Source organism: Cnephaeus nilssonii (genome assembly GCF_951640355.1).
Source record: "Cnephaeus nilssonii genome assembly, chromosome: 4".
NCBI classification, from domain to species: domain Eukaryota; kingdom Metazoa; phylum Chordata; class Mammalia; order Chiroptera; family Vespertilionidae; genus Cnephaeus; species Cnephaeus nilssonii.
Window position 1 is genome coordinate 72,925,239 of NC_137075.1, and position 72,089 is coordinate 72,997,327.

General features: G+C 42.6%; 1 protein-coding gene and 1 pseudogene across 2 annotated transcripts; one reads left to right on the forward strand and one right to left on the reverse strand.

The window, feature by feature from the left end:
• Positions 1 to 1,125: 1,125 nt before the first annotated feature.
• On the reverse strand, positions 1,126 to 29,547 carry TBPL2 (TATA-box binding protein like 2; the record flags this gene model as incomplete). Its single annotated transcript, XM_079769498.1, has 7 exons — positions 1,126 to 1,202; positions 11,694 to 11,788; positions 18,907 to 19,074; positions 22,885 to 22,976; positions 25,574 to 25,661; positions 26,435 to 26,895; positions 29,494 to 29,547. 7 exons carry the CDS (start codon positions 29,545 to 29,547, stop codon positions 1,126 to 1,128), a joined length of 1,035 nt encoding a protein of 344 aa, XP_079625624.1.
• Positions 4,457 to 5,143, forward strand: LOC307098493 (small ribosomal subunit protein eS6-like; annotated as a pseudogene). Its single transcript has one exon. The product of its transcript is annotated as a small ribosomal subunit protein eS6-like (transcript).
• Positions 29,548 to 72,089: the final 42,542 nt, after the last annotated feature.

Here is a 72,089-nt window from a genome sequence, read left to right on the forward strand (position 1 = left end):
AGGGATGTTCGACTGCCCTTGAGGGGTCCCATATTGGAGAGGGTACAGGCTGGGCTGAGGGACAACCCCCCTCCGTGCACGAATTTCGTGCACCGGGCCTCTAGTCCTATATAATAAAACCCTAATACGAAGATAGACCAAACCATGGACCGACCAGTAGCTATGACTGGCACTGACCACCAGGGGGCGGACGGTCAATGCATGAGCTGCCCCCTGGTGGTCAGTGCGCTCCCACAGGGGGAGCACCACTCAGCCAGAAGCCGGGCTCATGACTGGTGAGCACAGCGGTGGCAGCGCTAAGAACCCCTGGGGGATTGTCCGCCTGCTGGCTTAGGCCCGCTCCCCTAAGCCATCAGGTGGACATCCCCCAAGGGGTTCCGGACTTTGAGAGGGCGAAGGCCGGGCTGAAAGACCCCCCCCCCCCATTGCATGAATGTCATGCACAGGGCCTCTAGTAGGATTATAAAGGCACACAGAAAGCAAAAATTCCCCATGCTGTTTCAAAATAGAGCTTACACTAAATCTGAATAGTTCCTGAAAGTTTAAGATTTATTTTTAGGTGAGAGAATTTTCTCTGATCATTTCAAACAAAAAAAAAAAGAGATATTTCTCAAGGTTTCAGACTTTCTGAAAGTATTCTGACTGGATCCTTTTGTATTCTGACAGGATCCTTCACAGTGCCTATACCTGATAGCTAGGATTATCTAATCAATATTTTAAAAGGCAAAACACAGACACATTGATTTTTCTCCTGCTAGATATTACAGATAGTATCTATTTTATGCAGTTATTTGAAATTTCTATATATCACCATGCATTTTCAGAGGACATGTTATGCTCTACATCTTTAACCAGAGCAGAACATTAAATTTTAATGATGCTACAAATCATTCTAGCAAGGCCTTAAATCTCTCACATTCTGAAACAAGTTTACTTGTTTTAAAAATAACATACAAGAGTCATTTTGAATAAGAAGTTTTCTTCATTTCACATTGAATCACCTTTTAATTGTAAAGTCAAAATGTGCATGGAACATCTACAATTAAAGGTAGAAAAATCCAGTTGTTTCTGTCCTGGGCTTATGCATATACTCATCAATATACTGTGAGATGTTGAGTGATATACTCAGGCTTTTTTAAAACCCTTTAGAATGGGATAGATGTTTTCAAATGCTTCATAGATCTCAGAACGGTCTTTGGCACCTGTAAAGAAATCCAAGTTTATATCATCTTTAAGAACAATCCCAAAATTTTCTTAAGACTAAAATTTCATTGTCATCCCCAATCACTTTTAATACGATGACATCTCTTTAGGTGTACCTGAGAAGTGGCATTTATTTCTGGTAAAGACAAAAGAATTTAGTGATTACATCCACATTTCCACAAACGCACACCAAAGACCAGAGTTTTCTAGTACTTCCACTATGTGGGCGTATCAGATCATCTTTAGCCACAAAGGACTCACTATGAAATATGGAATGTTATCTCTAGGTGTGCCATGAATATAACCCCAGAACAGGACCTTCATCAGTATCTGTAGGCATTTAGCTACCAGCAAAAGAGACTTCCTTTGATCCACTTACCCTCGTTAACATTTTGATTCTCTAATGTTGACTAAGGGAGTGAGACAAACTGGAGCAAAAGTTTTAAATGTCAGTGTATGTAAGATTATTAGAGGGAAAAATTGTACCACTATCACCCATCAGAGTCTTAAATTTCCAGAGATCTTTTTTTTTTTAATTTCCAGAGATCTTTAATGATCACAAACTGCTCTAGGAGTTAAAGAGATAAAAACATTAATTAGACATGGTCCCCACCCTTGAGAGATATCATTCAGTCCCTACTCATCTCTCACCACCACCTACCACCACTCACTACTTCCACCTTCAAAGCTATGCAAGCATATTGAGCTAATACCAGGGTTGTGGCCTGGTATTACTTATGTATATGGAGCTGTCAGTTAATCAGGAAATTATCTGGTATTATTGTGGGAAAGAGGCAAGGAGATTAATGAAAGGAATATAAAAACTTAGCATGAAGAGGAATGGAAAATAGCTTAAGTTGATAAAGGCTTCCTTGGGAACTATATAAGGTTGGAGAGGAGGAAGGCTCAGTAAGAGAACAGAAATAACCTGTGAGAAGTGGCTATCTGGTTTAATTACAGGGACTAATCACAGGGAATTACCAAAAGGAGGATCATCAGATTTGAGAAACTGGTAGAAATCAGGATTCAGAACCACAGATGAGCTCTCATTTTAAAAATGGCAAATGTTGGTAAAGTTATGGAGAAATAGGAACCCTCAGATATTGCTGATGGGACTGTCAAATGGTTCACCCTATAAAGAAAAGTTTGGCGCTTCCTCAAAAAAAGTTAAAATAAGAATTAGCATACGACCTGGCAATTCCACTTCTTGGTATGTATCCCCCCAAATTAAAACAGGTACTCAGTAACACACTTGTAGATGCCTGTTGATTGCAGCACTATTCAAAACAGCCAAGAAGGGAAACAACCTAAGTGTATATCAACAGATTACTGGATATAAAACTGTGGTGTACATGTATGTGGTGTATGAATATTATTCAGCCATAAAAAGGAATCAAGTACTGATACAGTCTACAATGCAGATGAACCTCAAAAACTACCTGAGGGAAGCCAAACTCAAAAGGTTACATATTGTATGATTCTGTTTATATGAAGTAACCAGAAAAGATAATTCCAGAAACAGAATGCACATTGGTGGTTATCAGGGGCTAGTGGGAGGGAGGAATAGGGAGAAACTACTTAATGAAAGGGATTTTACTTTGAAGTAATGGAAATGTTTTGGAACTAGACAGAATGGCAGTTGTACAACATTATGAATGCACTAAATGTCACTGAATTGTTCACTTTAAGATGGTTAATTTTATGTTATGTGAATTCTACTTCAATAAATTCTTTAAAATGTTTTTAAAGAATCAAAGATGAAGTTTTTATGAGCTTAAGTTATTTGAGAGATAAGGGGGGAAAGTTACTTATTCATTGCCAAGGAGTTTACTGTCAGTCTCCACCCTCAAGCATGTGGGGGAGGGAAGAGGGTGAGTTATTGACACAGATAACAGAAACTCAGAACCTTTGTGGTACAAGAAACCCTGAAAGTCTCAGCAGATTTTTGTTACAACACTAAAATTTCAGTTTCTAAAGAGAATGGTTTTGTAGAAATGAAAGAGTGGGTTGGAGAAGAAATAAAACACCAGTATATATATATTAAAAAAACAACAACAAAAACTCCCTGCCTCTGGTTTGATGGACGTTTGGGGCTTCTGAATACATTTGAATAGAATAGCCTTCTTGTTAGGAGACAGTGAAGTATGTATAGCAACACACTCACACTCCTCCCCCCACCCTCCCAAAATACCAAAACTAAGGTTCCTTTTACATTTCATTGAGGAATAGAGTATCTAGGTCCAGAATTTTGAATAATTATGCAATTTAGTTTTAGCATAACACTTAAAAAAAATCATACCTAAGAGCATTGTATTCAAGCCGAAAGACTGTATGTAACATTCTGGTAGCCCCTGGCAAGCAGAAAGCACTCACTGCCAAGAGAGACCAGACATTGTAAGTGATCATTACGTTATATCATAGGAAACCTTTAGACACAAAGGGCTTTAGGGAGATTATCTAGTACAATTACTTCACTTCATAGTGGGGCCCAGGAAGTTGACGTTCCCTTGAATAATGATAGCAGCTATGGGAGAAGTTCTTGTGTATCCAGTGTTCCTTCTTTTGCATCCAAAGTCAACAAATAAACATTGCCAGGATTTGTAACTGGCAATATTGTAACTTGGTGTTAAAATGAGCGGATTTGGTCAAATTAATTAAATGTTTCCTCAATGAAATTACTGGCATCAAAATTTTAAGGGAACCCAAAGCAATCTACAGAATCAATGCAATCCCCATAAAAATATCAATGGCGCTTTTCACAGAACTAGAACTAATAATCCTAAAATTTATATGGAACCACAAAAGACCCCAAATAGTCACAGCAGTCTTGACAAAGAAGAGCAATATTGGAGGTATCACCCTATTTGATATCAAACTACACCACAAGGCTCTAGAAATCAAAACAGCCTGGTACTGGCATAAAAACAAACACATAGATCAATGGAGCAGGACAGAGAGCCCAGAAATAAACTCAATTAATCTATGATAAAAGAGGCAAGAATATACAATGGGGTATAGACAGTCTCTTCAGTAAATGGTGTTGAACTGGAAAGACGTGCAAAAAAATGAATATAGACAACTTTCTTACACCATATACAAGGATAAACTCAACGTGGATTAAAGACTTAAATGTAAGACCTCAACCCATAAAATTTTGGCTCCACAAAGGAGAGCACCAACAAAACAAAAAGGCCACCCAGTTTTCATGGCGCCTCATAAGCAGTTGGCTGCTTCAGAATGAAACGGAAACATCTCTTTCCCAGCCACTGGCTGCCAGAAGCTCATTGAAGACGAATGCCCACTCCATACCTTTTATGAGAAGTGTGTGGCCACAGAAGTTGCTGCTGACGCTCTGGGAGAAGAATGGAAGGGTTATGTGGTTCCAGTCAGTGGTGGGAAAGACAAACAAGGATTCCCATGGGGCAGACTTAAGGCTTGCTTCTGAGTAAGGGGCACTCCTGTTACAGACCAAGGAGGACTGGAGAAAGAAAGTGCAAATCTGTTTGGGGCTGCACTGTGGATGCCAATCTCAGTGTTCTCAACTTGGTCATTGCAAACAAAGGAGAGAGAGATCTTCTTGGTCTCACTGATACTACTGTGCCTCATTGCCTGGGGCCAAAAAGAGCTATCAGGATCCTCAAACTTTTTAATCTCTCTAAAGACCATGATGTCCACCAATATGTTGTGAGAAAGCCCCTAAACAAAGAAGGTAAGAATCCCAGGACCAAAACACCCAAGATTCAGCTTCTAGTTATTCCACATGTCCTGAAACACAAACATTGACCTATTGCTCTGAAGAAACAGCATCCTAAGAAAAATGAGTACGCTAAACTTTTTGCTAAGAGAATGAAGGAGCCCAAACATAAATACCAGAAACGGATTGCCAAGAGACATATGCTCCTCTCTGAGGGATTCTACCTCTGAGTCCAGTAAAAAATGAAAATTTCTGCCCTACTGGTTGAACATCAACCCAGGCGTGACTCAGGAGGTCACAGTTGGATGCCCCATCAGGCACATCCTGGGGTTGCAGGCTCAATCCCCAGTAGGGGGCATGTAGGAAGCAGCCGATCAATGATTCTCTCTCATCATTGATGTTTCCGTCTCTCTCTCTCTTTCTCCCTTCCTCTCTGAAATCACTACATATGAGATTTTCTAAGAATAACAAATAAGAACAGACATCAAAAGACAAAAGGCAACCTACAGAATGGGAGAGATATTTGAAAATAATATATCCAATAAGGGGTAAATATCTAATATATATAAAGAACTCATACAGTTCAACATCAAAAAAGTAAACAATTATATTAGAAAATGGGCAGAGGACATAAATAGACATTTTTAGAAAGAGGACATACAGATGGCCAACAACATACGAAAAGATGTTCATAAGAGAAATTGTCAACTATAATTGAAAAATACATTAAAAAATACTGTATGTAAACAGCAAAAAAAAATCACAAAACAACAAAAAACTTTAAGGAACCCTAAATTGGCCCCATACTTCTTTTAATAATCAAACATCCCAAGTTGTAGCACCAGACTTCAATTAGATGATCCTTGCCTTTTAAGCAAAACTTACCAGTCTTTTCCTTCAGTTATAATGACCATCACTTTGGGGAATAAACAGAATTCCTAAGTTTGGTGACTGAAGTGGACATTCTATGCTTTGTGCACTGCAGAAAAAACTGGCTTTCAGATCAAATGATATGAGCTCAAAAGCCAGCTCTACCATTAACTAGCTCTGAAATCACAGGCAAATGGTTTACCTTCTGAGTTTCAGTTTCCTCACCTATAAAATAAGGACAATAGTCTTTCTCGTAGGGTTGTTATCAAGAGTTAAGTAAGGGGCCCTAGCTGGTTTGGCTCACTGGATAGACCGTCGGCCTGGGGACTGTAAGGGTCCCAGGTTCAATTCCCATCAAGGGCATGTACCTTGGTTGCGGGCACATCCCCAATGGGGGGTGTGCAGGAGGCAGCTGATTGATGCTTCTCTCTCATTGATGTTTCTAACTCTCTATCCCTCTCCCTTCCTCTCTGTGAAAGATCAATAAAGTATATTAGAAAAAAAAAAAGAGTTAAGAGAAGGCTTGTAAAGAGTCCTTTTTGAACCTTAACATTTTACAAAATCTAAGCTATTAAAAAAATCTAAGCCATTTTGTTGTTCTAGAGATGGGGAGTGTGTTATATTCACTTTTATATCTTTAGCAGCTAAAATGCATGTTTTCTAGTCAGCACTCAAAGTTTATTAAATGTCTATCATCTCTCGATAAGAGTTTGTAAGCTTATCCTACCCCTTAGGCAACCCAAATATCAATTTCCAATTCTACTTGGATTTTCAAATTATATTCTTACACCAAGTCATTACTACACATCTTATTTTCCCAAGTGATATATATATATACATATTGAGTGGCCAGATTATTATGATCTCTGAACGCATAATAATCTGGCCACTCAGTGTATATCCTATATAATAAAAGGCTAATATGCAAATTGTCCCCTCGACCAGGACTTTGACCAGCAGGCAGGCCGGCCAACCGCCCATGTCCCCTCCCCCTGGCCAGGCTGGCCAGACCCCACCCATGCACGAATTCATGCACAGGGTCTCTAATCTTACCTTATAATAGAGAAACATGCAAATTGACCGCACCTCCGCTATGCCCACGATTGGGCCGGCAGGAGGCTGGGGGCGGGACTCCGGGTGGCATATCCGCCGTTGAGAAGTTCAAGATGGCGGTGCCCAGTGGCCGGGCCCATGCTGCCGCTCCCGGGGGTGCCTGGGGCGATTGGCACCCCGGGGGGGCGTGGCCGGGCCCATGCTGCCGCTCCCGGGGGTGCCTGGGGCGATTGGCACCCCGGGGGGACGTGGCCGGGCCCATGCCGCCGCTCCCCGGGGATGCCTGGGGCGATCGGCCACCTAGGGGGGCGTGTCCAGGCCCCTCCCGCCCCTCCCGCCCCTCCCGGGGGTCCCGGGGTTGATCGTCCACCTGGGAGGGCATGGCCCTGCCCCTCCCGCCCCTCCCAGGGGTCCCGGGGGTCGATCGGCCACCCGGGGGGCGTGGCCGGGCCCCTCCCGCCCCTCCCGGGGGTCCCGGAGGCGATCGGCCACCAGGGGGTCCGGGGGTCAATCGGCCACCTGGGGGGGCGTGGCCCGGCCCCTCCCGCCGCTCCCGGGGGTCCCAGGGGCCGAGGCTTTCCGGGCCTTGGGCACCAGCGGGGAGCCTGCACCGATCGCAGGAAACCACTGAGGGTCGGCTCCTGTGATCGGTAGCAGGGACGCTGGGTGCAGCGAGCCCAAGGCCAGGAAAGCCTGGGGCGGAGGCTTTCCCAGCCTTGGGCACCAGTGGGCAGCCTGCACGGATCGCAGGAAACCACTGGGGGTCGGCTCCTGCGATCCTTAGCAAGGATGTTGGGTGCCGCTGAGCTCAAGGCCACCGCCCGGGGCCAAGCCCCGACCCTGAAAAAGGCAGAAGGCGGTGGCCACAGCCAAGGCCTGGGTCCCTGGTGCCTGCAGAAAACTGGTGCAGGCAGCCAGGTGAATGAAGGTCTATTGCACGAATCTTCGTGCAAACGGGCTACTAGTATATATATAAATACACACACACACACTGAGTGGCCAGATTATTATGCGTTCAGAGATCATAATAATCTGGCCACTCAGTGTATACACACACACACACACACACACACACACACACACACACACACACACACTGAGTGGCCAGATTATTATGCATTCAGAGATCATAATAATCTGGCCACTCAGTGTATACACACACACACACACACACTCTCTAGAGGCCCGGTGCATGACATTCATGCACTGGAGGGGGGGGTGTCCCTCAGCTTGGTCTGCGCCCTCTCACAGTCCGGGACCCCTCAGGGGATGTCCGACTGACGGCTTAGGCCCGCTCCCACCACCGCCGCTGCGCTTGCCAGCTGTGAGCCTGACTTTTGGCTGAGAGGTGCTCCCCTTGTGGGAGCGCACTGACCACCAGGGGGCAGCTCCTGCACTGAGCATCTGCCCCGTGGTGGTCAGTGTGCATCATAGCAACCATTCATTCTGCTGTTCAGTCGATTTGCATATTAGGGTTTTATTATATAGGAGGATGTATGTATATACACACACAAGTATATATATCCTATATAATAAAAGCCTAATATGCTAAGTGTCCAGTCATCCGGTCGTCCATTCAACCAATCAAAGAGTAATATTCTAATGATATGCTAAGGCCGCTCAACTGCTCACTATGATATGCACTGACCATCAGGGGGCAGACGCTCCGACTGGTAGGTTAGCTTGCTGCTGGGGTCCGGCCAATCAGGACTAAGTAAGACGGGCTAGACATGCCCTGGAGCCCTTCTGCGGTCCCTCCCCAGCTGGCCAACCTCCTGTGTCCTTCCCTGGCCCCGATCGTGCACCAGGGCTGAGGGACTCTCCCTGAGGGCACGAATTTCATGCACTGGGCCTCTAGTATGTATGTATGTGTGTGTGTATGTATGTATGTATGTATGTGTGTGTGTATGTGTGTGTGTGTATATACACACAAGTGAAAATATTACAAATGGAGAAAAAAAGCATTAAACCCCTAAAGGTATTCATTTAACAGTGTATTACTGGGAAATTACCAGTAACAATGGACAGGGATATTCTGTTCTCTCTCTGGCCTACTCACTAATCAAATCAGTCTGGCCATTTTTATACTGCTCTCAGACTTACTCATTTCCAAGAACCGCTGACATCTAGCTGACTCAGTAACTATGACCCAATGTTTTAGTCCTTTATGCTGAAGGGAAATAAGTCAATGTAAAGCATTTTACTAAAGCCTCTTTAGACTTCATATTCCTATCATCACGGCAAGGCTGATCTGAATTAAGGACATTTAAAGAAACTTGTTTATGTACTTATAATAGGAACTTTGCCTATACTTGGTAATTTGCTATTTTAATAAGACAGATTCATAATGACACATACCACATATATGAAAGTATTCTTCCAAAGGGTTTGAAAAGTTTATTTCCTATGCAGGGCATATATTGATCTCCAATATCTATAGTATTCCATTTACTTGGCAGGCTTTCCCTCCTTCCTTTAGCACATACAGAGGTAAATTTAGTCACTAGAGAAGATATTAATTATTGCAAATTCTAAATTGGTGACATCTGAGGAATTGTAGCTTTGCTGTATTCAAGAAGTTCTTGAATTCCAAACAGGCTTTCTTCACTTTGAAGACACATTCATTATTTCTTAGAGAAAAGCACACTATGAAACTGTACTGAGAATTATAAAAGAAGGCTTGTGCTAGCCAGTTTGGCTCAGTGGTAGAGCATCGACCCATGAACCAGGAAGTCATGGTTTGATTCCCAGTCAGAGCACATGCCCGGGTTGCTGGCTCAATCCCTAGTAGGTGGTGTGCAGGAGGCAGCCAATCAATGATTCTCTCTATTCATTGATGTTTCTACCTCTCTCTCTCCCTCTCCCTTCCTCTCTCTGAAATCAATAAAAACATATTTTAAAAATTTTTTTAAAAAGAAGGCTTAAGGACAAATATTCCAAATTGCTGGATGCTGAGTAATAGTTTTATCATTTTTTTCTCACGTTAATTCAGGTAATGCAAAAGTCTCACTTTTTTTAGTTAGAGCTAGACTTTATAAAATTCTAAAGTTTATTTGGAAGACTGTCCAAGAGGAGGTAAGAAATATAAAGTGAAAAGCAATGAGAGAAAACTGGCTCTACCAGATGCAGAGACCACTAGAATTAAAGAACATTTACAGCACAGTGGTATAAATACAATAGGATTATCATAGCATAATTCTTGAACAAAGGCAGAACTGGAGAACAGACCCATGTATAACAATAAAGGTCAGAGGAGTCCTCACGAATGAATAAGGAGGGAAGAATAGGTAATGTTCAGATGACTAGCTAGCTATTTAGGGATGGAGCGTGGAGATCAATTTGGCTCATGCCATATAAACGTGGCATTCATTTTGGCAGAGAAGAGTAAAATGTGTAAAAAGTCAGACAAAAATAGCAAACTTCAGTAGAATGATATGGAAAAAGGAGTCTCAACTATTTACTTTGAGAATTTTAAAAACCCTTCTTTATGTAATAACTAGAGGCCCAGTGCATGAGATTCATGCACTGCAAGAGGGGTCCCTCACCTCAGCCTGTGCCCTCTCTCAGTCCTGGAGCCCTTGAAGGATGTCTGACTGACAGCTTAGCACTGTCGCGGAGGCGGGAGAGGCTCCTGCCACCACCGCTGCGCTCACCAGCCGTGAGCCCAGCTCAGGGCTTCTGGCTGAGAGGCGCTCTCCTTGTGGGAGTGCACTGACCACCAGGGGGAAGCTCCTGCATTGAGCGCCTGCCCCCTGGTGGTCAGTGCATGTCATAGTGACTGGTCGTTTTTTGCATATTAGCCTTTTATTATATAGGATAAGTCAACTGGAAAAATATAACAAAGAGTATTTATTTTAAATGCATACAAATCTTTAAGGGGAAAAAACTAATAAAAACTAAGTGGACAAAAGGAGTAAGTTACGTACCCACTATTTACAAAAGCTAAAATGATCTTTATTGGATACTAGAAGCCTGATGCATGAATTCGTGCATGGGTGGGGTCCCTTGGCCCGGCCGGTGATTGGGGCTGATCAGGGCATCTCGCGAAGTCCTGATCAGGGATGATCAGGGCCGGCTGGCGGGGGTGGGGGGGGGTGGGGGGTGGGGGGGCGGGGGGGGTAGGGGCTGTGGGAGGTTGGCTGTGGGAGTGCACTGACCACCAGGGGGCAGCTCCTGTATTGAGCGTCTGCCCCCTGGTGGTCAGTGTGTGTCACAGCAACTGGTCGACTGGTTGTTCCGGTTGTTCGGTTGTAACAGTTGCTTAGGCTTTTATATAGATAGATAGTGAAAGTGATGAATTTCTATTTCTGATTACTATTGAGGTTAAAGCAATGAGATAATTCCCACTTGAAAAAAGGAAGTTTTCTCTATTGTTTTTTTGGTTTTTTAGTGCTGCTGAGGATTTTTAAAAGATACTTCTATACACTGCTGGTATGACATAGAAGAACTGTATTCTACATCCCTTCAAAAACAGTTTAACCTGGCTGGCGTGGCTCAGTGGTTGAGCATTGACCTATGAACCAGGAGGTCACGGTTCTATTCCTGGTCAGGGCACATGTTGGTTGCAGGTTAAAAGCCTTCATAAAGAGTTTATAACAAGGAGTCACTTAACATATGTTACAATGGTTAATAAAAAGGCAGGATGTAAATATGAACATTTAATGTCAAAATGACATAAAAACACGAAAAAGTTACATTGTTTTGGGTATTGGGACTGATGGATGAAGTTATATTCCTTTCTACTCCCCCCCTTCCCCAAGTATTCTGTAATAGAATTACTTGATAATGGTGAACAAAGCTATTTAAAAGGAAAAGCAAAGCACACGCATAGCTATTGAATTTTAGAAAGTCAGAAAATAATTTTAGAACTTACCTGTCAACACAACTTTTCCAGATACGAAGATAAGCAGCACAATTCGTGGTTTTACCATTCTATAAATAAGGCCAGGAAACAGTTCAGGTTCATAACTGTTAAGATATAAAAGGAAAAAGTTAAAAATAGCACTATAACTACTTTCCCATAATATTCCAGACCCAGTATATATTAAAGCTGCATATTAAAGAAGTTTTAAAAAGCTGTTTTGCCAAAAACCTTTTGGACATCTTAATAAAGTAGTCCTGAGCATCCTAGGTAATTTCTTGTGCCAGTCAAGAACAGAATTTATTTTGGGTCATAATATTTTTTTCAAGTGCATTTCTAAGCTATTAGAAATTAAGGTAACTTAAGGCAGGCGTCCTCAAACTTCGGCCCGCGGGCCACATATGGGTGTTTTTGCCGTTTTTTTACTTCAAAATAAGATATGTGCAGTGTGCATAGGAATTTGTTCATAGTTTTTTTTTTAAACTATAGTTTGGCCCTCCAACAGTCTGAGGGACAGTGAACTGGCCCCCTGTTTAAAAAGTTTGAGGACCCCTGACTTAAGGTATCAGATTTCATGTATTAAAATCTTGTTGGTTAAATGTTCACCATCTTTCCAAAAAAGTCTGTTGATAAAAATACATAAACATGTTTTCTAAATTTTCCAAGTTCCCCCAATAATGAGCATATTTTGTATGGTCATTATGAACTGATAAAGTTATCATTTTTAGCAGCTAGACCTAAAAAATTTTCTAAACCAGTGTTATTTGTCTTTGGACAGGTACTATATAAAGAAAGAAAACTAAGCTATTCCAACTTTTAAAAATTCAGGATTTGTTTCTATACATAGTAATTCACTGTTATTTACTACTAAATAGTAAGCTGGGAGAAACCAAGATGGCAGCATAGGTAAACACCTGAACTGCTGCCTCACACAACAATTTCAAAACTACAACTAAAAGACAAAATGGTCATCATCCAGAACCACAATAAGGCTGAGTGGAAATTCTACAACTAGAAGGAAAGAGAAAAGCACACTGAGACTCACAGGAACTGCGGAAGGCAGAGGTACAGAGACGTGCGCACGGAGAGGGCTGGCAACTGAGTACGCGACTGGCTTTCTCAATCGGGAGGGAGACAAAAGCTTCTGCTCTGAACTCCAGTTCCAGGCCAGATTCTGGGGACCCAGACTCATACGGGGAGAAACTGGACTGTCTGGCAGTGGGTGAAACTTGAGGGCGGCTTTCTCTCAGAGGTGCTTGCAGCGATTATATCGGGACACTGAGACCCAGGGACCTCTCTTAGGGCAGGGCTGATGGGAAGCCATTGCTGTTTGCTCTGCCCTGAGACTCTGCCCCATCCAAGCTGAGTGCAGAGGCTTTTGCATATGAATGGCCTGGTCCTTTGAATCCTAAACTTACCTAAAAAACTGCAGCTGAGTCAGTGAGACCCAGAACATCCAAAAGAAGGCCCAAGGCCCCACAGCAGCTTGCATTGCTTCACAGCTGGGCCTCATCTGGGCACCTCCAAACCCCAAACAAAGAAGATGAATCTGCAGATCTCTCCATAGCTCCTGTTGGGTGGCCTCAGGCAGAGGCTAAACTAGCACCTCCTTGGAGATCCAAGAGCCAGTGTACCCAGGGGTCAGATTACAACTCCTCAGATCCATAAGGGAAACACTCAGAGGGCACACTCAGTGAGCACCAAAGCCCCACTGAAGCAAGTCTTGCCTCATAAGGGTGTCTCTAGCACAGAAGTTCTCCCATTGTAGACACAGCTGATCCTCAGCCAATTGGCCTGGAGGTCAATTCCTCCCAGTGATACCAACAACAATCAAGGCTTAACTACAACAAGACTGTGCACACAGCCCACAAAGGGGTGCACCAAGAGTGTCCACCTCAGGTAACTGGGGAGGCTGAGCCACTGGACCCTATAGGACACCTAGCACACAAAGCCACTCTATCAACTCAGGGAAGCAGTCAAAATGTGGAGACAAAGAAACAGGTCACAAATGAAAAAAATGAAGGAAAGCAAATGACTGGATATAGAGTTCAAAACCACGGTTATAAGGTTTTTCAAGAATTTTCTAGAAAAGGCCGATAAATTTAGTGAGATCCTTGAGGATATGAAAAAGGACCAACTAAAAATTAAGCATACACTGACTGAAATAAAAAATAATATACAGAGATCCAACAGCAGACTAGAGGATCGCAAGAATCAAGTCAAAGATTTGAAATACAAAGAAGCAAAAAACACCCAATCAGAAAAGCAAAAAGAAAAAAGAATCCAAAAATATGAAGATAGTGTAAGGAGCCTCTGGGACAACTTCAAGCATACCAACATAAGAATTATGGGGGTCCCAGAAGAAGAGAGAGAGCAAGATACTGAAAACCTATTTGAAGAAATAATGACAGAAATCTTCCCCCCACCTGATGAAAGAAATAGACTTACAAGTCCAGGAAGTGCAGAGAACCCCAAACAAAAGGAATCCAAAGAGGACCACACCAAGACACATCATAATTAAAATGCCAAGAGCAAAAGACAAAGAGAGAATATTAAAAGCATCAAGAGAAAAACAGTTAGTTACCTACAAGGGAGCACCCATATAATTGTCAGCTGATTTCTCAACAGAAACTATGCAGGCCAGACGGGAGTGGCAAGAAATATTCAAAGTGATGAATAGCAAGAACCTACAATCAAGACTACTCTACCCAGCAAAGTTATCATTCAGAATTGAAGGTCAGATAAAGAGCTTCACAGATAAGAAAAAGCTAAAGGAGCCCTAAACGGTTTGGCTCAGTGGATAGAGCGTTGGCCTGTGGACTAAAGGGTCCCCGGTTTGATTCTGGTCAAGGGCATATACCTTGGTTGCAGGCACATCCCCAGTAGGGAGTGTGCAGGAGGCAGCTGATTGATGTTTCTCTCTCATGGATGCTTCTAACTCTCTCTCCCTCTCCCTTCCTTTCTGTAAAAAATCAATAAAATATATTATAAAAAAAAAAAAAAGCTAAAGGAGTTCATCACTGCTAAACCAGTATTATATGAAATGCTGAAAGGTATTCTTTAAGAAGAGGAAGAAGAAGAAAAAGGTAAAGATAAAAATTATGAACAACAAATACATATCTATCAACAAGTGAATCTAAAAATCAAATGAATAAAAAATCTGATGAACAGAATAAACTGGTGAATATAATAGAATCAGGGGCATAGAAAGGGAGTGGACTGACAATTCTCGGGGGGAAAGGGGTGTGGGGAGTGTGGGAAGAGACTGGACAAAAATCGTACACCTATGGATGAGGACAGTGGTGGGGGGTAAGGGCAGAAAGTGGGGTGGGAACTGGGTGGAGGGGAACTATGGGGTGGGGGAAGAGGAACAATTGTAATAATCTGAACAATAAAGATTTATTAAAAATATTTTAAAAAAATAAATAGTAAGCTGGCTGCTCCATGGAGCAAAGGATGATGGGGCTAAGAACTGCTTCTCCACACTCCAGCACAAAGAAGAAGAGCTGCCCTGGCCAATGTGGCTCAGTTGTTAGAGCGTCAGCCTGAGCACCGAAGGGTCGCAGATTCGATTCCTAGTCAAGGGCACGTAGCTGGGTTGCAGGTTTGATCCCTGGTCCTGGTCGGGGGTTTGTGTGTGTGAGGCAACCAATCGATGTGTCTCTCTCACATTAATGTTTCTCTCTCTCTCCCTTCCTCCACACCCCCTCCCTCCCTTCCACTCTCTCTAAAAATTAGTGTGTGTGTGTGTGGGGGGGGGGGGGGGGGGATATATCCTCGGGCTAGGATTAACAAAAAAGAAAAAAGGGGAGAGAATTGGAAAAGCTTGAGGGGGTCTATAAAAGAGAGGTCAGGGAGAGGAAGCTGATAAAATAAAACTATTCTTAAAACAATTGCTAATGGAGAACAGATATAAGAAAAAGAAGATATCGGAGAAATGAACACTAGAATACACTAAGGAAATCCAGATGACATGAAAACCCCCATTCCATTCTGCAAAGACCCATTCAACAGCAGATGTGAACTCTCTGATTGGCTCCAGGAAGAGACATCACAATGGCTGCCCTTCAAAGGTACACAAAGATTGCTGTGGGTGGTCCTACCACATCACTATCTGTCAAAACTTCTACCCGTTAACCACTTCCTGACACCGGGAAGACAATGAGACCAGCTGGAGCCTTGGAAAAGCCCATGGGAACTGAAAGGAAGGCTGAGGGCACAGAAGGAATGTTTTCATTTGATTTTCCAGCTGAATCTTAGGACTCTAAGAGGGAAAAGAGAAAACAAAAGTATGTAAATGATGGTGTACTGCATTTGGCTTTCAGAACCATGATTTTAAGGTGCCAGAAAAAGAATCTTCTGATTAAAGACTTACTTCATTGTATTTATTCTCTGCCTCAATTTCAAGAGAAGTAGAAAAAAGAAAAAGAGGTTTTGGTTAGGGATGGAGAACTTCATGAGGACTGAGAATAACAAACACCTGCCAATCTCTCGGCCAACCCAAATTTGACTTATTGTTCAAGTCTCAGCTTAAATGACACTTCCCTTAAGAAGTCTTCCTTGACCTCCACACCTCCCCAATTACATCAACCTGTTTGATGGTACCAGAGCACTCCAAGGTGGAGGGGGAGTTCATCCTTCATAGTTACCATTTTTCATTGTTGTCTTTGGTTTGTGTGTCTTCCCTTTTAGAGGTGAACTCCATGAGGGCAAGGGACCATGGCTGCATTGATGGTCACTGTCACCAGAGCATCTGCTGACTGGTAGCCACCTAGATTTTACTCATTTAAGAAATGTTTATTATCAGGATATCTTTGACTTTAAAATCAAAGAGAAGGGAAAAACTACTCAGGGAAAACAGAAAACAATTATAGCATAGGAAGACTGATGGAGAAGATTCCAGTAACAAGGTAGATATCTGTATTACCAAATGCTGATACATACAAATTTGTAGAACCTGGGGAATCAAATGAACTTGAGGTTTTAATGTAAGGCAAACTTGATCTGATCATTTGAACTGGTGTGTGCCATGGTTGCCCGCAGGGCTACGGGCAATTAAAGATCACTTTAAAGATAAAACCTGCTGATAAAAGAGTGCTCAATGTCACAAACACACACACTGGAGTTGTCATCCATAATCTAAGGATAGAGGCTGATGGAGAACATTTGGAAGAGGCAAGAATGAGACTAGAATGAGATAGCCGTGGGAATACAAAGCAGGCTTCCTTGCCAAATTAAAATAAAATAATGGATGAGATCATAAAGCTGGCTCAGAAGGAAGACAGACAGTGCCAGATCCACTCCAAGGGGCTAAAAGCAGTGCAGCTGATGAATTCTCTTCTTGCCCTGCTGGCACTTGTATCTGTCAGAAGGTAGTCGTGGCAAGGGTTACTCCTGCTCTAGATTTAAATCTGAGCTGCAATGTTAGTGGAAAAGAGATGAAATGAAGCGCCCACATCATCTTAGAGCCCTAACTGGCCAGAAAGGGGAATGCTAAGTCTAATTAGAATTCACATGTTCAGAAAAAGTTGGTTCAGAGAAAGACAGACTGAAGGCCCATGGTTGAGAATCTGGAAGATAAGATGGTTTGTGTGTTGACAAACTCTTAACAATGGAGGTTTTACTATGAATTTACAAATAATCACAAGAAGGAAGAAAGAAAAAGATACATAAAGAGGCGATATGTCTTGAAGTGGGGCAGGGCGGGACTTCCCGGTGAACTCAGGGGGTACATCATGGGCACTCAATAAGCATATGTTGAATAAAAGTTCATGCATACGAAAAAAGAAAATACAATCAAGGGGAAAAGAACATTGCCTGAAGAATATTATAAAAGCTAAATCTCAGAATGGACTAAACGTTTTTTATTTATTTTTTAAATATATTTTTATTGATTTCAGAGAGGAAGGAAGAGGGAGAGAGAGATAGAAACATCCATGATGAGAAAGAATCATCGATCGGCTGTCTCCTGCAAGTTCCCCACTGGGGACCGAGCCCATAACACGGACATGTGCCCTTGACCAGAATCGAACCTGGGACCTTTCAGTTTGCAGGCCGACACTCTATCCACTGAGCCAAACCAGCTAGGGCTGAACTAATTTTTTTTTTAATGTTAGGGGAGAAACAAGACAATTTTAAACTTCTGTTCAGATCACATCTCAAAAGAAAGCTAAGAAATACAAGAGAAAGCACAGCTATATGATCCCCATCCTCCATTAAACAGAAGGATGGCCCAAAGGCAAAGAGAAGGAAAAGTGTTGGAATGAAAGGACTTGAGTTCAAGCTAGATCAAGAGCATCTGTGATTCCAGGCCAGTGCAAGTACCCGGGGCCCATATATCCCGAGGGAAGGTGAGATTTGGTGTTGACCAGTCCAGCGGTTGTCAACCTTTCGGACCTCACAGACCACCGGTGGTCTGTGGATCCCTGGTTGGCGACCGCTGGACCAGTCAACCCCCAGCACTGTTATCTAAGGGCCCGAGATGGACGGGAGAACCCCAAAGTAGCTTGAGGGGGAGGAGGAGCAGAAGAGAGAGGAGGAGAGGGAGGAGGTGGAGCAGCAGCAGTAGCATTTGCTGGTGAGATGAAAAGTTACATTTAAAGAAGCCAGGCAGGCTGGAGATACTCCCCTAGGAATATGAGTACTACAGAAGAAATGGTGCTGGGACACACACACACACACACAACAACAACAACAACAACAACAACAACAACCCTCAAACGACCCAACAGGACAAACATGAGATGGGACTGTCTTCATAGAACATGCTATGACCATTCTTTTCTCACCTTCTCTTCAACCCTTTCTCCCCTCACCAGCTGTCAGCCCCTTCCGACTAGCCTACCCCATCCCACACCCCTTCTCTACCCTCCACTGCCGTCACCTCCAAGCCAGATGTAGTTTTAGAAATCTCTACATCGAAGGTATTTTGTGGGCCGCTGTCCAGCAGCTCATTGGCATTGCCTGTGAGCTTGTTAGAACTACAAATTCTAAGCTATCTGGGTGGTTACTACTCAATTTAATTTAAGAATTATTACTTCAAAAGATTGAACATATATATATGGTAACCAATGAGGATTTAGGTATAGCATCTTAACCCTTTCACATACTGGGCCTTTACACACACACAAAAGGATACTTCTTCTAAAAGATCCACTGTAAAAGCAGCCCATAATCCAACTTAATATGCTGGCAAACTCAAAGTCGAGTTTTATAACAATCATACCTACTGAACTGCTGATGGGTTAGCACCAAACCTTCCAGCCTGATGGGAAATCTCACATCACAGCTTCCAACCATGTTCTGAATTTTAAAATCGAGGAATCTTGCGGGGAACCCGAGCTTCTGCACCACACGAGCATACTTCCTCGCCGCAAGTCGAGACTGCTCTTCGCTGGGGAGGGGCAAACGTGTTTAAAGATGACGAATCATCATGTCCTCCATATGACTTGGACTGTATCCACACACTCCTCTGAATGTATTTCTACCTTTTATACCATGTTTATCTTTCAAAGTACACGATGAATCTGTAGACTTGCAGGACGAGAACCTACGTCCTCTAGTCTTGTCCCTGGCACCTAGTAAAAGGTATGGTACCAAGTACAGTTGTTGAACTGAATCATAAACAGATTTTTGTCTTAATTCATCATCCATCACATATAAGGTGGGTTTTTATTCTTGTTTTCAGTGCTTTTAGATAAAACTAACTATTCCACTGGTTCTCAAAGTGTGTCCTCAGATCAGCAGCAGCGGCAGCACCACCACCACCTGGGAACTTGTTAGAACGCAGAGTCCCAGGTCCCATCTCAGACTTACAGACGCTCTGGGGGTGGGGCCCTCCAGTGACTGTGGTGCTCACTGAAGTTTTAGAACCATCCATTTGCTCTAAAAGTGTGTGCCACTTAGATGGAAACAGCAGCAACAAAAATAAGTACAAATGCATATATAAAAAAAAATCAGCGTGAGGAAGACTCGTGCCAATTGAACAGCACAGACATGACCCATGATATAGGACTTGGGTCTTTATGGGGCAAATTATATTTTAACAAAAACGTGAAAATACTGCAAAACCTGCCCAATTCTGCTCAGGCTTTCTCACACAATTGTCATTGAACTCATCCAATATGAGAAATAAATAAATAATATAATTCATCCAACTTGGTGGTTCTGTTCTAAGTGCTTGTCCTACTCCAACCCTAAACGCATGTCAGAACATGTGAAATCCTGAGACCTGAGGCTTTGGTTTTCATTAGGTACTTTTCAATGGTCACTGCCCAAACAAAAGAATGAGTAGCCGGGGTTGCCAAACAGGGACAACACCTGGTGGGTGAATCATGTGAACTCTACCCGCTCCTATGGGTCGGCCCATCTTTAAGCTGAAACTCAGAAGCATCTGAAAGAGAAGCCAGGTTGAATGTGTTTGCTGGACCAAAGGAAGTGTTCTATTCGCTTTCTATCTGGATTCTTCCCAAAACTGCCCCCACTTAATTGTAGTCATTACTTCACCTACTTTGCCTCACTTCACGTTGATTCTCCTCACCCACTTCTAACTCCTGGAATGTCCCTAGCAAGGCCATGTCCCCAAGTTAGCAGTGAAACAAAATGTTTTCATTTTGAAAAGCCACATTTTGCCTAATTGACCCCTTATATTTCCTATGTGTTTATAAGATCAAGTTTCAAAGGTTTCATTACCATGTAGTTTCTTGGGATATCAGTTATGACTGTCACATAGAAATTTCCACTAAAAAAAAAAAACCAAACTAACAAAGACTACATACATGTTTCGTACAAACATTAGAAAATATAGATTAAGAACCTTGAAATGTCACACCAGTGGTGAAAGCCACTGATAAATTTGATCCTTCTGCACTTTTCCCTCACCAGGCAAACTCTGATTATTACAACTAAAGAGAATAGGTTTGGCAAATTTGTGGAGATAATTCTAATATCTCTTATACCAACCAAATTTTCACAACTCTCTATCCAAAACTCAAGAACCAGATAGATTTGAGTAACAATATCTCTTATCTGAATTCACTATCCTCTTTCACTATCAGATGTTAGGAACCAAATAAATTCAGGTAGGGAAAGATATTAATGAATGCATGAGCATATTTTAAAGTGAAAGTTGGATAATAAACCTACAATTTAGTTACCTGCTCTTCCCTCCCCAAACTTAACCCAATGTGACCATCCTTCCAACTCAATATATGTGCGTGTATTTTAATGGCTAAATACAATTTTACTTTATGATCTAATCAAACCTCCATTACATGTTTAATTTGTTTCTCCCCTGTTTTTGACAATACTGAAAAGAACATACTTGCAGATAATCTTGCAGAGTTGTCCAATAATGACTTAACAATGGAAACTTCTAGGTCAGAGGATACACAGATCCACAAAAGAAAAAGCCTAGAAAAAAAACTTAACTAGTAAAAACAGGTTGGGCGGGGAATGGAGTGAGAATGGATTCTTCAATAAATGTATTGGGCACTGATTGGCCATTTGAAAAAAATATTTATCTTACATTGAAATAAAATTCTAGACCTGCTCTGCTCGATATGGTAGCTCTGGCTACACATGGATATTTAAATTTAAATTAACTAAAATTAAATTTAAAATTCAGTTTGTTGTTTTAACTATATTTCAAGTGTTCAATAGGCACATGTGACTAGGGGCTACCACAGTGGACAGAACAGATATAGAACATTCTATCATCTAGAGAAAGCTCTAGAGGAATCAAAATATCCACTTCCCTTCCTCAGTACAAAGCAGGACCTGAAAAAGGCCAGAAAAATATATGGAGGTCAATCCTATATAATAAAAGCCTAATATGCTAAGTGTCTGGTCATCCAGTCGGCCGTTCAATCAATCAAAACAAATATGTTAATGATATGCTAAGGCCACTCAACTGTTTGCCATGACGTGCACTGATCACCAGGGGGCAGATCCTCAACAGGTAGGTTAGTTTGCTGCTGGGGTCTGGTGGATCGGGACTGAGCGAGAAGGGTCAGACACGCCCTGGAGCCCTCCTGCAGTCCCTCCCCACCAGGAGGCAGACACCGTGAGCCGAGCAATAAGGAGCAGTGAACAGGTGGTCAGTAAGGAGTGAGGGATCCCAGGCTGTGAGAGGGCACAGGCTGGGCTGAGGGAACCCCCCCCTACCCCCAGTGCATGAATTTTGTGCACCGGGCCTCTAGTATTTATATAATGTTGTACATGAAGAATGCCTTCCTAAGCATGAAGACAAACATTGAAACTAAAAAGAAAAAAATTGGGTTAGACTAACTGCACAAAAATATTTTAATTGTGTAAATATAAAACCCAAAAGTTATAAAACACCATAACATTAATCTGAGAAAATATTTACAGTATAAAATGGTGAAAAGACTTAAATATATTCATAGAATATTGGGCAAAAGACAAATATCTTCAAAGAATATTGGGCAGAAAACAATAGGCAGTTTATATGCTTATGAAAAATTAGTCTCACTAGTAAATCAAAGAAATGTCATTAAAGCAACATAGCTTTTTGCCAATCAATTTGGCAAATATAAAACATGTTAACACCAGTGTTCATTGGAGAAAATGAACACTCAGTACATCTCTAGAATGAGGGGAAATGGGCACAGCCTTTCAGGAGGACAATTTGCTGCTCATCTTGAATACTCAGGAGGAAGAGCAGCTCCCCGCTACACTTTCCTGGTGACAGGCTCTACATCAGCGCAGCACACGGCTGCCTCTGCATGAGGTCCTGGGAAGACGAGCCTTTTAAGAGATGCCTCCTGAGCTAATGCTCAAGCTAATGGTCAAGAAACATCTAATTCCCCTCCTGTAAAAAGTCCTATCCATTTATTGGCAATGTGGAAAATACACGAAAACTACATCCCCGGTTGTACAACAGGCTTTATCCCTATGGTAGCTTATTTTCTTTTTACTGCACCTTAAAAACAAGCTGTAACAGCCTAGTGAAGCCCCCGTAATTTCAGAGGGGACTATAAAGTGGGATAGAAGTCAGCATTGTGGGGCTGAATGTTTTGAACCCCAAATTTGGCATTGCATGAACTTAACTCTTTATTTAGCCAAGTATTTTGCTTCCCCATGTGTCTTAGGACAATAATGTTATCCTTCCTTACTTTGCATGCTGAATTCTTCCTCTGGTAGGGGTGGCGGGGGGTGGAGAGGGGCGGGGTGTTACTCATACCTTTTGGCTCCTGTGCAGACCATTTTCCCAGAGCTAAATATGAGGGCTGTTGTCCTGGGCTCTCGGATCCTCATTATGACAGCAGCAAACCTCTATACACAGAAGCCAAAAGGACAGTTAGCCTCTGCTAGAGCCAACACTGTTCCAGTTGAAAAGCTGAGCTGGGATGAAAACAGTCTTGAATAAACTGAGATTGGATGGGAAAACTAAACAATGTCTGGGTCTATTCTGCCCACAATGAAGATTAAATAACAAAGAGGGTCATGATTCTAAAATGTACTTAGAACAAACAGGTAAGAATAACAACAGTAAAGCTAACTTTGAGGGCCCAATATGTTCCAGGCCCTATTCGAAGAGCTGTACAGGGTTTCTCTCATTTATCCCCATAACAGGATTCAGGTAAGGCCATGATTATCCCCATTTCATACACAGGGGAACTATGTGGTTATCTAACTTCCAACATTCCACAGGCAATGTTAAAGGTGAGATCTAAAACCACCAAAGTATTTCAAAGTAAAAGTACTTTGGAAAAAAAAAACAAAAACAACTGAAAAGGAATGTTGCAGACTTGCCAGCCTGAAGAATGTACTCCAGAGCAGCCAAAACAAAGAACAGAATATGTATATTGATAGACATGCTGAAGACGAATGACAAAAGTTGATTTGTCAAGTTCTCGCCTGCCATAGTAGTTCCCAGAGTGTGGTCCACAGGCCAGGAGCACAGGCAAGCCCTCCAGGTGGGCGGATGCAGGGGAGGCCTGAGGGCCACTGGCCTGCCATACTGACATGTCACTTAGTGACCTGCTCTTCCTACCGGTCCTATACAGACACGCCCTTCTCCTTCTCTCCCTCCCTCCCCCACTTTCCCTTTAAGTTGGGAAGGAAACTGGCCTGGGTACTAAGCAAGAAGACTTCAAGTTCTATGGGTCAGAGCTACTCCACAGGACCAAGGTGGGGCTGGCAAGTTCAGATTGGAAGTGTTAGCAGATAGTAAAAGAATCCTGAGTCAGAAATACACACAGTTGATCAAGTCCTATTAACGATTTCCTGGTGTTTACTAAAAAGATAGCATTCTTGCCCTGGCCGGTATGACTCAGTGATTAGAGTGTTGGCCTGCACACCAAAGGGTCTTGGGTTCGATTCGGAGTTAAGGGCTCATGCAGGCTAAATCCCTGGCCTTGGTCGGAGCACATGCACGAGGTAACCAATCAATGTATCTCTCTCACATCAATGTTTCTCTCTGTCTCTTCCTCCTCTCTCTCCCCCTCCTTTCCTCCCTTTCACTCTCTCTAAAAATCAATGGGCCGGGGGTGGGGGGGGGGGAGAGAGGGGAATCCTCAGGTGAGGATTAACAAACAAACAAAAACAGATAGCACTCTCGCCCAGTACCATTTTGTCACATTCTAATGGTAGCTTAAGTACAAGACAAGTTCTTTCGCTGTCAAGTCCAAGTTTGGACAGGTCCTATACCCTAAAATAAAATGATGGGAAAGCTGAGAATAAAATATGCTTCAAGTGCTGATTGCTCGAAAGTGTGGTCAATCATTGCAGCAGCTAAAAGAGCCTTGTGTTTCTGTCCAGCTATGTGAAATATTAAAAGGAAAGCTATATTGCATTTGGGTAACATCCAGGTAACATTTGGATTCAGATGTCAGCAATGACAATACCACAACAGCAAAAAAGAAAAACAAGTAATCTATAAAGAGTTGATGCGGGCAAGGTCCTCTGGGGTCCTCCCAAAGTGGTCTTTGGCATCTAACTCCATAATCCTCCACCACGCAAGACAGTGAACTTTTCCCCAGGTCTTACTCAACTTCGTACTCCTAAGTACAGAGCCTGCCAAATCATTAAATGTAGATCAAACTAACAAATCCATTTCCTAGGTAAATAGGCCACTGAAATGGGATGCCTGGCCTTAGCAGGACACAAGAAAGAATAGATTTTATTAAACTTTGGAAGGGGGGGGCGGATTCCTTGAATCTCACATGAGTAAGTAGAAGCTTGAATTTTACACTTTAAACAATTTAGCTTTCTCAAAGAAGCTGTAACTGGAAAAATACTCAAGTGCCAGCTAGGTGAGACAACATTTAGAAAAAAAAATTGTTTCTAAAAATATATCATTTAAGAAACTTAACACCTCCATAGTCAGGCTAAAAATTGTCATACTGAAATGAAAAAACAAAAAACAAAAAACTTTCTGGATGAAAATGGAAAGATCTTAACTTTTAGGAATTGCTCAATTACTGCTTTATTCAGAATAGAGAATGATTACTTTTTAGAACTTCAAAACAGAGAATGAAGCAATTAACCTTTGAGTTACCCAAAGGTTTTCACTAACACATTTTCTCTTTTGAAAAAATAAAACAGCCGAAACCGGTTTGGCTCAGTGGATAGAGCGTCCACCTGCGGACTGAAGGGTCTCAGGTTCGATTCTGGTCAAGGGCATGTACCTTGGTTGTGGGCACATACCCAGTAGGGGGTGTGCAGGAGGCAGCTGAATCGATGTTTCTCTCTCATCGATGTTTCTAACTCTCTATCTCTCTTCCTTCCTCTCTGTAAAAAATCAATAAAATATATTTTAAAAAATAAAAAATAAATAAAACAAAGAAATCAATCAATATCTTGATCATATGAAAGAAAGTAAATTTAAGAGGAAGCTAACTGTTGAAAGGAATACTAAGAAAGCTTACCTTTGGGTTATATTCTGCATTTTTTGCATGCAAAGCTATTTTCTTCAGATCCAATTTACAGGCAAGGTTTGCAGTGGAAACTATATTCCTAAAGGGATAAGTCAACTTAGAAAATTATATAAGATATAAAAATTGAAAAAGAATTGAAACTAACTTCCTCACTTCATAGGTTGTACATTAGTGACTTTGTAGAGCAGGCCTGAGAAATTATTTGGTCTGGCCAAGTCATTAGGGGTGAGTTAATGAAATGTTTGATCAAATATAGCAGGCTGATTTTTAAGTTGCTAATTTTGTAGGGCCCTAAAATGATGTTATAAATATCCAAATGGCCCTTGGCAGAGAAAAGGTTCCCCACCCCTGTTAGAGGGAGAATTATTCTAAATACTTAGTAACATGGTAAAATGTAAAAATTTCAAAAGGAGGCACTAAAGTAAAATAGTTTTTCCTAAAATTTTAGGACTGGTTGACTAAAATTAAGTTCTAAATCTTTTTCAAAACGATGTCTCAAAACAGCACAATTCAAATCAATTTGGAAATAGAATTCAGTTTTACATCTTTATATTTTTTATGTTTAACCAACCGCAGTCACAATTTTCAGCAACTACGGTTGTCTTAGTAGAAATGCAATCTTTCAATAATGTATATATTCTTAACGCTCTCTTAGGAGATCATGAATTAGTGCTTCATTTTACAGAAAACCAATCTGTCCAAAGCCACAATCTATTAAGAACCGATAAAACCAAGAATAATAAAATTCTCTTCCTACATTCCTATCCTGAAATTAGTTGTCATGACATTCAGAAATAGAAAATATGTACCCAGAAACACCACCCATTTAAAAAGCCCCAACAAACCACTTACTGTAGTTGAGGCACAATCCCTGAACCTTCTGAAACAGGGGTCATTGGTGTCATGGGAGCTATGGACGCCAGAGGCAAGGAGTCTGGTTTCTCAGGAGAGTGCTGAACAGAGTCAGCATCCCCAGGGTGCAGGTCTGAGTGGGAATTTGACGAACTGCTGCTGTTTAAGCCCAGGCCAACGTCCTGTTGGCTGGATAATGGCAGTTTACTTGGCGGACTTTGAGTTTTACAATTTTCTTCATCCTCCTCGCCCTTGCTTCTAATGACAGTCTGGTCTTTATTTTCTTGGGTAAGTTCATCTGGTAGGAAGCTAAGATCCACAGATGAGAAACCACCAGTTATTTCTTTGACTTCTTCAAGATGTGAATTAAACACAGCCTCTGGGTTGGATGAATTATATATGTAGACATCATAAGGTGCAACTGGGCTGAGCAGGGGCAACCCCGGTGGGGCGAGGTCATCCTAGGTGGTTCCCAAACAAACAGACAAAACACAACAAACAAAACAGGATGTCACACCCACGGGCTACTGCCATGGCCAGCAGGCAATGTATTCAGGGTGAGAGGCAATGCATTGCAGTGGACCTGGCTCTCTCCACAAAGTCTCACTGACGTTCTATTACAGTGTTATAACACACTTGACAGAAACAGAACAGTATGTCTTAACGTCCAGAAAAAGCATTTTTTTTCCATAAAATGCTTGTCCTAATTTAGTTAGGTCTGTAGTAAGTTGCCACTCTAAATCCAATTTTGTAATTGAGCAACCATGCTCTAGATTATGTGTAATTTGCAGAGAATAGATTTACTCTACCCCTCAAATTGATTATAAACTTTAGTTGATTTAAATATTTTTAAAATTTTACATTCATGTTTTAAATAGAAGACCAGCCCTAACCGGTTTGGCTCAGTGGATAGAGCGTCGGCCTGCGGACTGAAAGGTCCCAGATTGATTCTGGTCAAGGGCATGTACCTTGGTTGTGGGCACATCCCCAGTAGGGGGTGTGCAGGAGGCAGCTGATGGATGTTTCTCTCTCATTGATGTTTCTAACTATCTCTCTCCCTTCCTCTCTGTAAAAAATCAATAAAATATAAAAAATAAATAAGTAAATAAAAGACCAATAAGTGAAAGGAAGTCTAAGATATAGCTTGAGTGCTAATCAAGGCTCCACTGAGGACTCCGTGTTATTCCTTCTAGTCAAAGGAGAGGCCAGAAAACGTTCTAGTTATGTGAATTTGCAACAGGAAAAAGTTATTGAAATTTAAATGGCAAGAACAGTTTAAATCATTATATTGTATTTCCAGTCTAGAGAAGGTTGCTCAACTTCCATTATGATCAACTGAGGGAATGAGGTGTGCAACTGAGGGAATCAGCTAGTGTAAAATTCATGGAGTTTTTATGAAAAAAGTTGATTACTTTGGTACATATATTACCGCCTGCTTTGCCCCAGTTGCAGGATGAGAGTCTAGATTTTTAAAAAAATATATTTTATTGATTTTTTTACAGAGAGGAAGGGAGAGGGAGAGAGAGCTAGAAACATCGATGAGAGAGAAACATCAATCAGCTGCTTCCTGCACACCCCCCACTGGGGATGTGCCCGCAACCAAGGTACATGCCCTTGACTGGAATCGAACCTGGGACCCTTCAGTCCGCAGGCCGACGCTCTATCCACTGAGGCAAACCGGTTTCCGCGAGAGTCTAGATTTTGAACACTGCTTGCAGGATAACCTCATCCCTTAGAAGATCTTACTTCTGACAACAGAATAGTCAGGAATGCCTCTTCATCTCTATCGTCTCCGTGACAAAGCTACCTCAGCTAAGATAAAATGTCTGCCAGATCCTATTCAACTGCCCTGGTTCTACAAGCCCAGCAGATGGCAGGGGTGACTAACTGATCAGAGAAAACACTTCGAAGAATGTGGTCATTCTCTTGAAATACAATGCTTGACCTTATTTCATTTTGAATTGCATCATTAGCTCCGATCTCCCCCCACCCCCACCCCCCAGACTGACCCTAAGAAAAGTGAGGTGGGGATGATGGCCCTGATTCCTCTCCAGGTTTCCTCCGCCTCCTCAGTCCTGGCTGGAAAGAATCTCATCAGCCAATTTACACTAAAGCACAATGTCTGCGACCGTCAGTGCCTCCTCCTCTCCCCTCTGTGGCATTTTGGCAGGGGGCAAAGCTCTCACCCGAGGAAACTAGACTCCAACAGGGAAATTGAAATGGGTGGAAGGAGACTTGGCTTGGGGTGGTGATCACACCATACAATATACAGATGATGTAATCTAGAATTGGACACCTGAAATCCACATGTTATTGACCAATGCCACCCTAATAAATTCAATTAAAAATAAATTAATTGAAAATACAAGTAAAAAAGTTTAAAAACCACAAGAAATTTAAGGCAATGGCAACAAGATATTGAAGGGGGATGTTTTATGAGTTTACCTGTGGGAACACACCTCAGAGGGTGTACTGATAGTGTCTTCCCTGCATCCTTGACCTTACATCCGAAGAAATTTATTTTTAAAAGGGTTTTTGCAGAGCCATGACTCACTCATCTTTCCTAGAACCTTTCCTGCGCGGGCTCTCCTTTGCTAGGCTAAAGGCACTATTTCCACCTCAGCCCTAACGCTGTCTGCTTTAAAATCCCCTTTCACCAGGCCCTCCCGCCCCCTTAAGTTGCTCTCTTTTCTCTTCGTTTCTTTTCTTTTTTTGAAGACTCTTCTACAATACTTGACTCTAAAGACTTTTTAAAGTTGAAGAAAACAACACTTTGGAATCACAAACGGAAAGAAGCCACAGGTGCCTCCAGTTCACATTTTGGATTCACTGTAGACCAGGTTCGAGGTCTGGTTGGCAACCTTCGGCAAATGATTTCACTTCTCGAAGCTTCTATTTTTCAACTGAAAGATGGAGATAATCAAGCCCATCTCTTGGAGTCGCTAGGAATTTTGTGAGATAAAGAAGGCAAAGCCCTTACAGCGCGAGACTTGGCGCTCAAGCCACGGGGCGGGACGCAGCCCCGGCCCCTGGGACGGTGCGGCAGCTTCCAGGCTCACCTGGGCGGTGCACCGGTCCAGGTAGAGCTCCAGGTACCTCTCTTCCCTCTCCATGCGCGGAGGCCCCACTCTTGGGTGGGGTTGGGGGAGCGGATGCGGGGAAGCGGCCGGGCCGGTCGAACTACTACGGCGGAGTTCGACCAGGCGCGCGGGGCGCACGAACCATTTATTAGCCTCGCAGGCGCACGCGGGGAGGCGGGGCCGGGATCAGCCCCGCCCAGTCCACGCTCCCGCAGCCGGCGCTGGTGAGTGAAGGATGAGCCGGGGAGGGGGTGCAGAACCTACACCTGGCCCACGGCCACGGGGCAGAGGAGGGCTGGGGCGGGGGCTGGGCCTGGGAAGAGGCTTCTTGCCAAGGTGCCATCACCGCACTCTGCCTACAGCTGAGAAGGAACTGGGTCTGCAAATCTGGGGAGATTTTCCTCAGTACCTGCAAATGCCTTTGTCTCCTGAAGGAGAGGTCTCCGTGTTAGGAGCGTTAAAAGTATCAGACTGTCAAACTACAGCGGGAAGGTAGGGAGGGTTGGGGGGTGGGTAAGAGATCAACCGAAGGACTTGTATGCATGCATATAAGCATTGGGGGCAGGGAAACAAGGGCAAATAGGGGGGGGGGGGCGGGGGTAGGGGGTAGTGGGTAGGGGAGGCCAGAAGGAGGTCAGTGGAGGGGGGAGGGAAAGGAGACATATGTACTACTATTTGTAATACCTTAAACAACAAAATTAAATTAAATTTTACAAAAGTGAATGGGTTGGACTGTAAGGAAATAAAAGGATTTCTCTTTTTCTTTGTTTTAAGGATTTTTTTTTTTATCTCTTGAGCAGAGAGGAATGGGAGGCGCCTTACCTAGTCAGAGGTATTGCTTTTATGTTATGATTGTTTCTCACCTTCAAATCCCAGGTGTTTTTTTTTCCCAATCACAGAGCCTTTAGGCAAGCCCCACAGAAAAGAATGTCGCTGCACAGTTAGGGTTGAGGCAGCTCAAGAAAACCAAATATACACAGGAATTTCCTCTTTCTCGAAATCCTTATTTTAATTTTCAGTGCCTCAGTTTCCATAAGAACTTAAAAGCGCAGAATGGTTCTATAAATAAAATTGATTTTTTAATGTGAGATATTTCAAAATGCACATGGAGACACATGTAAACCATGCCTTCGTCTCTGAGAGCAGGAAATTCGGTTGCTCATCTTTGTATCTTTGTACGAAGCTCTTAGATGATCAATAAAACCTAATCGGTGGATGAAAATGTACTCAGAACGGAGTGAGGGAAGCACATGATAGTAATCTAGACACATCACTCTAAGAGTCAGATAACAGTAAAAATCTTACAGAATTTCTAATCAAGAATAGTAAACGTTTTGATAAAGCTGGAATTTTATATAATGTTTATAATGATATATAATTTAATGATTTATGTTAAATGAGATAGCCTACAAAAATTGTTTAGCACAGTATCCACCTAGCAGCTCAAATATTAGCTTTTAGTTTTGTTATTAGACTGTTATGGACTGAATTGTGCCTCCCTCCCACCCCCCCAAATTTATATGTTGAAGCCCTGATCCAATATGACTGGTGTCCTAATAAGAAGAAAGAGAGAGAGAGAGAGAGAGAGAGAGAGAGAGAGAGAGAGAGAGAGAGAGAGAGAGACCAGGGATGTGCATACACAGAGAAAAGGGCCACGTGAGGACACCGTGAGAAGGTGGCCATCTGCAAGAGGAGGAGAAGGACCTCAGGAAAAAACAGACCTGCTGATACCTTGATCTTGGACCTCTAGCCTCCAGAACTGGGAGAAAATAAGTTTATGTTGTTCAAGTAACTCGGTCTGTGGTATTTTGCTATTCCCAGCAAACTAACACATAGACTAATAAAATGTCTCATATGTGGTAGGTGGAATTCTGAAATGGCCCCAAATTCCTGCCCCCTGTTGCATATACACCTTCTCCCCGTTACTCAAACATTAAGCTACATGCTGCTGTGAAGAGATTTTGCAGAAATTTAGGTCCAAAATTAGTTAACATGAAGAAAGTGAATAGCCCTGGACAGGTAGCTTAGTTGCTGTCCCAAGCTTGGGGGTTTGATCCCTGATTAGGGCACATACAAGAATCAACCAATGAATGTATAAATAAGTGGAACAACAATCAATGTTGCTCTCTCTCTCTCTCTCTTTCTCTCTCTCTAACAAAACAAACAAACAAAAAAACATTTATAAAAAGAGAATAGCCTGACCGTTGTGGCTCAGTGGTTGAGCATCGACCTGTGAACCTGGAGGTCAAGGTTTGATTCCTGGTCAGGGCACATGCCTGGGTTGGGAGCTCAATCCCCAGTATGGGGAGTGCAGGAGGCAGCTGATCAATGATTCTCTCTCATCATTGATGTTTCTATCTCTCTCTTCCTCTCCCTTCCTCTCTGAAATCAATAAAAATATGTTAAAAAAATTAAAATAAGAGGATAGATTATCCTGGGTGAGCCTGGCCTAATCAGGTGAGTGCTCAAAGGAACTGGGGCTCTTCCTTGGGAGGAAGGTTCAGAAACATGTGGTCATTCTTCATTGCTGCTTTTGAAAATGGATGAAGCCATGTTTTGAGGAAAATGAGTGACCTGTAGGAGCTGAGAATGGCTCACATTTGGCAACCAGCAAGGAAATGGAGACCTCATTCTTATAGCTGCAAGTCATTGAATTTGGCCAACAACCAGATTTGAAGTGATCTGTAGTACAAATGACAAAGCAAATGAATAATAGGTTAACAATAAGCAAATTTGTGTAAAGGGTACATGAGTGTTCCTTGTACTATTTGGATTTTTGCAACTTTTTCTAAGTTTGAAATTATTTATAAATAGAAAGTTTCAAAATAAAAGATGAGTGACTGTTTTTGTGGATGTTTTCCATTGTTTTGGTGAGAATTGACTTATCCAAAATCTTACATTACTCTGTTTCTGAGAATAAAAAATTGATGTGATTTGATTCAATAATTAATTGCTACTATTTATTGAACTCTTACTATGTGCCGAGCACTATTCTGAGTGTTTCATATATAGGGTGTTCCAAAAAATGTATACATACTTTGAATGATTATAAAGTCAGTATTTATTAATATACTAGAGGCCTGGTACATGAAATTCATGCACTCGAGGGGAAGGTCCCTCAGCCCGGCCTGCACCCTCTCGCAGTCTGGGAGCCTTTGGGGGATGTCTGACTGATGCCTTAGGCTCATGGGGAGTGGGCCTAAGCTGGCAGTCACATATCCCTAGCACTGCCATGGAGGTGGGAGAGGCTCCAGCCACCACCACTGTGCTCACCAGCCGTGAATCCAACTTCTGGCTGAGTGGTGCTCCCCCTGTGGGAACACACTGACCACCAGGGGGCAGCTCCTGCATTGAGCGTCTGCCCCCTGGTGGTCAGTGCGCATCATAGCAACCAGTTATTCTGCTGTTCAGTCGATTTGCATATTAGCCTTTTATTATATAGGATAGTTCATTTTTAAAATTTGAAAGAATCTACAGAGATGAATAATTTATCTTGTTCATGCCTGTTTTCAAACTGATGGTCCAGTTTGAAAACTGGTCCAGGCACTGCTGATAGCATGAAGCAATGGAATCACAAACATCAAGAATAATTTCATTTGGTATTTGTATGCCCTTAATTCATCAACTATTGCTGGTTTTGTACCGTAAAATTTATCTTTTCTGTATCCCCTAAAAAAGTCTAGTGGAGCCCAGCTGGTGTGCTAAGTGGTTGAGCATTGATCCATGAACCAGGAGGTCACAGGTTTGATTCCCGGTTAGGCACATGCCTGGGTTGTGGGCTTGATCCCCAGTAGGGGGTGTCCAGGAGACAGCCAGTCAGTGATTCTCACTTATCATTGATGTTTTTATCTCTCTCTATCCCTCTCCCTTCCTCCCTCTGAAATCAATAGAAACATATTTTTAAGAATAGTCTAATTTATAAATTTTCTTTGTTCAAAGCTGAATCTGGCTTTACCCGTTATTTCAAGTCGTTAAACCTGAAAAGGAGTGAAAATTAAGTGAGTTATCAGCTGTTAAAGTGTGTCCCCAAAAAATGTATACACACTTTGAATAATTATAAAGGCAGTGTTTGTACTTCAACTACATAAAATGCATATTCACACTTCCAGTAGCATTTTAGGATGAATTTCCTTTGTTCAAAGCTTAGTCTGGACCTAGCTGGTTTGGCTCAGTGATTAGAGTGTTGGCCCACGATTGAAGGGTCGGGGATTCTATTCCGGCAAGGGCACGTACCTGGGTTGCAGCCTCGATTTCCGACACGTGCGGGAGGCAACCAGTGGATGATTCTCTATCTCTTTCTCTCCCCCTCCCTTTCACTTTCTCTAAAATCGATGGAAAAAATATTCTTGGGCCCTAACTGGTTTGGCTCAGTGGATAGAGCTTCGACCTGCGGACTGAAAGGTCCCAGGTTCGATTCCGGTCAAGGGCATGTACCTTGGTTGCGGGCACATCCCCAGTAGGAGGTGTGCAGGAGGCAGCTGATCGATGTTTCTCTCCCATCGATGTTTCTGACTCTCTATCTCTCTCCCTTCCTCTCTGTAAAAAATCAATAAAATACATTTAAAAAATATTCTTAGGTGAGGATTAACAACAACAACAACAAAAGCTTAGTCTGGCTGAAAAGAAAGAAACATCAATTGAACTATCAGCTGTTAAAGTGTGTATACATGTTTTTGGGACAACTATATAAGAACTGATTTAAGCATCACAACAACCCTGTGAAATAAGTACTATTTTATCCCCATTTCAAAGTTGAGAATACTGAGGCACACAGAGTAACTTGTCCCAGGTCACATAACTCCTATTCAAAGTATTTGACTCTGAAGCCACATGCTATGTATTGTCTTCCATCAAAGTTTACATATGCTTCAAATTAGAAGTTTGCTTTCATTTGAACTGTGCTTATTAAAGTGTTTTGTTTCTGTTTTTTTTTTCTTCAGAATTTGTAATATTTTGTGCTTAGGCAAAAAAAAAAAAAAAAGAAAGAAAGAAAGAAAATATCCAAATTATCCAAAAGTTTTAATTCATACTTTCTTAATTTACTATTGTAGAGATTAAATGAGTTGAAGCTCAGTTGGTTAGAGCATCATCTGATTCAACAAGGTTGTGGGTTCGATCTCCAGTCAGGACACATACAAGAAGCAATCAATGAATGCATAAATGAGTGGAACAACAAATCAGTGTTTCTGTCTGTCTCTCTCTTCCTTCTTCACTCTCTCTAAAATTATTTTTTTTAAAAAAGAATCAACCAATGAATGCATAAATAAATGAAACAACAATCTATGTTATTCTTTCTCCCTCCCTTTCTCTCTCTCTCTCTCTCTCTCTCTCTCTCTCAATTCAATACATTTTTTAAAAAAGATTAAATGAGTTGAATGGTAGTATGTGTAAACTTTTACCAGCCACTTTGCACATATAAAGTATTGCTTTTAATGTCTTTAAAGAGTAATAACAAGACATAGTTGGATGGTGTTAATGGTCATAAAGTCTTTACTATAAGAGAGGTCAACTCTATGGAAAAGAGGTTCTTACTCTTATTTTAAGAGGCCCTGTCTCTCATCAAAGAAAATATTAAAATGAACCCACATCAAATGTAATTCATATACAATGATTTAAAAGTTGAATTGTTTGTGACTAATTGACATGTCACATTTTGTAGATATTTAATCAAATTTACTAATTTCAGTTTTGGAACTAAAACATTTCTTGGAGCCAGTAGATTTTTCTCAGCTTTCAATTTTATTGGCCCTGGAAAAGCTCATGGGCCCTGGGCCCTGGGCCTCAGCACCACTGTCGGTCCAGGAGATTCTCTGGCAAGAAAAACTGAGATGAGATCAACCAAAGGTCATTTATGCGTGGATATAAGCATTACCAATGGACACAGACACTAGAGGGGTGAGGGCATGTGCTGGGGAGTGGGAATGGCCAGGGAGAGGTCAATGGGGGTTGGGGGGGAATTATATTGTAATAACTATGTATGGGCCAGGGGGGTACTTGAAATTTCAGGGGGACCACTTTGCAAAGTATATGATTGTCTAACCACTATGTTGTATGCCTGAAACTAATACAGAATAATATTGAAAAATAATAATAAAACCCTAGTATGTTTCAAAAACAAAAAGAAAAGAAACACTGAGATGGAGCGTCAGTGTTGAAGGAATGTTGGGAAACATTGTTTCACTAGGGGGCGCTCGTTCCTCTCCATAAAGGAAATTGTCTTCTGGGTTGGGGAGAAAACTGCTTTTGGAGCGGGCGGACAAAGGGGTCCCGGCACCCTTCAGATGTTAAAATAAAAAGCGGCGATTTCTCTGTGGCTTGTGGCTGGAGATCAGGAGGTACTTCCAAAAGTAAATAGGATTAGTCACTGAACCAATCCATGCAAATACATTTGTACATATTTATACAAAGATTCAAATTATAGTGGGTAAGCCAGCTGAAAGTGTTTGTAGAGTAATCCACCTTGTTACTCCCTTGATTGGTGTTTTATGTGAAGGGCAATTTTGCTGCCTAGGGAAAAGCTGAAAGGCAAGAATTTGCGTAAACGTGATTAGATTTCTTGAGGCCACGTTAGGAGAGAACATTTTTTAATCTGGTGGCAATTTTGCTAGATGCAGCCTTCTCTTTCTCTTAGGAGCCATGGACATTCATAGTGATTAATCTCTACACTGAGCTGTCAGTCTCCTGACAGGGATTTCAAACAAAAGATTATGGAGGGGGAGTTGAGCATGGCTTGAAGGTCTTGTCTAGATCAAAATTTGATGAATTCTTGTCCTTTCAGTAATCATTTGAAATAAAAAGATCTCATAATAACTCATCCTTCCCCTTTCAGTGGCCGTGGAGAAGGAGCCTGTGTATTGGCTTAATCGAGAAGGCACAGGAGCACTGTCAAAAATAACCTCCTCAGTCACCGCAGCCTGGGCTCCCCAACCGCAGTCCTTTGAAAAGCTTGAATGGCAGTGGCACCACAGAGCCTCCACAATAATGCCACCACCTTCCTTCTCAGGTGGCGCTGTACACTGGATATAAAGGAGACTTACTGTATTTTAATTTTCCTTGGAGCATGGCTCAATTTAATGTAAAATTAAAGACAAGAATGAAAACCTCACAAGTTCCTTTTTTTTCTCTTTTTGACTTAATCCCTATGATTTTCTTTCCAGGTGGACAGCTACCATCAGAGAGTTTCCACACGAAAGAATACGTTATTTTGAAAAGCGTAGTATAAATAGGAAGTGTTATTGATGAGCACAGTTTGGGCAACTGTTCTGTGGAAACACAACCGAACCCGTCAGTGCTGATTCTGGGCAGGAGAGAGTGGCTTTGCCGTTTCCCAAACTGAACACCTCCAGGGAGGTCTGATCCCGGAGGATGGCTCCCTGCCCCCTGCCCCCTGCCACACTCAGCAGATGAGGTTTTACAGTATTTGTTTGGGGAAGTACCTGGAAGGACTTCAGCTTCCGTCTTCCCACTGAACTGCACTTCGTGCGCACCTCGCTACGACGTGAATCTTCCTACGTGTCTGCGCTTGCATGCTGTGTAATTAGAGTCGGGCCGGAATGACTCTCCAGCACCATCTTTCCTCCCCAAGAGTTAGCATTTAAAAATGGAATTCTGATAGACATTCTGTGGGCACCTGAAACACGTTTACATTTATTATGCAAAATCAAGTGTAACGTCTACGAGTTCAGCTGTTTACCCATCTGCGAAGGGTCTGTCTCGATGTTCCTAACCTGGGAAATGTCAGAAGAAGACTACGAATTTCATTCACTACTTCAGTAGCCAGGGTGCCTCGTTTTCGCAGTTGTGGAGAGAGAGCTGCCTTTCCCACCGTGTGGATGCAGGTAGGAGGCAGTGGAGTACAGCGGTTGGGAGACTGAGCATGAGAGTTACACCTCAGTTTGAATACTTGCTTAATGGCACACAAGGATTGTGATTTTAGGCAAGTTATTTCATATCCGTAAGCCTTCACTTTCTCCCCGGTGACACGGAGCTAATCATAGGTCTGCCCTAGAGCTGTGGTAGGGTCACGTGAGATAACATTCGAGCGCTTAGTACAGTGCCTGGCACACAACAAGTGCCCAGTCAATGGTGGTGGGCTGGCTGGGAGTACTATCTGCCGCCAGGTGGGAATGACGACCAGCCCTCATTTCTAATAGTGAAAATCCTTTAGAACGTTTCAGAGCATCCTTCAACAAAACACAGAACCATCCGTCAAGAGTCTTGGCCCTTCCGAAGGCAACTTTGCCAAATAGCCCCTGGGGTTGTGTGGGGAAGAGCAGCCGTACCACTGCAGGCTGCCACTCCTCCCGAGCGGCCTGGAGGGAGCAGCCCTTGGGAGGAGGCCTCGGTGAGTCAGCACTCCTACCCAGTTCCTGGGACGAAGCTCCTGAGGGCCACTGAGTCACTCTTCCCTCGAACCAGGAGTCAGCCTCCTCCCCTCCCCTGTTCTCCTTTCTATTTGTTAGTCAAGCCGGTGCTAAGAGGAACCATGGAAATAACAAGACATAATTGCCATGATGACAAATCCACAAACGAGGTTCTTCATGAAAAGGAATTCTCCTTTAGGTACGCTGTACTTGCTCAGAAGGGCCCCTGCGTGGCAAATCTCCAAGTTGTGCTTCTTGTAAGCCAAAGCGAGTAACTGCTGGCAGAAATATCTTAGGAGTGACTAAGAAGAGACTCGGCACTGGTGGGGAAGACCCGGGCACTTCACTGCTGATGGAGAGTTGGCTAGAGGGCTCCCTCGCCTCATAACATTTCCCACCATGTCTCTGTGTGCACTGTTTTATTTCAAGATAACGTACACGTCATTTTCCCCCTCACATGGCCACTCATCCATGACTTGTGCGTGACACTCCTTAGATTCCACAGAGGTTCAGGCCTGTCTTTAAGGAACTTACAATATAGTAGGTGAGAAGATAACACAACAGCAATAATCAAGATAATGGTAATATAGCACTGATGGATGGCTTACTTAAGTCCCTGAAAATGTCTCTTTATTGAAACAATGCTACAAGTAGATATAATTACCATCTCAGTTTCAAAGATGAGGAAACCGAGGTCTGTGGGAGTTAGGCAACTCACTCAAAGTCCTGCATAAAAACACACAGTGACCCCAAGTAGAATTCAATCAAATGTCTTGGCAGGTTATAGGTGGGAAAGATATACTTCCTGAGGATAGGCATCGGGGCATACTTCACAGAGGAGGCAGAGATAGAGCAAAGTCTTAAACAGTGTGGGGGGTTGACGAAAGAATATATGCACCCCTATGTTCATTGTAGCATTATTTACAATAACCAAGATTTGGAAGCTGCCCACGTGTCCATCAGTGGATGAGTGGATAAAAAAGCTGTGGTACATTTACACAATAGAATACTACTCTGCCGTAAAAAGGAAGGAAATTTTACCCTTTGCGACAGCATGGATAGACCTGGAGAACATTATGCTAAGTGAAATAGGCCAGTCAGAGAAAGACGAGTACCATATGATTTCACTCATATGTGGAATTTAATGAGCAAACAAAGCAAAATAGAGACAGGCTCATAGAGAGAGAGCAGGCTGCAGCTCTGATGGTGGTGGTGGGGAGGAGTGTGTGGAGGGATTGAGTAAAAAAGAAAAAAAGAGAGAGAACTCATAGACATGGACACAGTGTGGTGATTGCAGGTGGGGAAGGGTGACAGAGAGCACAGAGGGGGTAAATGGTGATGGGAAAAAGTTAAATTAAATTATCAAAAAGAATGTAGGGGGTTGAATTGTGGTCCCTCCAAAAGACACATCTATCTACCCAGAACCTGTGAATGTGACCCAGTTTTGAAAAGGGCCTGTGCAGGGTCCGGGAGAGGCCGCACGCCCCCGGGTCCGGGTGAGGCCACGCGCCCCTGGATCCGGGTGAGGCTGGGTCCCGGGTCCGGGTGAGGCCGCGCACACCTGGGTCCAGGTGAAGCCGCGCCCCTGGGTCCGGGCGAGACCAAACCAGAGGGAGTCGGACCTGCATTACCACCATTTGTCCACCATCCAGAGCTGAAAAGTCAGTGCCGACATGTACATATAAGGAACTGGTGGACATTGAAATTGAGTCTCAAAAGAACTGGTGGTCCAGAAAGAAACTTACTACAGACTGATTCATTTGCCTGTCAGCATAACTATTATTGCTCATCTCACATTCGGTTCTTATAAGTATATTTCTAGTAACACATGATCTCACTCATCTAGAGGAAATGATGAACAACATGGACTGATGAACAAGAATAGACCCAGAAACAAGGAGGCATCGATCGGACTGTCGGGCCTCAGAGGGAGGGTAGGAGAGGGTGGGGGTAGGGGGGAGAGATCAACCAAAGGACTTGTGTGCATGCATACAAGCCTAACCAATGGTTAAGGACAACAGAGGGGTGGGGGCATCCGTGGGGAGGGGTGGGGGATGGGAATGGGGGGATGAGGACAAATATGTGACACCTTAATCAATAAAGAAATTAAAAAAATAAATAAATAAAATCTAAAAAAAAAAAAAAGAAGAAAGAAAAGAAAAGGGCCTGTGCAGATGGAATTACGTTAAGGCTCTTGAGATGAGGTAATCCTGGAGTTAGGGTGGGCCCCAAATCCAATGAGAGGTGTGCTTCTCGGAGAAAGGCAGAGGGAGGTTTGAGACCCAGACACCCTGAGAGACGAAGGCCATCTGAAGACACAGGCAGAGGCTGGCAGACCTAAGTCGAAGAATGACGAGGATTATTTGCCGGCGGCAGAAGCTAGGAGAGAGGCGTGGAACAAATTCTCCCCCAGAACCAACACTGCTAATACCTTGATTTTGGACTTGTGGGTCCCAGGACTGTGAGGGAATAAATCTCTGTTGCTTTAAGCCGCCCACGTTGTGGTCATTTGTTACCGCAGCCTGGGGAAACGCGCACCAAGGGCATGTGAGAATCCCTGGGAAACAACGGCTCAGGCAAAGACACTGAAACGAAAAGCACCGAGGTCTGAGGGAGTCTATTTTGGTGAGGCTGAAACATAGGGACCCTGAAAGGGAACGGGCTGTTTAAGACGGGGGTCATCTTATGGAGGGCTTTCAATGTCAGGCTTGGAAACTTAGGTTTTATTTGGTGAGCCACCAGGAACTGGGTGAGAGTTGAATATATACAAAATTAAGGTGTCCCTGAGCTGGCAGGAGGTGATATGGGCCTGAATGAGGGCAAGGGCAGCGGGGATGAAGAGAAGGGACAGAGGGACAGTTATCTATTAGGAATCTGAGACGTGGCAAGCGATGGATTCTCAATCTGACTTGCTAAATCGCTTGATTCACATTTTACCTGCTATTGTTTATGTGTCTTTGTCTTCTGGGCTGCATAACGCCCACACTTTGATTGAGCTACCTTAAGTCTTCTGGCTGCCCATCAAGTTGGATTATTAACTTGCTTGGGCTTCCTGGCAGCCAGGCTGTGTTCTACACGGAGGACTTTCCTTTATTAATCTTTAGGAGCGTTGCTTTTGCCTTCTCTGCTCCCGTTCCTCCTGCGTGAGCTAAACCTTTGGAGGCTGTTTCAGTACCCCCAGTCATCTCTTCTTGGCTCCTGTCCTGCCTGCGCTGGGGGCAGGGGGCAGGGTTTCAGGGCTGCTGGGCTGGCCTCACTCCAGCGTCCTGTTACAGATCCTATCTTGTCATTCGATGCCAAAGTGTGATGGAGAGGCAGCCTTGATGAAGCTGTGACATCTGGAAGAGACGCAAATCTTAGAGCCATGTCAGATGTGGCCCATTACCAATGCCCCGGAGACCTTTAATGTGGTCTGAGGCTTCAAGCCTCATTAGCATCACGATCCTTTGGTTGGTTTCTCGGAAGTCACACCAACTCTCTGGATCTGGCTTTATAACCCAAGACCAATGGAAGGAAAGAGGAGGAACCAGTGTTCACCCAGGGCTTAGGCAATGCCAGTTATCCTGCGAGGTGTTTGCCTGTGACATAGGCCCTATGTCATCTCATTTCATCTTCATGTCAGAACAGTGAGGCAGGTGCTGTTACTCTCATTTTACAGATGAGGAAATTGAATCTCAAAACAATGAGGTCATACGGTGAGGAATGCTTCCAGGATTCAACCTTGGGATTTTCCCAGATTCCATACCACCTCCTACAAAGGAGATTTTGAAAATTATTATTGACTAGGAGCCCACTTGCAGGAAGATTCCTGCAAGTGGCCGCTGCCGCCCGCCCCGCCCCACCCGCACTTTTCCTCTGGCAGCCACCTTGCTTTCCGCTTTTCCTCCCTTTTCCTTCTAAGTTGTCTTCAGTCTTCACTCCTCCCTCCCTCAGCGTATGTAAATTAACTGCCATCTTTGTTGGGTAATTTGCATACTCGCCCTGATTGGCTGGTGGGCTTGGCTTGGGCATAGCGAAGGTGTGGTCAATTTGCATATTACTCTTTTATTAGGTAGGATTTCAGAGAGGAAGGGAGAGGGATAGATAGAAACATCAATGATGAGAATCATTGATCAGCTGCCTCCTGCACCCCCATTACTGGGGATCGAGCCCACAACCCAGGCATGTGCCCTGACTGGGAATCAAACCGGTGACCTCGTGGTTTAAAGGTTGATGCTCAACCATGGAGCTACACTGGCTAGGCATCAGAGATTTTTTTTTTTTTCCAGTACTACCAAGGTGGAAGAATTCCGTTTTTGGCATATGTGCAGGATTTGCCTAGTGCGTGCTGGCTTTTTACTTTGTGTCATGATTTTGTATGAACATTTCTTCTCTGGTTCCTGCTAGAGCCCAGGCACTGACCTAGGACTTCCTGGGCATCAGCTTCAAGAATGTTTGAGGACTTTTCAGACTGATGAACGCGTGCTGTTTCCCAAAAGAACAAAGTGTGTTTTAGCGTCAGGTTGCAATTTGCAGTTTCTGGTGGCATCTCTAGGTTTGGTTGCACTGAAAGAGTGACTACAATGGGTCCTCTAATGTGGCCTTGATCACTACATTGGTTTGGGGAAAGGCAATGGCTTTGATACAGAATCCTGGGTGGCACTGTCTGCAAAACTCATGAGGTTAGGGCTTCGTTCACATTCTCTAGTTTCCTCCCGCAGGCCAATATCCCCAGGACCCCACGCCCACTGCCCTACCAGCCTTTGTTCATGCTGCTTTTGTCCCACCTTCCTCCTGCTCAACCCCTGAATGCACATCTCCCCTCTTTCTGCACTTCCAATCCTGAACTTTGTTCATGGCTCAGCCCCAGCTCACTCCCTTCATGAAGCCTCTCCTGACTGGCTTTCCTTTTCAGGGTTCCTGCAGCCAATAGCTTACCGGAGTTCTTCCCCAGCTCTCTCTCTCGGACTCTGGGTCTGTGCATTCTCTCTTTGTCTGCGTCCTCTTAGAGTAAGGACTGTGGCCTTCCTTTTGGCCCTGTGGTGCCTGGCAGAGTGCTGGGCCTACCAGAAGGGCGTTCATTTTTTATTGAGTCTGTAAATTGCAGATACACATCTGGAACACAGATCACGTTGCAAAATCTGCATTCCCCACTGTGTTTAGAATAAAGTACAAATTCCTGAACATGGAATTTAAAAAAAAAGAAAAGTTAACACAACAACAAATAATAAAACCTCTCCGTCTACAGTTTCCAAACTACACTTCCAGGCTCTGAAAAAGCACTAAGTTATCGGAACTCCTACATTCCATCATTTGGAATATCTCTTCCGGCTTCCCTGCCCCTGGAAGGCCTTCAGATGCAGCCTTCTGCATGCAGCCCTCCCTGATCTCACAAGAAACAGCTAAGACAGTGTTTCTTCTGCGTACCCATACCATGTCATGTTTGCCCAGTTTGGCCAACATTTCATTGAAACTTGTCCTGTATTTCATTGTTGACACTCCCTTCCGGATTACCGACTCCTGTTGAGTCACCTTTGTGTCCAGTTAGTGCCTAACGTGGGATAGGCCGCCTTTCACAAACACTTGCTCTGCTCAGTCATTCCCATCTGATATGATTCAGCAGCAGCTCTAATGCTTTTTGGCAACAGCTTGCTTGCCAAGGAGCTAAAAGGGGGAGGGCTAAGAGGCAGTGTGCCTGCTCCTTCCTTAGCCCCACCCCCCTGCCCACGGGTAGAGTTCTCAGGTCTCTGTCTCTGGATGCGTAGCTGGCCTCCTTGAGCAACCCAACCTCATTTTGCCGGAGAGTATGAAATAGAAATCGTTCCCAACTCAAATGCTCACATCGCATCACAGGCAGGCCAGGGCCCCTGTGTCTTATGAATCAGCAGGCATTAAACCAAGCTCATCTCTAAAGCCCACAAAGCAGCAAACTCATTATCGCAGAGCAGGGGATAATGAGTATTAGGCCAAGGACAGAGCAGCCTGGGCTGTGGCGGGGACTGCTCTTTCCAGGGATGGTGCAGTGAGCCATTCCCCTTTAATTGCTCACGACTTACATACTACTCACTGACAGTGTGAACCAGAGACACCCACTGGACATCATTAGTCGCGTGGGCCAGATGTCAGCCACTAGGTGTTTCTAACTTCCCCAGCTTGCTGAGCTCATCTGGCCCTTTATGATTTAGTAAAAAGTGCCTCAAATCTCTGTCCCTCATAAGTAGGCCAGATACTTTCCCAATAGCGCTGAGAACTCCTGCCGGCATGAACGGAAGGAGCCTGTATTCCCTCTGCCACCGTTTCTGCTTCCACTGCTTTCTTCGTCTCCACTTTGTGTTCCGCTTCCTGCATGCCCTGTGCCACCATTCACCCATTCACGGCTGTGTGCGTGCTGCAGATTTCCTAAAGACTGGGGCAATGGAGTGTGTGTGTGTGTGTGTGTGTGTGTGTGTGTGTGTGTGTGTGTTATGGTGTGTCCTGGGGCTGTTATAACTAAGTAGCACAGAGTGGCTTGAAGAACAGAAGGTTATTTTCCCACAGCTCTAGAAGCTAGAAGTCTGAGATCAAGGTGTTGGTGGGGCTGTGCTTCCTTGGAAGGCACTAAGACAGGACCTGTTCCAGACCTTTCTCCTGGCTTCTGCTAGTTCCTTGGCTTGTGGCAGCATAGCTCCATTCTTTGCACTGCGTTCTCTCTCTCTCTCTCTCTCTCTCTCTCTCTCTCTCTCTCTCTCTCTGTGTGTGTGTGTGTCTGTGTCCAAATTTCCTCTTTTTATAAGGACACTGTTATATTGGATTAGGGGTCCATCCTTCTCCAGTATGACCTTGTCTTAATTACAACTACAACAGCCCTTTTTTCCAAATAAGGCCACGTTCTGAAGTATGGGGCGTATTGGGACATCAACATATGTATTTGGGGGGGAGGGTTGCAGGTCAGCCCATAACAAGTGGGTATGTGTGTTAGTGTTAGGGATGTCACATTAAAGCATAGAAGGTCAAAACACTTGCAACGGAATATTTAAGCGTCTCATTTCAAAGTCCCTCAGCCATTCCATCCCCAGGGGAACTTCCTGGGGTTGTCTCTTCCTCAGCCTCCAGCCATGTTGTTGAGCCTCCTGTCCCTCTTCCTTACCTCTCCCTAACTCCTCCCGGTTCCTTCAGTGACAACTCCAACAATTACTGCACATTTCCAACGCAAAACAGTTTAGCTATTTCCCTTTCTCCACAAACCATCCGAACTTGGCCTAGAGAGCCATTCTAATAACTAAAACATCCTTTTAAGATATTTCTAACAAAGGCAGTCTCTGCCTGAGGAGGAATTCTGTGATTGCTCTGATAGGAACAATTTGTTTTCTTCCTTTATCAGCAAATAAAATGAAATTATTGCCCTTCCAGTTTGGCTCAGTGGATAGAGTGTCGGCCTGCGGACTGAAGGGTCCCGGGTTTGATTCCGGTCAAGGGCACATGCCGGGATTGTGGGGCTTGATCCCCAGTGGGGGGTGTGCAGAAGGCAGCTGGTCAATAATTCTCTCTCATCATTGATGTTAGTATTTCTCTCTCCCACTCCCTTCCTCTCTGAAATCAATACAAATATATTTTAGAAAATAAATAAGTAAAATAAAATGAAATTATTTATTGGTCTAAATATTTTAGGGAACTAGCTTCTGTTTATTTCTAGGGGGATTGAAAAAAATAATGCCTCCTGCACCAATGAGAAAAATAACAGAAATGATAGTGAGCATAGGTTGTGCCTTATAGACCAGGGATGGACAACTTATTGCATCACCTTTCCTGGGAGACATACACATAAATATGGTACTCTTTCCTTCTGGGCAAGGCCATGGCTTCAGAACCCTTCTCTACAGAGTTGATTCATGTTGTTGCTGAGTCTGATAGATTTGACATGAGAGATGAAGCTAATTGGCCACCACTGATCCAGACATTCTCTGGAGGGAGTTTTATGCCTCTGGTGCTTACTTCTACTTCTGTTCATTAACAGTGGCCAGTTTGGGAAACTTGAATAGAGGGTACAGGATATAATTTCTGTATTAGTCAGCACAAACTGGGTTAAACTGTGGTAACAAATGACCCCCTCCTGTTGGCATTTCTTGCTCATGCTATGCGTCCTTTAAGGATCATCTGAAGCTCTGCTCTGTGTCACCTTTACCCAGGGAGTCAGGCGGACGGAGCAGCATGTAGAACAAGGAGACAGGTCATGGTGAACCATGCAGTGGCTCTTAGAGCTTCTGCTTGTAACTCATGTCTCTTCCACTCACATTTCATTGGCCAAGACTAACGTCAAGGAGGTGGACAAGTATAATCCTCCTTTAGGGATGGGCAGCAAAAACACTAATTCAGTTTACATCAGATACCTACTTTTTTATTGTTCTTAAATGTCTCAGAAATGGAGTGAAAGAAAATGGAGACCTTTTCTATTTATATGTTGTAATGGCTATTTTTTATTCTTTTTACTTTATATGGTAGAAATCTTATTATGGAGTTTAAAGAATAGAAATACACATTTGATGTGATTAACATAGGACCTTTATTATATTCAAAGTCTTTCTGCAGCTGAGATGTAATTGGTTTTAAGAGAGGCTGCTTACTGTTCAAATGAGGTTTATTAATGCAGATGAAGATAATAATCTTAGTGGTTAAATCTGGACTCTATCCAACACAATAGTGTTGTCTTTTATTCACCTTTATAGCAGAATGAGGTAAGCCTAACAGTATTAACTTCATGAACCATACTCCCTTTAACCTTTAAAAATATGTTCTACTCTTATACATGCTTTTAATAGAAAAATAACCTTTTCATATTGAAATACATTAAAGCAGATATAAAAATAATGATCACATGCTGTGATAATTATTCACTTCATCCTGTTAATGTTAAGAGTTTCAGCATGTGACAAAGCAGAGTTGCTAAAAGATTTTGGAAGAATACTAGTTTAGAAGAATGTTAATAGATGTTCCACTGCAAAGGCTTAGTAATTCCAGGATTCAGAAAGTGCTCTATTAAACACAGTACAGGCCTCTGTGATACAAGATGTCTCAGAATCTTAAGGATGCATTATTAGCGCACGAGCCATTTATCTGGTGATATTCTTCAGAACACACTTTGGGAAATGCTGACTCTCTCTCTTTTTGCTCAATCCCCCAGCTCCTGCAATCCCTTTCCAACCTCACCTGAACGCCCATCCTCTCAGCCTTCTGTTTACCTCTCATCAATCAGCCCTCTGCTTTTTTTACTTCCTCATTTATCCACCTCAGACGGAATGATTCGTCATTTTAATAACATGCTTGGCCAATTATATAAACCCCCTTATGTCTTAGTTGTACCTATCTGGCAAAATCTAACTTTGGATGGATCCAACCTTCTGTTTCCTCTGAGCCCTTCTGGAGAAAGGCATGTGCTCATGAACTTCAAATAGGCCCTTAATATCTGACACTCCTTAATACCTGACATTTCCTATCCAGCTCATTTCTGACTCTCCCACTCCCTGCGATACTATTTCAAACCCTTTCTACTTCTTGGATTCTACAACCAGCTCGCTGCACTCCCACTGCATGCCCTACTCAGCTCGCTCCCTTACAGAACATCCAGAACATCGGTGTGCCTGGTGCTCCCAGTCCTACAACTCTCCTGTGGCTGCTCCCATGCTAGCCTCTTTTCCTCCCATTGGGATGGTGTCTCTCTGCTAAGGGCAATCGCAACTTTCTAAGGACCTTGCACTATAGACTATTCTTTGTTTTTCTTATATGGCGTCAATCTTACTTTTCAACTGGTCTTTCTCATCAACCATCAGCTTTTACATATGCTTAAATCTTTCCCATTACAACAAGGGAGGAATAAAGGCAGGCAGAAAGGAAAGAAGAAAGGAGGGAGAGAAAAACTCTCCCGTGGCATTACAGTCTGTTCCAACCAGTGCTGCCTGTTCATGGCCAAGTCCCACTCTTTCCATTTCCTCTTCTCCCACTCTATTTAATCTGCTCCCATTTATGTTTTTTTTTCTAATTTAAATTGAGATTTAACATACATATGGTAATGTGTAACTCAATGAAGTTTTACATATTTATACACCCCATGTGGATACCACTCAGATCAAGATATAGAGCATTTTCTGGAACAAAAAGTACAGATATCCTCAATGTTTCATAACTTGATATCATCATGTAACAATACATCCTGAAGATCACTCCATAGCAGTATATTGGGACCTTCCTTATTTCCTTTCAACTGAGTAGTGCTTCACTTTGTAGCTGTACCTTCATTTATCAGTATTCTGCTGATGGATACTTAGATCGATTCCAATCTTTTGCTATTACAAATAGTGCTTCAACAAAGTGTGTAGAACAGATATCATTTTGTATTTCTGCCAATGTATGTTTGGTACAGATTCTTAGAAGTGGGATGGATTGCTGGGCCAAAGGTTAAGTGCATTTGTTGTTTGGCTAGATATTGTCAAATTTCTTTCTATACAGATTGTACAATTTGTATTCCCACCAGCACTGTATATGAGCACCTGCTTACTCACAGATTTGCTAATATAAGTTAATAAACTTTTGAATTTTATATGCATATCTTTGTTCCTCTTTTTATTTTCTTGCAACTTAATTGCACACAATTTGATGAGTTTTGCCGTATGTATACAACTATGAAACCATCTCTACAATCAAGATAATGAATACATCCCTCTGACCACAGAGTGTCCTCGTGCTCCCTAACTAACCTAACTTTCCCTCTCCAATCCCATCTCCAAACATGAGAGGTTTCAACAATTGTACTTTCTTGGGGTATCAGGAGATACCTAGCATGAGGGAGTAAATTAAGAGGAAAGACCTGGCCACTGTTGCTCAGTGGTTGAGCATTGACCCATGAACCAGACAGTTACAGTTCCATTCCAGGTCAGGGCACATGCCTGGGTTGCAAGCTCAATTTCCAGTAGGGGCGTACAAGATAATTAGCTGATCGATAATTCTCTGTCATCATTGATGTTTCTATCCCTCTCTCTCTCTCCCCCTTCCTCTCTCTGAAATCAATGAAACATATTAAATTTTTTTTTTAATTAAGAGAGAAGAAAACAGGATAGTGAATCCAGGAGAGAGAGAAAGAGCCATTCTTGGCAGGAGAGTGAAGAGAAACCCAGCCCCTGGCCTGCCGCAATCCAGGCTGATGGCACCAGCATGAAGGGCCACCAGTTTGAACTTGGCACTGGCCATAAGGCTCTAGGACAGATGAAGAAGATAAATCAATACAAAAGTTGATATATCAAAAATTTGGAGTGGACATTTAGAGACTTAGAGAATCTGTGACTTAAAACCCAGTAGGTGAAAGGAAAATTATATTTAATAAGAAAATAAAGGAAAAGTTATCATGATATGCCTAATGGCTCAAGTATGAATAGCATTTACATTGTAACTGTAATGTAAATAAGTAACTTGATCTAACCAAAAGATGATGTGGTTCTCTCAGTGGGGATGGCAGAATGGGAGGGACAGTGTGTATGGAAGGGGTGGAAGAAGGCTGACTCCTTATCTTCCCGCAGGGCAAACTGAAGGACCATTCTTACAACTGGAAGCTCAAGAAGGAGCAATGGCAGCTTGTTCTGGCTAATTCCTATAGAGCCTTACATCTTGGCTTGAGTGACATGTCCATGTGTCATCCTCCTAACTGCCCTCTTTCAGGCAATTTTGTGCATACCTCTATTAGGGCACGCATATCACTTAAAAATATTTGACCAGCATAACTTTTTACTTATTCTTCTGTATACCCAAGAGACTGTGTGCTTCTTGGGGGGAAGGTGGGTAAAGGGAGGGTGGGGGGGGGCGGTAAGACAGTATTTTATAACCCCTTGGTTCAACATGCAGAAAATGTTGAAATAATAAACAATCCTATAGAACATTGCAAAAACAAACGTTACAGAGTCTTGGTAAAATTAAGAGGCATTTAAAGAGTCTGTTAGAACCATACTCTTCTAATAAAATAAAAATCAAACCACAATTGATGCCAGGACATGAGTGGGAATGAGGCTCTTGTGATATCTTCAGAAAATGAATTTTCTGAGATTCGCACGGGAGGATGGACTATGGAAGAAGGCTGTATTTGTGTAAAGTTACATTTCTTGGGTCCTAAAGCCCCCTATGCCAGTCCTGGAAGAGGAGCAGTTGGGTGTTCAGAGTCAGAAACAGGCCAGCATCCAGTTTTTGTTCCATGTTGCAACCAGGTGTGGTTCAGCATTCAGGCCAGATTCAAGTCCATCAGTCCACGTGTGGAGTCCAACATGGCCGTGTGCACCATGCGGGCACAGGGAGCAAAGCCCCGCTGCAGCAGGAGTCCCCAGAGGGCCAGCACCTGAGGGAGAAAAGGGCCGAACTTCCTTTGTTTGGAAGTTTAAATATTTAGGTAACCCTGAGCTTGCAGTGGCCACGCCCATCCTGGCCAATGACCTGTTTCCATGTCACTCACTCCTTACTGGGCATGCTTATAAGCTACCTTTGTCTCTAGCCCCTTCCCCATCAATCAGCGGGGAACAGACTGGAGAGTGTTAAATACAACTTTTTGGCAAAGCTGTGTATTTGGCATGCCTATACTATTTGCTCTCCCCTTTCACCCCTTTCCTTTTAAATAATAACTAGGTTATTACAACTGTATCACAATGATTTAAAGACACTCATTTTACCCCTAAAGTCTTAAAACATTCCAATTTCCATGATACTGAACTGTAGTTATGTATACATCTCCACTTAACTCTTTTTAAAAATATATATATTTTATTGATTTTTTACAGAGAGGACGGGAGAGGGATAGAGAGTTAGAAACATCGATGAGAGAGAAACACCGATCAGCTGCCTCCTGCACACCTCCCACTGGGGATGTGCCCGCAACCAAGGTACATGCCCTTGACCAGAATCGAACCTGGGACCTTTCAGTCTTCAGGCGGACGCTCTATCCACTGAGCCAAACTGGTTAGGGCTCCACTTAACTCTTTAGGCTACCGTGAAATTTTTTTTTTATGTGCCTCAGGCATGAAACAGCTCTGGCACCAACACAAGCACCAAGCTAGGATGAACTAAGGACTGTACATCTGCTTTGCCCCTGATTGATATAAGAGCAACACCACTAATCAGGTATCTCCTTGCTATTGTGAATTTTTAAAATTTTATTTAAAAAATCTTTATTGTTGAAAGTATTACATATGCCCCCCTTCCCTTTGATCTCTTCTAGCCCCCTCTGCCCCAGGTCTTCACCACCCCATTGTCTATGTCCCTGGGTCATGCTTAGTGCATACAAGTTCTTTGGTTAATCTCTTCCCACCCATCCACCCACCCTCCCCCACCTTTCCTTGTGAATTTTTCTTTTAAAAAAAATAACATATTTTTATTGATTTCAGAAAGGAAGGGAAAGGGAGAGAGAGATAGAAACATCAATGATGACAGAGAATCATTGATTGGCTGCCTCCTGCATGCCCCCTACTGTGGTTTGAGCCTGCAACCCAGACATGTGCCCTTGACCAGAATCGAACCCAGGACCCTTCAGTCCGCAGACCGAGGCTCTATCCAATGAGCAAACCAGCCAGGGCATGAATTTTTCTTAATGAGACTAAGTGCTTGGGGCCCTTTCACAGGGACATTTAACTTTTCTCATTCATTAATGGAAAGGTTTTATATTCACATTTCTATTGCCTCCTGCTGGGATAATTTCATAAACCCTAGTTATCTCATTAGGAACAAGAAACCACTATTTCCAGGAAACATTATGGGATATTAAATTGTGGATAACAGAGCCTGTGTGTGTTACTCTTAAAACTCAATATCATACAAGTTAATGGATAAAATATATTAATTTTGCTAGAGGTGGAGAGCAGCTGGGAAAAGGAAGTTAGAGGGTGAAAAAGTGACTATTTGATTAACAAAAATAATATTCTTTTTGCAGAACAATTTCCTTTATATTATGAACTCCCCAAACGCATTTAAAATACAATTCAATTTGCCACAATTTGATTAACATACAGGGTTGTTTTTTTTTTTTTTCCTATAACATGAACACATCAATCTCTGTTTTCCTAAAACTGCAATACTGTATTTTGAGCTGTGTGCTCCAATGAGAAAGCAGATGGAGGAAGCACCTCCAATCATTATGCTCTGTGACCCATTTGCAACATTTTCATTGTGCATTTTCAACGTTCTGTGCTTTGTTCCCATGGGAGGAATGCCTCTAGCAGCAGATGCACCTACAGTTCCAATGGATTGGAAGGTGAGGTTTCCACAGGCCACTAGGTGAACAAAGGAAGAGGAGTTACAATGTAGACAGAGTGATTGTGCCTGACCCCTAAGGCGAAAGGGGATTGCTGCCTATAGAACACAGGGATCTGAGTCACCCAGGTCCCTTTGAAGGAAGGACTCCCGACTCTCAGCTGCACAGAGCTGCCTCAGCCAGGGCCAGACCCTTCCCGGGACAGCCCGTGCCGGGCAGTGATCGCGCCAGAGCTCCCCACCAGGCTGGCACACAGTTCAATTCTGCTTCTGCTCCTGTAACATCACAGGGGAGGATCGCTTCCAGAGAACCCAATGGGCACCGTGGCTCGCAGTGAGGGGGAGAAGGAATACGGGTAGGCCTCCGGGGAGCCACGAGGTTGCCTCCTCCACTGCCACAGCTACTGCCAATGGTGAGAGTAAGTGGAACACTGCAGCAACCTGATAGAAACCAGATCACACAAGGCTCAGATCCCGCCGAATTTAAGGTGTGGTTCACTTTCATCAGGTAAAAATTTCCAACCAGATGAGATGCTGGTGAAAAGCCAAAGGACCATGAACTAGGTGGTGGAAAAATAAGTCAGAAATACCAACGTTGGTATTTATACAGCATTGCAGAAATAAGGACAATTTCAGCAACATGTGTTTTCTCTACTGCGCCATGAATATGCTCATGTACTCTAGTTCCCCTCTTCTTTCTTCTCCCTTGCCCCCCACAGTTACATATAGAGCATGTTAGTTTAAATATTAGTCTCCATATTACAGACTATCGATCAGAGCTGTGATAGAATAAAAGAGAAATGGAACAGATATCCGGGACTTAAAAGAAGAGGTGGGTATAATTTTGTTGGCACAGGATGATTTAATTTTGTTAGGTGAGAGCACTTTGGGGATGATAAGTATGTGAAGAAATATATGCATTGATCTTGAGCAGTGAAGGAGTGGAATGTAAGAAATATTACTTTCAGATCTAACCTTCACTGAGCACTTGAAAGAACTCATTTAATAAATTAACTCATTTAATCCCCACGACAGCACTATGAGAGTGGTACTATTACCATCTCCATTTACAGATGAAACCGGGGCTCCTAAAGCTTAATTAACTTGTCCACAGTCGCAGAGCATTTGCACTTCGGTGTTCTGTGTAGAGAGGGTCATGCTCTTATCTCTCTTCAGTTAGATTGCCTTGTTTTACTGAAGAGGAGGAGATCTGTCATTCTTTTAAGTGGCCCAGCATCTGAGTGCTCTTATTGTGCACGGGAAATTCTCCTCCACATGAATCTGGGTAGGACACAGAGCCCGCCTGTCACCACAAAGCTGAAAGTGCAGGTACTCACTTCCCAGTTTCCTTTGCACCTCGGTTGTGACATGTGATCGGTGCACTCTCTCATGGCCGCTGCAGCGAGATCATCATTCAGGAGCAGCAGTGCCAGTGGTGGCCAAGAGTGTCCAGTGCTGGGGGTTGGGGTCATAAGCTGTAGCATCGGTCCTTGGCCGTGGCAATAGGCTCTCCTCACTAGACTAGTCTTGTAGCCATATTTTGGATGTTTTTGGCTGTGAAGCCTTCAAGGTTTCTAACTTCTCAGCAACAGCCCATAGTTGTTCAGACTTATTCTAAAATAAAATATTAGCTTACACACTTCTAGTTCATAGCTCTTTTTTTCTGTATCAGGCTCTATTCTAGGTGCATTACACGTGAGCCAAATGAAGTCTTCAAAAATTTCAGTCTTAAGTTCAACGACTGGGCCCATTTTACAATGAGGAAACGTAGGTACAGAGAGCTAAAGGACTTGTCCAAGGTCACACAGGCATGTGAATGGAGCCCAGGCAGTCTGTCACCAGTGTCTACTCACCTGGTCATTTTACCAGGGCCTCCTTCATTTCTGAATCTGTTGTTTTGATTCTACCCTTTGGATGTGTTAACATAAAAAACCCATTGAAACCTGTGAAGAATTTTTGTGAGCTTATTTGAGCCAAACTGTTGACATATGCTGGAAAGCAGAACCTCAACGAATTGAGATAATGCACCGGAGATTGGAGGGTTACATCTGTATTTATACATTGCAATCAAAGGAAAAGGATGTAGATGGGTTACATGAAATCCATTGAGAGGCGGGAGAAAGCAAAGCAGGGAAACCCCTGGGATTGGATAAAAAGTAAAATGATAGATACAGGAACAATTAAGATGATAATGAAGGAATTTGTGGTATCTGTCCTGGCGCCCTGCACTTTAGGTTGTGCCCCAAGGAGTCCAGAAAAAGGGAAGTTACAAGTTACCTAGACATTTCAAAGGGTATATTATTTTAGATGCAAAACGACAGATAGGCTCAGTTAAGGTAAAGTTTGGCCTTGTCAATGTAGATACTGCCCTAGGATGTAACTACCCACCATAACTGCTTTTAGTTAATTTCAGACCATCCTTTGTGGTTACTTTAGGTCTGAGTTTGCAAGACTGCCATGCATGCCTCCCCTGAGCTTGTCAGGTTAGCAGGTGGCCCCTTTCATCCACAGATGCCTGGATTTTATCATCAAAGAGTTTTGTTTTCTTTCTCCAGAAGAGTTCACAAGGGGTATTTTGTTTGAATTCTCTCATCCTGGAGAGTTTCTGCCTTTTGTGTTTTTATATGAAGAGCAAATTTGCTAAATATAAATGTTTAGGCCACACTTTCTTATAGATCTGTCTAAGCGGTGTTCTCTGTCTGCTGGAACAGAGGTTTTTTGTGGTGAAGCCTGAGGGCCGCCTGACTTTTCTCTGTTGTGTGTAACTTTTTCTTTTTGTTTTGTATGTAACTCTAGTTCCTTTAACCTTCATTAGGCTATATCTTGGTTTGGGGCATTCTGTCTCGGTTCTTCCTGGCTCATATTGTTGCGGAAGACCAAAGAAATACCAAGCACGCTTCCTAGAGAAAGGGAGGGACCCTGTTTATTAACACTAGTGGACTCCGGGAATAATTTCCAAATCAGAGTGAAGAAACACGCAGAGGGCTTCACTTTTTATAACCTTCTGGGGTCTTTATCTTGCAGATATGGCTCCGCCCCCTTTCTCCGGTTTACAGGAAGGCCCCCAGGTGTTGGGGGTCCCTAGGCCATATCCAATGATCTGTCCTGGGGCCAGCGATAACAACTCCTCTCCCTTCCCCCCTCCCCCCAGGGCAGTGCATTGTTCACAGTTTTTATGGCCTGACACACCTTGCAAGACCAGTTTCCTCCTCAATATGGCTTTTTGTCCTGAAGATTCAAATATTTATTTTGGAATATTTTTTCTTCTATTATATTTGGGGGGAAATTAAAAATTCATTTGTTTGATTCTATTCTTCAGAAATAGTTGATGTTTTTTTTAACTCTTCTTGTTTCCTTGGATAAATCCTCTTTTGTACATATTCTTTATCTGAAGTTTGATTACATTTCTTTATTCTTTTCTTTCTTGCTGAAGAATACAAGCATAGGGCCTGGGCTGGTTTATTTCTGACAATCTTTGGCTTCCTATATCTACTACTTCCTCTTTCCAAGGGTTTATCTCTTTAGGAGGTGGGTGTGGTGTACTCACAGTAAAGTCCCTTAAACTGCCTCTGGAAAATCCCTTAAACTCTCTCTCGCAGCTATTAGACTAGTGAAAGATGAAACAGAGGGCCGGAGACCATGGGATACCAGGACACAGGCTTTATTGGAGATCACCCTGCTGGGCCGTCTTCCAGAGGGGAAAAGGGAAGAGAGAGAGAGAGAGAGAGAGAGAGAGAGAGAGAGAGAGAGAGTTTGCCGGGGTGAGAGTGCCTTTTAAGGGGAGGAAAAGAGGGGACGGGGCTTAGGGCACTCAGCACACGCTGATTGGTGGTTTCATGTAAGGTACATGGTTAGGGGCCTAGGGATTTAGGAATTGGGGGCTTAGGATATATGGCAGGTGCTGATTGGTGGTTCAATGTACAGTCCATATAAGGTGTTCAGGAATGTCTGGCTGCAGGTGGACTTTACGTCATATCCGTCCATCAGTTGGGGGAAGGGAGGATCTATCAACTAGGTTATAGACAACAGAAATTATTGTTACAGTGGTCTCCTCTTCAGCTGTTCCCCCCCCCCCCCCCCCACACACACACACTTTACAGTACAGAATTGGTGTCTCCCTTGGGGCACCTACGGCTTCTCCCATGGTCTCCCCATGGCCCTTGATCTTGGTGCTTTAATCAAAGATTCTTTGGAACTAGCACCCATTCTCAGAAATTCATATACCTGAGGTCCAATGCTCTCAGGGTTCACTATTATTTCTGATCCAATTTGAAGGTGTTTAGCAGGTATTCTTCATGGTTGTTCTTTGTGATTGTAGATTCCCCTGTTTCATTAAAGATGGGATTAGGAGTGGAGGAGTGGTGTAGCTGGGTGATTCAACATCAGGGTGTCTCCTGAGGTTTTGGTTATCTCAAGGTTGGAGAATCCCCTCCCAGTCTCAGTTTGTGGTTGCTGGCAGGTTTCAGTCCCTTGCTGACTATTAATTGACTGGAGGCTTCCGTTCCACACCACATGGGCCTCTCCACAAGGCTGATAACACAAGGCAGCATGCTCCCCAGGGAGAATGTAATGAGAGGGAAAGTAAGAACAAGCACAAGAGAGCACCAAAAGGGAAACCATATTATTTAATAACTTAATTTCAGAAGTGACACACCATTACCTCTGCTCTATTCTGTTGGTCACACAGGCCAACCCTGGTGCAATGTGAAAGGGATGGCACAGGATGCAAATACCAAGGTGGGGATATTATGGCTATTTTGGAAGCTGGCTACCACAAATACATATATGCGTATATTTACACATGCATGTATATATCTCTATGCATATATAATATTCACACAAATTAACCAGAAGGATGTTTATAATAATTCTAAATTTGAATGTATATAGTAATACTAGTGCCCTGGTGCACAGATTCATGCACATTGAAAGGAAATTAATTAGAAGGTGGCCAGTGTGGTGGGATTGGGCAAGATGAACTGGACATGCCCTGGAGCTAACCTCCTGCAGTCCCTCCCTGGCCAGCTGCACCTGGGTGCGCTGTGGCTCAAAGGGCATCTGTGGTGTGAGTGGGATCCCTCCAGCAGGTGGGGTCCCTCGGCCTGGCCAGCTCTTTGACATCTCCTGAGAAGTCCTGGATTGCGAGAGGGCAGTTCTCGGGTGACACACCCTGGAATCGGACCCCCTCCTCTCTGGTTCCTTGGTGTGTCACCCAAGAACCACTGCTGCCACGTCACCATAGCTTGGCAGCTCCTGCGATGATCATCTGCCCCCTGTTGATCAGTGCGCATCATAGCTACCAGTTGGAGCATCTGCCCCCTGATGGTCATTGTGTGTCATAGCTACCGGTCAGACAGTCGGACGGTCGCTTAGCCTTTTCTGTATAGATAGCTTTAAAATATATGAATCAAAAATTGATAGAACTACAAAAAGAAATAGATGAATCCCTTGTCTTAGTGGGAAATGAGCTCACTCACCCAGTAATGAATAGATCAAGTAGGTGAAAATATCAGTAAAGATAAATAAATTTTAAATAAGATAGTTAACAAGCTCAAATTAATGGATATGTATAGAGTTCCATAATACAATTGGAGGATGCACATTCTTTCATGCCACACAGAACCTTATGAAATCTGACTACTTAATAGTCCACAATTCAAGTCACAATGCATTTTAAATAATTGGAACCACAATTCTTAACCACAATACAGTTAAAATTCAAATCAATTTGTAAAAAATAACTATGAAAATTTAGTTGAAAAATTTTAAAGATTGTTCACTTATGATAAGTAATATTAAAAATTTATGATGCTCATTTCAAATTTGTAAGAGGGATGATGTTGTATGCAATTTTTGTCAAGGCAGTGTGATAATGGATAACTTGAGCTGTAGGTCACATTGGTTTCTTTTCTTACTTTTATTTCTACTCAATTAGAAAACTGAAATTCACAATGATAAGTTTCTGAGAATAGTAGCAGTTGTTGAATTTTCTTTCAGATAATTCTAGCTATTATTTGGATCGATGTGGATCCCATATTTTTGAATGACAATACCTCCCATCCCACAGCCTTTTGTAGTAAGCCTTTGCTACTCCTTTCATCAGGAGTTGAAGTCCACTCTATCTCTATCTTCTATGTGTTAGTTTTCTCTTGCTGTAACAAATCACCACAAACTGCAGCTTAAAACAACACACATGTATTATCTCACACATGTATTGTGTCAATAGCCCAGAACATTTTAGCTGGTCCTTTCTTCAGTCTCATGAAGCTGAAATCAAGGCATTGGCCAGCTGTGTCATTATTTAGAAGTTCGGCCAAAGGAAGATTCATTTCAAAGCTCCCTTGGGTTGTCGCCAGAATTCATGTCCTTTTGGTTGTAGGACTGAGGTCCCCATTATTTTGCTTGCTATTATCTAGGGATCACTCTTAGTTCGTAGAGGTCATGCTCAGTTCCTTGCTATGTGTTCCCCCCCACCCCCCCATCTCAGCAATGGAGACCCATTCCTCTCATTGACTCTCTCTCATGCTTTCACTCTTTCTGACTTTCCCTTATGCTACCAGGAAGAGAAAACTCTCTGCTTTTAAAGGGTTCATGTAAGGTCAGGCCTACCAGGATAACAGCTCTATCTTCAGTCAATTGATTAGTAATCCTAATTAGTAAAATTTAACTGCTGGAAGCTGCCCATTGTCTACACTATCATGAAAGTGCAGCAGGGAACACAGAAGGCTGATGGACCTTGGGCTTTAGCAAGGGCAAAAAGCTATGCACCCGATTGTTCTGTTGAGACAATGATGGCTCAAGGCAATCTCCTAATCTGATAATCTTTTACTGTTTACCAAACCTTACCTTTGATATTTGTGTTTGCTTTGCTGAAGGGCAAATGTGTATTCTAGTAAATAAAAAGCTAATAGGTCCGGAGATTTAAGGAACCTCTCTGCTAGAGAGTAGGTCTCTGCCTGGCTCCCCCCATGCCTTCTAAATTTATATTTCTTGTCTAGTATATCCATCTGTGCATCAGCCCCTTCTCTAGACCTTGAACCCTAGCCGCAAATGGATGCAGCCTTCACATTTAACCAGTAGTCTTAATCTACAAATTCTTTTTGCCATGTAACAAATTCCCTTTACCATGTAACATTATCATGGGAGCAATCCTGAGGGCAGAGATCAAGGGAGGCATCTTGGAATCCTGCCTACCACACTTAATCCGGCTGGCCTATCACTTGCTTGTACACCAGAATGTGCCCTAGGTCTCCAGAAGTCTCACAGCTTTTGGTTTTGCCCCTTTAAAATTCTCCTTTTTGGAACTCAGCCATCATGCTCTGAGAAGGTTCAAGCTGGCCATGTGAAAGAGAACCGGGAGTCCCAGGGATAGCCCCAGCTGTGTTCCAAACCAACAGTCACAACCTACTGCCAGCCATGTGAATAAGGCCATTCTTAGATACTCCAACCTCTGAGTAAGCCATCCTAGCTCAACGGCTCAGAGACAAGCTGTCCCAGCCATGCCAAGTCCAAATTTCAGAATTGTAAACAAATAAATGATTGTTTTTGTTTTAAGCCACTATGTTTTGGGGCAGTCTGTTATGCAGAAACAGAAAACTATTTTATAGGGCTCCATCAGATGCCAAGACTGTAGCATATCACACTCAAACACTGAAGTTTGAACAACAGATTCTTAAGTCATTCTTTGGTGACAGTAGACTCTGAAAGTAATTGATTCATTGTTGCAGCTTTTCAATATGATTTAAAATATGTAGAATAATGTCATTGATTTATCTCCCAGATGTCTGAAGAATCATTAAGAGTTAGTGAAAATTTAAGGTCTTTGTAAAGAACCAAATGTATAAAATTTAATCTTCTGAAGAAATCCTGATATTTTACCCTCAACATTAAAAATCCAGATAATTGGTGCCTGAACTTAGATTCAGGTCAATTTCAGAGACACCTTTTGCTCCTCCTGAGATTTTCTTGGATGCCACATCCTGAACCCTTGGCCACCTATTTTACCTAAGCCACAATGAAACCCAGCCAACTCCACTGTGGCCCGCTTGGTCCTGTTCCCTGGGTCTTACTAGCCTCTCACTGGGATGCTGGGTCACTCCTCTTGCTGCCATCCTACATCCAGGCCAAGTGCCCTGAGAGTTCTGCCTCCTCCTGTCACTTCTGGACTTGGACACATGAAGAAGTCACCAAAGGGGCTGTGCTAGTCAGGGTTCTCCAGAGAAACAGAACCAACAGCTGTATGTAGGTGTGTGTGTGTGTGTGTGTGTGTGAGAGAGAGGGGGGGGGGGAGAGGAGAGAGAGAGAGAGAGAGAGAGAGAGAGAGAGAGAGAGAGAGGAGAGCACTGCCTACTGTTCTCTCTCAATAAATGATAAATGTGGATTGGCATTCAGGTACAGCCTCTTTTTTTTGGATATCATTCTTGTTATATACCCGCCTGGTCAGCGCTGATATCAGCACACACTTTCCTGTTAAGATTATGACTCACAGAACTTTGGCTAACCGAGCAAATGATTAGGATGGATTTTCAGGCATAAGGAAAACAAAAAGTTATCCAGAACTGCTCACTCACATGTTCTATCACAATATGCTAAGAGCTGATTTTTACCGTGATACTCATTGGTGAATTCCTTCCACTGTGAAGTACTAGTATGCACAACTGATAGCAACTACTCTTCTACCCAGTATGCCATTATTATTAGGGTCTACAATAGGGTCATTCACTAAAGGATTTTGCCAGTAGCTTTTCTGTCTTCTCTCTGAATATGGTTCTTATCATTTGCTTTGTGACTATTGTTTAGCAATACCATGACATGCACCTACTTTTAATGACTCATAAGAATGAATGATAGTCTTTGTTTCTGTCTAGCAGCAAACTTTATAACTTTCATGTTGGAGATTATTATTTTCTGTTTGGGAATAGAAAAAATGTTTGGCTCATCTGAGTGGTCAAGATGGTTTGTTTGAATATTATACAAAGGATTCATGCTACTATATGACAACATTTCAAAGGAGACAACACACAGAACTAGAGGGGAAGAAATTGATGAATGAGTAACATTCAGTTTCATAGATTCATCATATTTCTTGTTCACATTTTTAACCATTGGTTACTTGTGGAAAATCAGAATTACTCAGAGATTCATTTAGCTCTGCGTGAATACACTCACATTCTATATTCTTCCTGGATTTTTGCTCACTTTTTTTTTAATACATATTTTTTTTATTGATTTCAGAGAGAAAAGGAGAGGGAGAGATAGAAATATCAATGATGAGAGAGAATCACCGATCTGCTGCCCCCTTCATGCCCCCTGCTCAGGAATGAGCCCATAACCCCGGCATGTGCCCTTGACCGAAATGAGGACCTTGGACCCCTCAGTCTTCAGGCCAACGCTTTATCCACTGAGCCAAACCAGCTAGGGCTTTTGCTCACTTTTTACATTTGTGCTGTTGTTCTCAATTATAATGTTTATATTATTGATTTCTTTACTATACTGGTATTTACACTTTAATGAACGACCTTTAAGTGTGATTCTTGTGAATTGGATTCTTGTGAATTGAACATAAAATATAACAGAGCAATTTCAAAAAATGTAAACTCAACAAATATAAGCACCATCAAATGATATGAAAATATACTTTCTGAGATAAATTATACCGCATTAATTGAATATAAGCTGGAGCAAAATGATTGAAGTAGTCCTTGCAAATATTTACAACTTTAGGAATGTAATGATTATCATGCATGAAATGAAAATCATGGGAAAATCATATTTAATTATATTAATACATCTCACACTTTTAAATGTATGTGTAAAAGTTGATTAGGCTTTGCTTGAGGCTTTAAGGTATGATAAGTTTTAGATACCAAAAGTTCTGAGATGGACCACCACGCATAAACTTTAAAGTGGGTATTGACATTTTTATTAAGGGTTTTATATAGAACCTTTTACAACGATGGAAATGTTCTATATCTGTGCTTTCCAATATAGTAGCCACTAGCCACATGTAGCTATTTGAGCACTTGACACATGGTTGGTATGATTGAATTTTAAATTTTATTTAATTTTGATTAATTTAACTTAAAATAGTGGAGCATAGCACAAGGTTAAGTGGCTCTCAAACCCTTCACCCACACGGAAATTACAGACAGATGAGAGAGAAAGGATAGGAGAGAGCTATGATGTGGATTGCCCAACTGCCACCATAGAGTGGATCTTGTGGGTGGATGTCCCTCACCCAAGCCAAGTAAAACAGGCTCTGTTCCAGAAATCTAAAGGACGTGAGTGGGGATGGCCAGATGCAAATAAAAGTTTAGTGGGGCTAAGGCTGCCTGATGTTTCTCAAGACCTAGATGTGAGCGAGAGAGAGAGAAGTGTGAGTACCTATCCCACATACTGTCTGATAGGGAGTTGTGGAGGGGTGATGGGTGCCTAGCAAAGACGCTGAAGAAATCACCAGGTTTCAAGGGCCGTAGAAGGAGAAAGGGACCGACATAGTTGAGATATGCTTGCTCATAAGTTGCAAGTCAGGGAAGTTGCAAAAGACTCTGATTGGAAAGTCTGAAGAAACCAGGGAAGTGACTGACTATGCTCTTCCTCTTGTTTTCAGAATCCCAATCGTGTTCAGGTATCTGGCAGCCAGGGGCTTCGGGGTAAACGGGGCCCCTCCCCAGCAGCGCGGGGTGAATCTTGATTAGTATAAGCTAGTTATGTAATCCCAACCCCACTGTCAGTGATTTGTTAAGGGGTGAGCCTTAAGTTTTAGCCTATAGGATATAATGCCAGAGTTTTGGGAAAGATTTTTCTTACTCTTACAAAGAGAGATACATGAAGAAAAAATGCTCGTCAGGGTAGGATCCAGGTTGTGAAGCTTGAAGCTTAAACAATTTTGGGGCCCTCTAAAAAAAAAGGTATAAAATTGTCTTTGCTTTTTCAGTTTACAAAAATATATGACCAGCCCAGCCAATGTGGTTCAGTGGTTGAGCATTGACCTATGAACTAGGACAAGCATGTCAAACTTGCGGCCCACAATGAATATTTTTGCAGCCCAGCCAATATAATGATATGTAAGAAACTTTTTAATAAAAATTTCATAATTTAATTTTTACAATATCCTGTTATACATAATTATTAATAATGAACTACAACGTTTGCTAATGACTGATTACTATAATCGTGTTGCATTCATTTCCTTTATGCAACTTACGCGCAGGCGCACCATTTCTCTCCACTAATACTAGCAGGGAATATTTTAGCAGCCAACTGTCACGTCATTAGTCTTGGACTGACTTGTTGGGTGTGTGCAACAGGAAATATTTTGCTTTCGGAGAACAAGAAAAATAGGTTTATTTGCATTACACTTATTAATTTGTGCAGTTATTCAGTGTCTGGTAAGTAAATGTTCAAGAAAAGATATTAATTTTTATTAAAATGTTCTATTATTTTATGTTAATGATTATTCATGTATTTCAGCCCTTTGTATTGAAGCATAGCCACTCCATCTTGTTCCTGTAACCTCTATACCAGTGGTTCTCAACCTTTCTAATGCCGCGTCCCTTTAATACAGTTCCTCATGTTGTGGTGACCCCCAACCATAAAATTATTTTTGTTGCTACTTCATAACTGTAATTTTGCTACTGTTAATGAATCGTAATGTAAATATCTGTGTTTTCTGATGGTCTTAGGCTCTACAGCAGCGGTTCTCAACCTGTGGGTCGCAACCCACAGGTTAAGTGATGGTCTTAGGCTCTACAGCAGCGGTTCTCAACCTGTGGGTCGCAACCCACAGGTTAAGAACCGCTAGCAGGGTTGCCCAAGACCATTGGAAAACACAGATATTTACATTACGATTCATTAACAGTAGCAAAATTACAGTTATGAAGTAGCAACGAAAATAATTTTATGGTTGGGGGTCACCACAACATGAGGAACTGTATTAAAGGGTCGCGGCATTAGAAAGATTGAGAACCACTGCTCTATACTGTAAAAACTGTTGTTTGAAATTTCCCACTAAACATAGATGGTCCTTTATTCTGTGAATTAACTCTGCTATTCTTGGCTTCTGTAAACACGCTTACTTGAATAATAGGGAAAATAAGCTCAATTATCTGGCCTTGCAAGCTGCTCTGCTGCCGTCCCTGGTTACTCCCATGCCAGGTGTCTTTTGGTTATCTGAATTATACTGTGCTCAAGGCTACTGAGTTGTGCTGTGCTCAAGGTTACAAGCTTCCTGCACAATATCTACATAGGGCTTTTTGAAAAGCCTGCAAAAGGTCCGGAAACTCCACATTTAGGAGACAAAGGACCTGAGGGGTATAAAGGGAAAGTTCCCTCCATGTTGCTTTGCTCAGACTTTGAGAGGCAACTCCTCTGAGATCCTTAGCATAATAAAGACTCCAAATTTGACTAACTAAGGTGTCTTCTGTTCAGCTTGCTGATTTCCAATATAACAGTATTCAGCATGTGTCTATCAAAATAAACCTACGTTTCTATGAAAATTGAAGCTTTTGTTTTTTTGTGGCCTACATAAACTTAAACCTTGCTTATTTGGCCCATGTTAGCCTTTGAGTTTGTCGTGCTTGAACTAGGGTCCATTCCTGGTCAGGACACATGCCTGTGTTGTGGGCTCAATCCCCAGTGTGGGGTGTGCAGGAAGCAGCTGATCAATGATTCTCTGTCATCATTGATGTTTCTTTCTATCTCCCTCTCCCTTCCTCTCTGAAATCAATATATATATATATATATATATGACCAGGTGAATGCATTGCTAGGGTCCTTTCCAGAGTCTTGGAAGGAGCCTGTGAAAGTGAAGCGGTCTGAGGCTTACGCTGCTTTCATTTCTTGGTAAATCACCACTGGCAGCCTTTCTTTTTGAGCATCATTGTCTCCCCAGGACAGCTGGACCTGCTGCAGCCGTCTTGGGACCACGAGGAAAGCCAGTTTGAGGGAAAGCCAGCACACTGATGGCACCGTGTGAGAGGAAAGGAATCTTGTTGGAAATACATCACCTGAATTTCCCAACCTTGGCACCCCTCTAAGTGCAGCTTCTTGTTTGAAAAATGAGAAATATCTTCATTGTTTAAGCCACTCTTCAATCATGGGTCAACAAAGGCACCCAAAGGCAACTACCACCTATTCTCTCCATTGTTTGTCTCAGTCTCAGTCTCTCCCTCTTTCTCACACTCTTCCCCCTAAATATATGGAAAGGAGATCGTCTCAAAACATGGGATGATGGTCCTTTATGTCAAATTAAGTTTGCTTTATGGAAAGCTCAATTCCTTGTCCTAGTTTTTCTTATTGGCTGTATACCGAATAAAGACTTCAGCATGGTATTTGGGAAGAACTGGTCTAAACCAGTAATCCTCAAAGCGTGGCCCATGGGCTAGTGCCAGTCTATAATAAGTACAGAAATTGAGAGAAAGAATTCAGAAACTTTTTATAGCATTTAGAGATTTGACAGAATAATTTTATGTCTGTTGGATGTAATAGTTTAAAGTTTTTTGGGGGTGGTACTTTGTATGTCTTTGTTTTCAAAAAAATTTTAAATACAGCTTTTATTGTAGAGCAGACTTCCAGAAAAATTATGAAGTAGTACAGAGTGTTCCCATGTGCCCCACACCCAGTTTTCCCATTATTATCTTCTTACTAGTATCATTAGTGGGGTACATTTGTTACAAATAATAAACCAATATGACACATTATTATGAACAAAGTCCATTCTTTGTTCAGATTTCCTTAGTTTTTGTCTAATGTCTTTTTTTCTGTTTCTGAATCCCATCCAGGACACCACATTTAGTTTTATATCTCCTAGGGCTCCTCTTGGCTGAAACAGTTTCTCAGATTTGCTTGTTTTTGAGAACTGGTCAGATGTGTTGTAGAATGCCCCTTAAGTGAGATATTTCCGATGCCTCTCATGGTTAGTATGTCTTTTTTTATTATTTCATTTTTTTCTAGTATAGTAATGACTTCTTACTGTATTTTATGTAAGTATAAGTCTACAACAGATTAAAAAAACACCTGGTCCCTATCACAGATAATTTGAGATGCACTGGTGTGAAGAACTATGGTTCCAGCCTTAGCATTTAAAATTCTCATTTTCTCTTAATCAAACTATTGGTCTACTTTTTGATACCATTGTTTTCTCAATCAAGGTATTCAATGGGGCTTTTAAATTTGAGTTATGAAAGGGTAAATTACTTTTTATTTTTATTTTTTTTATTATTATTTTTTAATATATTTTATTGATTTTCCACAGAGAGGAAGAGACAGGGATAGAGAGTCAGAAACATCAATGAGAGAGAAACATCGATCAGCTGCCTCTTGCACACCCCCTACTGGGGATGTGCCCGCAACCAAGGTACATGCCCTTGACCGGAGTCGAACCTGGGACCCTTGAGTCCACAGGCCGACGCTCTATCCACTGAGCCAAACTGGTTTCGGCGGTAAATTACTTTTTAAAAATATTATCTTTTGTGCTATCTATAGTGTGTTGGTCAATGTTTGATGGCTTACAGAGCATTTGAAAGAGCACACACAAACTCTCAACTATGAACAAAATGTAATGCTTCTGAATCAGATCTTTATTCAAGAGGGTTTCATAAAATTTAAGCCAGAAGCCCTAGAGGTACCATACAAACCGGAATAGGGCCATAGTGACTATTCATCTATATCCTGTTTTGTTTTGCCTTGTGATTTTTGTTTTTCTTTCTCCTTTCTCTTAATTTCACAATAGCAAGTACATTGAGCATTGACAGCCAAACTTTTCCCATTACATCACATTCCTCAGTAGGTTATCACCATCATTTTCACCTTTATTTTGCCCATGTCTCCTCTGATACACTCATTTTGATGATATAAGGAGTGCCCTACATCTTGCTTCTTTGGGGATTTTCTTTGATCCTTGAGCCTAGAAACCTTGCTCTAATGAGCCTGCTTTGGGCTTTGATGTTAAAAGCTTAATTTGGTATGCGCTTCCTTGCTGGAAGTTGACCCTTCCTGTTGAAAAGTGTGCATTAAACAGTATATATAAACTATTGTATGCCACTTCCTTTTGTTTATTTTTGTAATTCAAAAAAGTATAGCCAGTTTTTTTTCTTTGTTTAATGTCATAGCTTTTAGTTTTTGGTTTAGATCTCCTTTCTGCTTTTGAAGCTTTTGACTTACTTTGAAAAGCTAGTTTTCATTTCTTGCCTCACTTATTATGATAAATACAGCCACGAGCTTGAGTTCATTTTTGTTAGCTGTCCAGTAAGTCAATTGAGTAGCTAGAGACGTTTTCCAACAACAGTTTGCCTTAAGGATTTTGAATCTCATTTTTAAATTGTGGTAAGACTGTCCTTGCTCCTTCCTCAATCCTTACATAACAGTTACCAACACAGAAGAGTGAAGAAAAGCACATGTAAAGTTAGCTTTTCCTTCATTCAGTGATGTTTGTGTGCAAGATACAACTGCAGCCCCAGCATTGTTGGGCTTGCTTGAAAAGTAAATTTACTGTGGGAAATGCCATTATATTTTTGTTTTATTTTAAAAATAATTTTAAAAATATATTTTTATTTTTAATTACAGTTGATATACATTATTATATTAGTTTCAGGTGTATGACATAGTGATTAGACATTTATATAACTTATGAAGCAATTACTTCAATAAGTCTACCCACCTGACATCATATAGTTATTACAATATTATTATTGGTATATTTTTAAATGTTCTGTTAGAGCTAGTTTTTCCTGAATATGTTTCTTTACAACCATTTTATTTCCTTGCTACAATTTTGTCTGTATTTGCCTGTGGTTTGGAACGGAGTTTCAGACATCCGTTATGATTGGTTTCTTTATTCCCTTTCCTATCTCATTTTAAATAACTCAAGGAAAGACAAATTATATACTTTCCTGTAGGTCTGTCTAGCCAAATGCAATTTTGCCACAGGGCCATTTGCTTGTTTATGTGTTCATTCACTCATTCATTTATTCCAATGTTCAGCAAATGTTTATAGAGAATTTATTATGGGGCAATCCTAGTGCTTGTGTAACCATGGAGAAACATCATTTCTTTAATATGACCTTTTCTCTTTTCCTTTTGATTCAAACTGGTCTTGTCCAGCACCCTGACTCACCTGCCTCCTTATTCCTTGCAGGACCACTCCCTTAATCATTAAGCCCTCAGGACAATGAGGTTCTGATCAGCATCAACCACATCATTTTAGGAAGAAAGCCTTGGGCTAGTAGACCCCAGAGACAGAGCTTTGTTTTGGTCAAACTAGAGATAACATCTAGGCTTCAGTGTGTTTCAGTTCCAGGCCCAGAAAAGCAAGAAAACTAGATGAAGCAACACCGTGGCTGACGTCAGGACCAGATGAAATGATCAAGTATTCCCTGACCCATCTGTGGAGATCATGACCCTGACATGACCCTAACTCCCTTAGTCACCATGATTAATGGTTCTTTCCTTATATTATAACCCATCCCCTGGAAGTCACCAGGGAGCCAGGTCTTTGAGCATTAGCTAACCTGCCTCCAGGTGTGGGCCACTTCCTAAAAATATACCCTTACTTTCATTGTCCCAAGCTCCTGTTCAAGTCTTAGTGGGCTTTGATGCCACAGGCAAATGGACCCTTTGGTCAGATAACACTTGGTATTATAAATACAGTGGTGAAGACACAATCCTTGATAAGAAACTTAAAAGAGAAACATTAAATATATAATACATAATTAAAGATAAAATTCTGATTGAGGCTCTGAAGAATAAGTACAACTACAGTTACCCTAGTTCTGTGATTAGAGATTGAGGGAGGCAAAGACTTTCTTAGGGAAGTGACATTTAGACTGAGACTAGAGGGATAAGAGGATTGGCCAGATAAGGTGGAAATGTTAGCAATGAAATGGCACCAGAATGTTACTGGCCAATTGGACCTCAATTCGGCAACCTTGGTACTTGAGTTCTGGCTAAGAAAGATTCAAATACAAGCAAAAGTTTATTTAGAAAGTCACAGAGGTAGAAGAAGTGAGCCATGGAAAAAGTGAGCCAGCTGGGCTGTGTGGGCTCAGGAAACAAGTTACAGAGGCAAAAGAAGGGCCCTTGAAGCTTAGGAAAAAGAAAGGCATAGAGAACATGCCTGGAGGAAGGAAAGAGGGGAAGGCACAGGCATACTGGGGAAAGAAGAGAGAGAGAGAGAGCACTGGGTCCTTCATCTTAAGGGTTTTAAAGGCAGGGATTTTAGGGGAGGTCTCAGGGGAGGATCTCAATAGAATATTCAACAGCTTTCCAGGTTTGTCCCCTCAGAGTCGTGGTCTCCACTGATTGGTCAGTGCCAGGGCAGAGGGTTATTAGTCATTGCATCTGGTCTGATGTCAGCCATGGCTCTGTCTGGCCTTGCTGCTTTTCTAGGCCTGGAGCTGAAACACAACTGAGGCCTAGATGTTATCTCTAGGGCTGCTAAAGGAAGTGGGTGTACAAGGGCTTATAGCGGGTTATATGAGGCTATTCTCCAGCCCCTTGTTTATTCCTTTTCTAAGGGGGTCTAACCCACATGACTAATGACATGTAAGGGGAGGAAAGGTCAGAGGAGGATCCAAACCACATGACCAGCGATATGAAAGGCCAGGGGGTCCAAACTGCATGACTAGTGATATGCTAGGAGAGGAAAGGTCATTTTGGGGGCAGGAGTCCTACAATATTTGTTCTCACAGTTCTGCCTATTGCTAGATATCTGGGGCTTTCTACCCTGTAACCTTCTGTACCTGGCCTATCATTCATAATCTGCTCATGTCTGTCTAACTGTCCATTATGTTCTCCTCTCAAGGATTTTTTACTCTGAATTCTTTAAGGGAAGGGGGCAAAGGGTCTGTTCTGTAGCTGCTTCCTGCTGAAGAGGGGTAAAGTTTTCCTTCAGAACCAAGTGATCCTTGCTCTCTGAGGGACGAGGAAGCCTGAGGTTGTGATGGTGTCTTAGAGTTGATAAGGGGTGGTATTCCCAGAGTATGAGTAGGGCTTGTAACCTGGTGGAGACCAATTGTGTTATAGATTTTAACATTATTAGGGTAAAAGCTAGAATGACAAGAACTATGACAAATGGTCCAGTGAGAGGGAATATCCAGGTAAGGGTATCAGGGACCCTCCAGACTGGTTGGCCTAGATTTCGGATGTTATTTGTTCTGATCAACAAGTAATATCTCTGGTGATGGCATCAGTGCTCAGGTAAATTCTCCATGGTTTACAGAGCATCAATCCCAATAATTCCAAGTTAAAGGATGAGAGAAAAATAAACATTAGTTTGGAGGTTTGTAGCCAAATGTTCAAGAAAACTAGGAAAATTGGAATACCAGGGTAATAAGCTGAGTTAGAGGTGTCCCTGTAAGTCTGTGGGCTGTTTTGGCCATCCTGAGGTATAATAGGGCAGGTACCTTGTCACCCAGAAAGTACCCAGGTGCTGGAGGCTAAAGCAAACAGTAGTTAGCATATTAATGCAAAAAGACCCATTGGAAGGCCAATGGACTTTGATATTCATCTGGGCTGAAAATCAGCATAATATTGCCCTGCTGTGGACTCAATGGCTCAAGGCAATTTCCTAACCTGATAATCCTTATGCTGTTTACCAAACTTTACCTTTGATCTGCCTGTATACATTGCTAAAGGGAAAATGTGTATTCAAGTAAATAAAAAGTGGAGGCCAGAAGTTGTGTGCCTCTTTAAGAAAGAAGGTCTCCACCTGGCCCCCCATACCTTCTGAATTCATATTTCTTGTATAGCATTTTCATTTGTGAGTCGCCCCCTCCTTCAGATCTTGAACCCCGCCGCAAAGGTTTCGGCACCCAGAGTGTGGATTATAGAAAGAGCTTTCCACAATGAATCCATATGCTGGGTACACTTGGTTCTCTTCACTTTTTTCTTTAGCCTGGAAGAATCTGCTCATTCAAATAATATTGAGACTCTACTATGTGCCAGGCACATAGATTATTGTCTAATCTAATAAAGAGGAAATATGCAACAAAGATGGCAGCGCCCACAGCGGGGGTGGGGGTGGGGGTTCCATAACACAAGATGGCTGCACCCACAGCGGAGGCAGGGTTTCCATAATACAAGATGGCTGCACCCACAGTGGAGGCCGAGTTCCTGTAACAAGCCTTAACAAGCAATCAGCAAGGACCTGAGGCTGCATGGCGCTGGGCTGGGGCAGGGAACCTAAGGCTGCACCCCCTGCCCAGCAGGGCTTGATGGGGGACCTCAGGCTGCGCCTCCCACCCTGCGGGGCTTGATGGGGGACCACAGGCCGCACCCTCTGCCCCAGTGCCAGGCCAGGGGAACTGAGGCCGTGCCCCCCGCCACAGCACTGGGCCAGGTGACCTGAGGGTGCGCTGGGGGACCTGAGGATGCCCCCCCCCCCGCCTGGCATGCGCCAGGGTACTGAGGCTGTGCCCCCTGCCTGGTGGGGCTTGATGAGGGTGGGGCCGGCTGAGTCTGGATCTCGCCCAATGGGGGTGGGGCCAGTCGGGTTTGGGTCTCACTCGATTTTGAGGTGCATGCAGGTGGGTGGGGACTTGACTCTAGGTCCTGCAACGTGCCCCAGACTCTGACAGGAGGAAGATCTTCATATACATTTTACTAATTTTTTTCATCTCTGACATTTCTATTATGGAGAAAGGGCAAATAACAATATTAAAATATTTCCTCTAATCAATTCCCTTTTAATGTGCATGAATTTCATGCACTGGACCACTAGTAATAAATACTCTTAATGATATAGGGAAATAGTTTTATTTAGGATTCTGAGATAATTTTTGCCTCTAGTGTCCATATCTCCTCTTCTTTATTTCACTAATTAAGATACTTAAACAAAAGCACTAAGCATAGAGGGATGAATTTGTCAAAATAAGAAACATTTTAAACTTGTAGAGAATTTTTATGAGTTTATTTGAGTCAAACTAACCACAATTGTAGGGAAGCAAAATGTCAATGGATTGAGAAAATGCTCCAGAGGATGGTAGT